Source organism: Juglans microcarpa x Juglans regia, chromosome 4D, assembly GCF_004785595.1.
Source record: "Juglans microcarpa x Juglans regia isolate MS1-56 chromosome 4D, Jm3101_v1.0, whole genome shotgun sequence".
In the NCBI taxonomy this organism is placed as follows: Eukaryota; Viridiplantae; Streptophyta; class Magnoliopsida; order Fagales; family Juglandaceae; genus Juglans; species Juglans microcarpa x Juglans regia.
Window position 1 is genome coordinate 3505102 of NC_054600.1, and position 60948 is coordinate 3566049.

The following is a 60948-nucleotide window of genomic DNA, read 5'->3' on the forward strand; positions in this document are numbered from 1 at the left end:
TGGTCAGAGAAAAAAGATCTTGCATGCTTCAAAAAATTTCCAATTAAGCTTGATGAACATTGCGACAGCAGCATCTTAGAAAATTTAATAAGTAGCCTATCAAGAAAATGTAAATAAGTAGAATATGAGACATGCTAGCACCCAAAGAAAAAGGAGTCTTGCATAAATGAGGTTTTCATTTATCTGAAGCCTGCCATACCTTAACAGAAATTGGCATGTAGAATCCTGGAAAGAGCGGTCTATGTGGCAATGGTAAGGCCAAAACCTGCAGGAAAAATTTTTTTATATTGTATAAGGAATAACAACCCAAGTGACATAATTGATAGATTGGAACCAAGAAATGAACTGGCCAGTTACATAAGTAAAGAAACAAATGGTCAATTATCTCAAAGTTTTTGAGTAATTATAAAGGAGGAATCTAATTAGATAGGATAGAACTAAGTTGCAAAGAAACCAAAGATTAATGGAAATAAAATCTCTTAACAACAATTTCTGTCAAAGTTGAAAGTGCTGCAGAAGAACAATCAAACTCAAAAACAATAAAAAAATCATTTTTTTTATAAGTAAAACAATATAACACTCATACAGACAGGACTGCACCAGAATGCAATCAGTGTCTAGATGGCTTCGTGGATATCTGATATAACCTTACTAGTGTGGTTAATTGCCCACATTTTACCTGTCTTGACACTTTGACCTAAGTTGGCCAAAAAATGTGCAACAAACCTCCTATATAGTATAGATGTGGTTCCAATTAACATTTGAAAGTTCTTTTCATAAAAAACAAAAGCATTATAAGGGGCTTCTATTCAGGCAGCCCATAATCCTCCAAACAGCCCATATTTCAGGGATTCTTACACCACGCTACTTAAAGAAACAGATCCATAACCAAATTCAACTCCCTGTCTACTTGGACACAACCTTATTCGCTGCAGCATGCTTGACCAAAACCATTCCTAAGAGCCAAAAATTTAATATCAAACTAAGAAATAACCAACTTGGACTGCAATTGGGCCACTTTGATTTAAACTGGAAAAAAGGTATGATTAATGAAATGAGCTTGAGTCACCAGCTTCAGAACCAACACCCCAAATTACGACTGTAATTAAAACTGGCGATATTAATGTGCAATGGATTCAGCATCTATTTCCTCACTTATACAAAATATTTTTTTTTTTTATAAGTAAAAAATATTATATATCAAAGGAGAAACCAAGTACACTAATTGTATACAAGAAAACACCTTACCCAAAATGACCCAAAAAACCCCTAATGACCCAAAAAGCCCATGAAAAGAACAACCCAAAATACACCAGACCAGTCCCCAACCCTTGTTTCTCGTAGAACTAAAACTCTACCCGAACACCCAACCCCAAACCCTTGATTCCCCCATCTTCAACTTATACAAAATATATAAACTTGTCGCCAAAACATTAAACGACTTTTTTTGCTTACCTATGATAGATTCCCCCACCCCCACTTTTGTTACAGATTGCTTATCAAGAAAATGAATTCGTTTGCCCAGAAAGAAGATGATATGATTAATTCCCTGACAAAACCTACCCACAAAAGAATAAATGAATAAAACCAATATAAAATTACATTCTAAGACTAGCCTATTCAACCATTTGGCATAGTTCAGTTACAACTTCCCCGTTTGCGGAACAGAAGAACAATAAAAAGAGAGATTTTTTCTATTACTTCACTTTCCCATAAACCAGACAAAAACTTAAAAAACAAAACTTTTCAAAGAAACCAACCGTGAGGTAATCCTCGGGCCTCGGATTCGTGGGCACGATAGCGGAGGAGGACTTGGACTCGACCTCATCGGCGTCGGAGTCCGTCACCTTGCCCTCAACGTGGACCACCTGGTCTGACCCATCACCCGAAGAATCCGAACAGAAAAAGGCTCTCGGACCCAAATTAGGGCTTCTCAGAGTCAATCCCCGGAGCGAACTCAGAGCCTTGAGTAGCGGACTCGTAAACTCTGTAGGCCCGGAACGGAGAGCAGGCAGGGTGTGGAGCTTGGTGTTGAGGCATGAAGAGGAGGACGAGCAGAGAAGCTTCAGCATTGGAGTTTATGCGCTTGGCTGAGATAAATAGAATAGGATATATGGGCAAAATTGGGAGTCTATGGGGTTTCGTGCCCTAGATTGAGTAGGGAAGAAACGCCATTGATGGAAAGTTAAAGAAAGATTTGAGGAAGAGACGAACAGGGGAGTGGATGTTAAAACCCTACGTAAACCCTTGTGGAGGTAGAAATTGACCAAAACGACCTTACTGTTTGTAAGTTTCTACCCTCTTCTGCAACAGTTTCCAAAGGTTAATTGTGGAATAACGAATTGTGGACCCTGCTTACCGCTTGGAACTACAATGTCAAACTTGCACATTTGGAATGAAAGAATTTGATCTGAAACCATTATTGTAGAACCTTCTGCTTTCTTGATTCACAAGCAAGCAAATATTTACTTTATTTTTTAAAATCAATTTATGTAGAAATCTTTGTTATTTTTAGTGTGTATTAAATAATTGAGAATTTATTTTTAGTAATTTTAATTTATTTATTATTTAATTTCAAATTAAAAAAATAATGAAATTATAATACTTGATAAGATAATAAATGATATATTTTAACAAAAAATAACAAAATTGGCTATTAAATGTTGAAAATTTCTATTCATCATCTTACGCATCACATTTTTTTTATTTTTTTCCTTATCAAAAATGTGATATAAGGATAATGAATAGAAGATTTTAATTAATTTTAAAAAATAAAAAATAATAATAAAAGTATGGAATATAGTATGTAAGGATAATAAATAGTAAAAATCTTAAATGTTTGTTCAAAACAGATTTGAGTATAAAACTATAAAAAAAAAAAAACTGATTTGATACAAATTTTAAAAAAATGTATTAGGAGTTTGTGTATTCCAAAATGATTGGTATACGGGATAATGTATGGAGTGGTACTATGGCCACTGAAATTTCTACAATTTTTTTTCTTTTTTATCGAACAATGTAATTTTTTTTTTCTAAACTTTTTTAAATCCACTTAAATATTTTAAAAAAAAATTACAAACTCATTAAAAAATATTTACTTAATCATTAAGTAAAAAAGAATTCGGTACAAAATATCCGTAGAAATCTTCGGTAGATCTACTATTTCTCATGTATGGAATTCCCACGACGAAGATCAAAATTATTTTTTAGTCATTACCATTCACATTTTCGTATCCAAACTCTTATGTATTTAAACTAGAAGTTTTGCAACTAACAAAATTAAAGAAGAATTATTTTTTTTACAAAAAAAAAAAAAGACTTATATTGTTTGGTATCAAAGTTTTGAATTATGTTTGTGTGATCATTCCGGTTTAAGTATTATAATGAAATATTTTGATATAGTATGTACCCCGTATATAGTTTTGAGATACATGTCTATATATTTTATCATCTATAAAAGATATTTGTATATATGTAATTTATACTAAATATAATAAAACCAATAATTAATGATCAAGTAAATATCAAAATAAATCATTTCTCTTTTACTGCCTTTCGTTTCGGTGCTTGCACACAATGTATTACATCATAGTGCTTTTTAATTAAAGGCAACATATAAATATAAAAATCAAATGTTATAATTAGTATTGAACTGTTGTAATTGTTAGACTAGACTTGCGTGACAAAGAGAAAATGGGTAATAGTTAAAAACAATATAGTAAATATAATATAAAACAAAATCCAGTTTTTATTTATTTTTATAAATGAAATGAAATGAAAATGATTGAAAAAATAAATTAAGAATGAATCAATGGAGAAATTAGAGAGATATTTTAACGAGTCTGTAATTATGGGTGCCTTAGTTAGTAGATAGAATAAATAAAATGAGTCTGAGTGATTAGATGGATGTGTGGGTAGATAGACTCAAACTATAATTAAATAAATTAAAAGAAGTTTGGGTAATTAGATGGATAACAGGTGAGAGATAACAAAAAAATAAAAGTAAGTTCAAGTTTGTTTTTCTAGATAAGATAAAATGGAATGAAATAAAATTTTAAAATTAAATAAAATATTGTTAGAATATATTTTTTTAATATTATTTTTATTTTAAAATTAAAAAAAATTTAAATTATTTATTTTATTTTATGTGAGAATTTAAAAAAATTGTAATGATTAGATGATATGATTTGAGAAGTTTTGTAAAAATGAACGAGGCCTAGATCTACTCTCACCGATTGTTGGGTTTCGATTGGGTCCCGACAATTTTTTTTAATCTTTTTTATTAAGTGATTAAGAAAGTATTTTTTAATGATGTTGTGAATTTTTAAAAAAAATATTTAATGATATAAAAAAATAAAATAAAAAAAATAAAAAACTTGTGCTCCAGTCCTAAACCTGTTCCTATATTATGAAAACCGGCTGAATCTGGTCAGGTTTCGGTTCCATAATTTTCGGAACCGAACCGGACCGGTTGGAAAATATATATATAAATTAATTTTATATACTATACAAAATTTTTATATATAATATATAATTATATATCATATATCAAATAATTTCATATTATAATTTATAAATTATTACATAAAATGTTAATCTTAAATATGAACATTTGTAATTTGTTTGATCATATGTTATTAATATAATTATATATAAGATAATGTTATTATAATTTATAAAATAAAAGTTTAATATTAAAGATGAAAATTTAATTGATCATATGCTTTAAACATAATATATATATTAAATTATTAATAACATTTTATCATAAGAAGTAACACTTTATTTTATATTTTTTACAATTTAAAAAAATTGAAAAACCGGACCGAAAATTGGTAAAATCGGAAATATCAGTTTAGGAGAGTAACCGGGATATGATCGGTTATGAAAAATTCAAAATCGGTACATACCATTTCGGTCCTAAATTTTATCCCAGACTGAACTGGACCGGTTACACCCCTCCTCTTGTCGAGACTCAACTCATGTAGCACTCCTCAAAAAAAAAAAAAAGAAAAAAAAAACAAAATGTGTTGGAAAGTAAGTGATAAAATGACCAAATTGTCTAAAACTTTTAGACGAATTTCAAAATTACCATCCTGTAAATTTTAATGCTCATTTCGGCCGAAATCTCAAAATCTGGCCGAAACACTCGAAAATGACTGAAACAAAATACACCGTATACAAGTATCGGTTATTGTTAGGCACGAAAAATTCCGACATGAACAAAATGAAATTAAAAGCATTGCTTGGTATATAAATATAACAATTTACAATATTTTTTTACCTCCACATCAATAGTGTTTTTGTTTTATTATAACTAATATGGCAAGTTTTTGTGTGTTTGGAAACTAAAAGTAATTAAAAAAATAAAATATTTTGTACAATCTTAGATGTTCAAGTCTCGTGCAATGTTTTTGAAAAAAGTAAACGAATTTGGGACCTGCATAAAAAATATATTTATAAAAATAGGTCACTCTTCTTTCAATAAGAGAGCACATAACTTGCATATTCTAAAACTATATCCAATATTATTCTTTTAAAAAAGTATTTACTTCCAACCCCAATATCTTTACATGAATAGTCTAAAACATCAAACATCTTAACTAGATTGTCATGACATATAAAAATCAAATAATTTTCACATAATAACAAAATAGTTCTCACAAAAGTTTTCTCATCATATTTTTTAAATGAATTCCACCACTTTTTCAAACCCAATAAAAATATTCGCAAAAATATTTTTTAAATCTAAATGTGATTTTAACAGTTAAAATGTGGGAAGCAACCAACACACAGTGAGCAATACCAACAAGCCTTGGATTCTCTAAAAAGCTGGAAGAACTAGAAGGCTTTAGAAAAAGATGAACTAGAAGAACTTTCTAGAGATCCAACCTGATAGAATTTCTTTCTGTTATAGAGTTGTTTTCTATTATACAAGTGTCTGTACAACTAGCTAGATTTGTCCCTTTTTTTTTATTTCTTTTGTACAAAATCTATTACAATATTCATTTCCTTGGATCCATCTTAGACAAATAGCCCACTTTCTATTAGAGCCAATGATAATTCTAGTGCGTTACTTGTTACTCAAATGTTAGACTCTAGCAACTATCATTCCTGGGCAAGGTTAATGAGAAGGATTCTTCGAATAAAAAATAAGCTAGGATTCGTTGATGGAAGCATTTGTAAACCAAATGATGCAAATAACCCATTAATGGATCATTGGCTTTCGTTGTAATGATATTGTCATCACTTGGCTACAAAATACTATGGTCGTTGACATTAATGCTAGTACTCTATATGCCGAAACAGCACATCAACTGTGATTGGAACTTGAACAACGCTTGGCACAACAAAATGCTCTCAAGATTTACGAAGCGAAGCAAGGAATTGCAGCCTTAATGCAGAATCAGAACACTATAAGTATGTATTTTTTAAAACTGAAAACTCTTCTTGATGAACTGATGAACTATGAATCCATTCCCACCTTTGGAGGATTGAAAGTAGTGATGAGTAATCAAGAGATAGATTGGGTAATGAAGTTCTTTATGGGTCTAAATAACTCATTCAAAGGTATCAAGGGACAAATACTTTTGATCAAACCTTTTCCAAGTTTGAATAAAGTGTACTCAATTATTCAGCAAGGGGATAAGAGGAGACAAATTTGTGTTGATGTTCCTGCTACTGAGACCATGGCTCTAATGGGGAGATTTACTCCAAAAGAAGTAGGAAGATAGAATGTGAGACCTCCAAAGAAGTATTTCTATGCCTTCTGCAAGATACCTGGCCACTCTCTTGAGAGATGTTTTAAGGCAAACCCTGAGAAACAAGTGTGCTTACACTGTCAAATACCGTCACACAACAAACAAATGCTTCAAAATACATGGATATCCGCCGAGTCATAAACTATATGGAAGACCACGAACTATTGCATATTTTGCAAACCAAGTTGCAACTCTTATGGCTATCGGACAAGAGCAAGCAAGTAACAACAGCCAAGTCTCTCTAACTCAGGAGTAATATAGTTAGCTCATGGCATTACTCAAGACACAGAACATTCAGCCCTACACTCCTTTAGTCAACCAATTGCAAACTCTCATATCATCCTCTTCAAGTGAGGCTAATATGCTAAATATTTTTGGTATCTCTTTTTACCTATTTACTTATAGCACAAAGCCTAAAAACGCTTTTGATATCTCGTAAATCATGGATACTAGAGCTTACAGATCACATGATCTGTTCTTCTTCACTTTTCACAACTATTAAGGCAGAAGTTTCGCATTTAGTTGCTCTTCCAAATGGCGATATAGTTCATGTCACCCATATAAGGAAAGTGACAGAGACATTGTCTAAAGTTTTATGTATTCCATATTTTTCTTTTAATATTATCTCTGCTAGAAAATTGGCTCAAGCATAAAAATGTTTTTTTTTTCCTGAATCTTGCTTTGTGTAGGACCTTTTAACTTGAGAAACGATTGGAATGGCTAAGGTGAGGCAAGGTTTGTACCACTTGCTCCAAGAAAAAGTTTCTCCTATGGCTTTGATTGAATCTTTACCTGTTTTTACCAATAAAGCTACCATATCAGCATCTGTCATCACCAAATCTGAGGATTTCGATCTATGACACTATAGACTAGGACATCCTTCAGATAGGATAAATTTACTAAGTCTTGATCATATATCCGTGCCCACAAGCACAAAGAAACCATGTTCTATCTGGCCTTTAGCCAAGTTGCATAAGCTGTCATTTAGTGTTAGTCAAAATAAATTGGAAAACTGTTTTGAACTTGTTCATTGTGACTTGTGGGGACCATGTAATGAAATTGCTTATGATGGATCAAGATATTTTCTCACCATTATAGATGATTTTAGCAGATGCACTTGGATTTACATGCTCAAACTTAAATTTGAAGCCTCTAGTGCTCTATAGAATTTCTGTAGTATGATAGAAACCCAATTTGAAGTAAAAAGTAAAGTGATTAACTTTAATTAGGAGTGCTAATGGCGAGGAGTTTGATATGAAAGAATTTTACTCAAAGAAGGGTATCATACATCAAAAGACATGTGTTGAGACACCCCAACAAAATGCCATAGTTGAGAGAAAGCATTAACATGTCCTAAATGTGGCTAAAGCCTTAAAATCTCAGAGTGGAATTCCAATGAGACATTGGAATGATTATATTTTGACTGCATTATTCCTCATAAACGGGACACTTACTCCCATTCTCAACCATAAAACACCCTTTGAACTTCTGTTTAAAGCCATACCTTCTTACTGCCATACTAGAGTTTTCGGATGTCTTACTTTTGCATCCACTCTCATACACAACAGACACAAGTTTGATCCAAGAGTGAGAAAGTGTGTTTTTCTAAGTTATCCTTTTGGAATTAAAGGTTACAAGTTGCTGGACCTTGAATTAAATAAAATTTTCATCTCTAGAAATATTGTTTTCTATGAAAATATTTTTCCTTACAAGGGTCAGAAAATAGAACCTGAACACATCCTTCCAAGTCCCAATGATCTAGCTTATTCTCATCCAACCGATGTTGATTTAAACTATCTTATCAATCAAGCTTCTCAGTCTTCAATAGAATCTGCAGAGAATATGGACCAAACCAATGTGCCATCAAATCCAAATAACTCAATCGAACCATCTGATTCCACCCAAATCACATCTATAACTCCTCATCTACCTCGCAGATCCACAGGAAGCAAGAGAGCTCCTTCATACTTGCATAATTTTGTCTATCAGCAAGTCTCCTCACCACCCCATTCAAAAGAGTTGAACAAGAAGAAAGGTTCTGCTACTTCAAGTGTTCATTTTCCTTCATGTGCTACTTTATCATATCACAAATTATATGATTCAAATAAAGCCTTTCTTACATCTATCTCCGCATACACTGAACCTAATTCATATAAAGAGGCCATTAAATGCCGTGAATGGAGAGATGCCATGCATGCTGAGATAAAAGCTCTAGAGTTGAATGATACTTGGGTTGTGATAGACTTGCCTCTTGGAAAAGTAGCTATAGGTTGTAAGTGAGTTTACAAAATTAAGTTTAATGCAGATGAGATAGTTGGGAGGTACAAAGCTAGACTAGTAGCGAAAGAATATACTCAGCAAGATGGTCTAGATTATCATGAAACTTTTTCACCTGTGGCTAAAATGGTGATTGTGAGAACTTTGCTTGCTATGGCAGCAATCAAAAGCTGGTATTTACATCAACTTGACGTGAACAATGTATTTTTACATGGAGATTTGGATGATGAAGTTTATATGGAGCTATCACCAGGCTATTCTACAAGTGATCGGCCAAAAATCTGCAAACTTAACTGTAATGCCCATCCTTGTGGTGAGATATTTTAGAAAATGATTTTAAAAAGGACGACGAAAATTACCGTTTGATTTAAAACTTTTTACTTTCATACTCAGGGTGCAAAATTATACGTTATAAAATAAAACATGCTTTGAGAATAAAAGAGGTTTACAGCGGAAAACATCAGACTTAAAATAAAAAGGTTTTTCATACATTTAAAACTCTCATGCCCAGACTTCCGTACTGTTTCCCTTGGGCCGTGTCTGTCCTAACGCATTTTCCTTATTTAGTTCCTGTGAGGAAAGCGGCATACATAAAAACTAAAATGAGTCGAATACTCAATAAGTGTTACTTCATACCGTAAAGATATAACAACATAGAATTTCAGTCATGCATTCATCACTCATACGTACATACATACAAGACAATAGGCATACATTCATTTTGAAAACGTCATTAGGCGGGGATTTTATTAAAATGGACAGTTTTTTTTCCGTAAAACATTTCTCTCTCCAATGCCTTCATTTCTTAAAGAGTCCGAAACCTCGAGCATTTTCTTATCACTTTCCATTGACCTTTACACACTATTACGCCCCATGTGCTGTGGTTAGCAGATCTACCTTTGGACCCTAATTCCGCCCGTGGCTGCAGGCTGGGAATCTATTGATCTGAGGGCAGCACTCGGTGTACTACTACCAGCACTACTTACTCAACATTGCAATCTGTCCATTCATTGGTACTCTCATGCATTCATTCATTCATCATGGCCAATATGTATTTTCATACATCATAACATTCATTTTCAGTCATTTCTTCAATTCTTTTATTAGTCAGTTCATTTACGGAAAAACGTCATTAAAAAACATAAGCATAAACTTAAATATCACATCATTGAGGCATCATTGGAACCATCAATCCATGGCATCCATAAAACATACAGTTTATAGGGACATTTTAAAACATTTTTTTCGCGTCACTTAAAGCATCAATACCTAAAAGCATGAGGCGTAAGCCTCGTGTTTTCATTTTAAAAAGGGTTCATCCAATATCTACTATGTATAGTCATCCATCACATGCATACAATTAGATACTTGGTTTGCATAAAAAGGGACTGCCAAGAATGACCATTACGTACATATATTTGAAGACTTATACTTAGCATGTTTTCATAAAATTAATTCATTTTGTAAAACGTCATAAAGAGAAATATTTTCTTTTCATTTCTTTCGTATCTTTAGAAATCTCTAGATGCATATAAACATAATACTTTCCTGGTCTCAATGATATTCTCATACCATGCAGTCCATTCACGCGTGTGTTAGACAGCAACCAACCTACATGTATACACATAACCTTAGCATCATTCTCTATCTAGTATGTAAGCAACTAAACTAGAAATAGAACTACACCTAACTTGGGACACTCTGCTTCTATCCCAAGGCTCTTACGTGTTCCTTATTATGCTAAAACTTTTGAGGATCCACTTACGGTCACTACTTCTTCCAAACTCAACGTCCTACTTTGAGTGCTTATCCACTAGAGTGAACCTTATAATTCACCTTAGGGTTAAGACACTAAGACATTCATCTTATTCTTCTTATTAACCTCATCTCGATGCATAATTCAGACCGACTAAGTCATGCATCCCAATCCTAGACAATACACATGTCACTTCCTATATTTGAGCCTACGCTTCCTCATCATCATTCTCATCCATTCATATCACACGACTTTTAGCCAACTCTGAGGCTCAAATATCATGTATCTATGCTTGGGATAGATTACCCACTACATATGGTAAATCTGTCCTGCACATGTGTCTAACCAGATTACACATGTGCCCTACTCCCTTTTATCACCTAAGAGTAACATATAATCCACTTACGCTTGCTTGTGTAAGCAAGCTCCATATTCCGATACCAACCTTCTCTTAAACTCAACTAGTATGACTCTTCAGGCTACTCGTCCAACTACATATCTCATCCCAACACTTAACACTAAAAGACTCCAATCACAACTACATCTTATGTCATGTCACGTAGTTCGAAACTACTCTCAGGTTACACTGTGAACTTGTCATGTCACCTAGTATCCCGAAACGTCACATCTATGCCAACTCCTCACTCATCACAAGTACGGTTCCTCACGTACTCTTGCGACATTGTGACATCCCGTCAAGTTCCTGCTATATCATTCTTACACCATTCCGTCATTTCACAAGTACAATAGCCATGACACTGCTACACGATAACTGTAACAACCTGATCCTAAAATTAAGCTATAAGATAAGTTTTATGTATTTTTCTTATAACTATAAATATTTTATTATTATTATTATTATTATTATTATTATTATTCTTATCATTAGCAGATTTTCCATTGTTCATTTTAATAAGATTATTATCATTTTTATTTTAGATATTTTATTATGATCTTATTTTGCAATAGCCACTAGAGTTTTGTTTGGATTTAAACCTTATTTTTCCCTATCTCCACCCGTAAGCTTCAATGTGTATCTCCTAGTTGAATAAATTTCCTAATAGGAAACCAACTCCCAACTCCAAACTCTATCCAATCTCCTGAAGGCTCACGTTATTCCCTCTCCCTCACCTATAAAACTACCCCGAGACCCTCAGAATTAAACACAAGAAAATCCAGTTCACACAGAGAAAGAAAACTCACTCTCGCAAGCACCACCACAACCTCCCTCCAAGCAACCAACAACCACCTCGTCGGACTCATCATGGTGAGATTCTGTTTTCCACTTCCGAAACAAGAGCAGTCACGTCTTTTCCATCCTGAGCCATTTGCTTCGTCAGAGTCCACCACAGAAGACGTCAGAGCGCCACCACCACTTTCAGATCACGTCGGTGCCAGCTCATGGACTACCACTACCCGAGAACCCAGCTCAACCACGTTGCAACCTCTTGCACCCGTAGACAAGCACCTTGATGCAGCCAGTCCAAGTTGTTTTTTCCAGCCACCTCAAGGACGTCGGAGCACCTCTAGGACAACATAGAAACAACCGACTTGTTGTTTCCCATTGAGCCTATTATTTTAGTTAATATTCCCCTTTGTCTATTTAGCCAGATTTTTAATAAAATTATTAAGTTATATTTTAAATAGAAATTGAGAAATATGTTAAGAATATTTAAATTATATTAATATTTATTAGATTTCTTATAAGATTGGATAATTATGTTAAGAAAGAAAACCTATTTCAAGAATTGAAGATTTTATGACTTATTTAAAATAGCCCAAATATTCTACTAAATTATAGTATATAAAAAATAGCCCAAATATTCTACTAAATTATAGTATATAAAAAATATCAAGATTTATTGATTATGATGTTAAACAAAAGATTTATTAGACTATCTTCTAGATTATGAATTTAATTAAGTAGGATATTATTAGTACATGTTGTTCATAGAAAGATTTAGTGATAGTTAATACTACGTATAGGTGACGAACTACGAAATGAGATTCAAGAAGAAGCATAGCAAGGTAAGTAATTTGATCACAAATTAGGATCATCACAGTTTAGCTTATATATAAGTATTATTAAAGCCAGTTCATTGACAACCATTATTTATGCACTATTCATGTCATATGCAAACATGTCATCTAACATAGCATACGATCATTTCATTCCGCATCATGTTCAAATTTAGAAATTAAAATTATGTATATATTATGTCATGCATCTCATATGTATAAGACACATAAGCTATCTTAAGTTCAAGTGCAAGATAATATCATATTAGTTAATCAGATGGTCATTCAGATGCATGGTACTAATGCAGTTCAGTTTTAGGGTAGATGTGCAAGCCACAAACTCAAGCGTAATCTACTATAGTATGCCAGAATACTATCAGTGGCTCACCTCGCGGCCTCGGGACGTGGGGCCGGTGCACAACCTCGCACACAAAGTTAAGTGTGTTGGCCAGTCAAATCAGTCAGTTAAGTCAGATCAATCAATTAATTCAAATATATCAGTCATGCATACCATAATCATCAGTATGAACAGTCATGAATTTTAAGCTCTCAGCATAAAAACCTTTTATGAAAACCTTATGTTTATTATGTTTACATTGTGATGGATTTCTTATTGAGTCTTTGACTCATTTTAATTTATTTTCATATTTTTAACCACCTAAGTAAGGATTAGGAGTGTAACCGGTCCGGTACGGTTCGGTCTGGTTTTGGACAAAATCTAGGACCGAACCGGTATGTACTGGTTTTTTATTTTTTAAAACCGATTATGCCCTGATTACCCTCCTAAACCGGTACATCCAGTTTTACCGGTTTCCATTCCGGTCCGGTCTGATTTTTCTGTTTTTTTAAAATGTAAAAAATATATAATAAAGTGTTACTTCTTATGATAAAATGTTATTAATAATTTAATATATATATATATTATGTTTAAAGCATATGATCAATTAAATTTTCATCTTTAAGATTAAATTTTTATTTTATAAATTATAATAACATTATCTTATATATAATTATATTAATAACATATGATCAAACAAATTACAAATGTTTATATTTAAGATTAACATTTTATGTTATAATTTATAAATTATAATATGAAATTATTTCATATATGATATATAATTATATATTATATATAAAAATTTAATATATAATTATATATTATATATAAAACTTATATATATAAATATTTTGTATAATATATAAAATTAATTTTTATATATATTTTTTTCAACCGGTCCGGTTCGGTTCGGTCCGGTTTCGGAAACTACAGAACCGAAACTGGACCAATTCCGACCGGTTTTCATAATATAGGAACCGGTTCTGGACCGGACCGGTTCAAAACCGGACCAACCGGTCCGGTCCGGTTTAGTCTGGTCCTGTTTTCCGGTTTAAATTTACACCCCTAATAAGGATGATGTTTATGAGCAGGTAGGCGAGGATTAGAAATAGCAATTGATTTAGGTTTAGACCTTTTAGAATAAAATTGCTCTTATGACATAAATTTTATTCAATTTATTCATTTAATATTTTTGGAAGACTTTTTATTAAATATTTTTCTACAAAATAAATCCTAATTTCATTTATTAAATGTGAGATATCTTATCGGGTTTATTTTATGAAAAACACTTTTAGCCTATGGGAAGGGGGTGTTACAGTAACATCTGTCAATAGGACTACTAGTCATATCATAGCTACTTCAAGACACTATTCCACAGTTCCTGACACTTCACACGTACACCCAAAGATAACATAGCTACACAGTAACACCAATCACTAGGACTACCGGTCATATCACAACTACTCTGGAACACTGTTCCACAGTTCCCGACACTACTCATCACGCTCTACACTTCTCAACTACATAACCATCCATATCTTCACGACACGCCACGTGGCGTATCGCTACACCACAATGAGTACACTCCATGTATATTTCCTTCACATTACATTACGCCACATCACGACTATGGAACACGCCACATGCCACATAATGCATCGCTTCGCCACATGGAGTACACTCCACATGTACTCCCGTCACAACATACTACGACACATCACCACTACGGCACACATGCCATACGGTGCATTACTTCACCACATGGAGTACATTCCACATGAACTCCCTTCACAACACACTACGCCACATCATCTCTACAGTACACACGACATACGGTGCATTACTTCATCACATGGAGTACACTCTACATGTACTCCCGTTACAACATACTATGCAAATCACCACTACGGCACACACCCCATACGTTGCATTACTTCACCACATGGAGTGCATTCCACATGTACTCCCTTCACAATAAACTTCGCCACATCACTACTACGGCACACACGCCACACGGTACATCACTCCACCACATGGAGTACACTCTACGTGTTCTCCCTTCACATTACACTACACCACACAGAGTACACTTCATATGTACTCTTCCCATTCCACACAACGCCACGAGAGTACACTCCACGTGTACTCTTCCCATTCTACACAATGCCACGAGAGTACATTCCACGTGTACTCTTTCCATTCCACAAGAGTACACTCAACGTGTACTCTTTCCATCCATCACTACGTCACGAGAGTATATTAAACGTGTACTCTTTCTATCTACACTACACCACGAGAGTACACTCCACGTGTACTCTTCCCAATCCACACTATGTCACATCACCACTACAACACATACTTCCAACCACATTTCACAGCATAGTCTACAACACGACTATACAACATACTTCCCAACTATTCCTAACACTTCACGTACACAACTACACTTCATATCACTACACTACTCAGAGAACTCCACAACACAGTGAACTCCACAAATACCAATAACATAGTCTACAATCCAACTAACTAACTAACATAATAACGAGGGTAAAGGGAAATTGAGTTTTACAATCTTCAGGATAACCCGTGCGTTGCTTGCTGTCTGGGACAGCTAGTGGCGTCGGAAGCCACTAGCTTGGGTGGTGAACGTTCCGTCGTGGTCACTGCCATGACCTTACAATGACACTATCTCAGGGATTGGATTTAGGGTTCTAGCGAGTGGATCTAGGCTGTGCGAGGGTAGCTGAGATCATGGATGGCAGTGGAAGGTTGTGCATAGTGGCGGCTAGCCACATACAATGGCTTTTCGATGGCTGTTTTGGGCATTTGGAGGTTGTTTGGGTGTTGGGCTAAGCTGTTAGGGATTGGGTTGAGGTCCTAGGGTAGTGGCCTTGTGGTGGTGCCGAGGTGGCATACAGTGGCTCATGGAGGAGCTTGGGTCGTGGGTCTCAACTATGGAAATGAAAAGGGGAAGCTAAGGGAGGCATGGCTGAGCATGGAGGGCTTGAAGGAGGTACGGTGGAGATGGTGGTGGCGATGAAGTGGTAACACGGTGGCCTACAGTGGCAAATATGGCTGCAAGGTGGAGGAGAAGTTGAGGGAGAGTGAGGGTGCGTGTGGAGGCTAGGGGGCTCAGCTGAGCATGAGGAGGCTAGTGGGAGGTCGCCGATGAGAGAAGAGGCTGTTGATGGTGGTGTGGTGGCTTGGGGGTGACTGACGGTGGCACTACGGGGAGAAACCCATGGGTTTCATGCGTGGGTCTAGGGAGGAGCTATAGGCTTCGGGTCAATAGGAGAGGGAAGGAGGTGGTCATGGCGACGTCGTGGAGGTGCTCGGTGGTGCTAGAGGCTGGCGACGACGACACATGGTGGTTGAATGGGTGAAGAACCCATGTGAAGAGAGGTGCTCGCATGAGCGAAAGTGAGCTGTCGTGAAAGGGCTGGGTTCGGTCAGAGGGTGCTTGCCGGCATGATGGGAAGCTACAGTGGTGGTCGGTGGCCAAGGGTGGCGCATGGCAGGGCTGGGCTGGGCTGAGAGAGCGAGACTGAATGGGGGAGGGGTTGTCTCACGGGCTAAGGAAGGGAGGGAGGAGAGAGAGGGAAAAGGGAAAGTGAGGAAAAAAGCTAGGGGCTAGGGTTTTAATCCCAGCCCCGATATAAATATTTTCAGGACATTTAGAATATTCGAGGGCTTTAAAACACTGTGCATACTTTAAAAATCAACTGCTAACATTAAAAACACGCCTTCGGAGTTAGGCACGGAAGACAAGACTCGCGATTAATTGAGAGAATGAACGAACTGTTACATCCTTCCCTCCTTATAATAAATTTCGTACTCGAAATTTGGCTTACCATTAAAGAGAAGAAAGAGCGGGGTGTTACATTAACAAAAGTTTGTATGGACTAAAGCAGGCCTTTCGACAATGGTACTCAAAGTTGTCTTCTTTTATCATTCAGCAAGGATTTCAGCAATCCAAGGTAAACTATAGTTTGTTCACAAGAAGCACAAACGATTCTTTTATAGCTATATTGGTGTATGTTGATGATGTTATAGTGGCTAGTGATAATATAGAAATTATTCATTCTCTCAAAAACTTACTCCAAAATCAAAGGCTTGGACACTTTGAAATATTTTCTTGGCATAGAGGTGGCAAGATTTGAAAGGGAAGTCCATATTTGTCAAAGAAAATATGCATTGGATATCTTGGTTGACTTAGGGACAATTGGGGCAGCACCAGTCAATGTACTATTAGATCAAAATATCAAGATTTTTAAAGATGAAGGAGAACTCTTAGCAGACCCTTTATCTATAGAAGACTCGTTGGGAGATTACTTTATTTGACTGTCATAAGACCTGATTTGGCCTACTCGGTGCAATTGCTTAGTAAGTACATGCAAAGCCCTAGAATACCACATTTAAACGCTGCTCATAAAGTGTTGAGATACATAAAAAGGGCACTAGGTCAAGGGTTGCTCTTTCCTTCAACATCTGATCTACAACTTAGAGCCTACAGTGACTCAGATTGTGGGGCATGTTTGGATACATGAAGGTTAGTAATAGAATACTGTGTTTTTATTGGTACCTCTTTGGTGTATTGGAAATCAAAGAAGCAAGATACTATTTCTAGATCCTCAGCAGAAGCTGAATATAAAGCTATGGCTAGTGTTTGTTTTGAATTGTCGTGGCTTAAATACTTGCTACATGATCTACAAGTATCTCACCCTCAAGCAACTTTGTTATCTTGTGACAATCAAGCATCTTTGCATATAACGGTCAACCCTATTTTCCATGAAAGAACCAAGCATATAGAGCTTGATTGTCACCTGTTTGTGATAAAATTCAAGAAGGCAGTATAGTTACAGATTATGTGAGCAGCAGTTCACAAGTTGCAGACATATTGACAAAGCCATTGTGTTCAACCAATTTCTGAGTAGAAGACATCTACTCTCTATCTCGTGGGGGGCTGTTAAAATGTGGGAAGCAACCAGCACACAGTCAGCAATGCCAACGAGCCTTAGATTCTCTACAAAGCTAGAAGGACCATAAGGCTCTAGAAAAAGATGAGCTGGAAGAACTTTCTAGAAATCCCAACTGATAGAATTTCTTTTTGTTATGGAGTTCTTTTCTGTTATACATGTGTCTATACATCTAGGTAGAATTTTCCTTTTTTTTTTTTTTTTTTTTTTTTTTTTTTTTTTTTTATTTCTTTTGTACATAATCTATTACAAGATTCCTTTCCTTTGGATTGTATAAATTTTGTCATGCTCTATTCTACAGGGGGACACATGAGAAATCAGCATTGCATATATTTTTTGTCTCACAATTTTACTGTTCAAAGTTCTTTGTTTTCCTATTGTGACTGTTCTTCTTTTGCATTAGTTTTTTTTTCTTATATTTCTTATATTAACAGATTCCATTACTTTCGTAAAATCTCATCAAATTCATTTTTAAAAAAAATTCTAAATTAAGAAAGAAAAAATCTTTAAAAGAGATGCGATGAATATAACATATTTACGCCACTCAATTGGTAAATGGTACATCTTTTTACTTTCCAAAATAAAGTTACCTCATGAGATAGTTACCCCAATGTAACATATTTGCAAATTGTAATCCAACATGTTGTGGTGTGATTGTTCCGTCATGATATTGGTAATCTCTCTACACCATCGACAGTTCCATTCTCTTTTAATCTCACAACTAAGAGACTCTCTTTAACAATATTTCAACTCCGAAGTAAAATGGAAGTATTAGAGTTTTTATTATGTTTAGCCATAATCTATAAAAGGCTTTGTCATGGTTTTGGAAGTGTGGAGTTTGTTTTTTGTGGTCGAATCATCTGGCTACTAATAGAAAAGGAGGTCACGGACATGGATGTTGAATAAGAACAGCCCCATTCTTACCCTAATCCATCCCCAATTGTGGTTCTTTTTTTCTCCTACCAACATATGATTTTCCTTTGATTTTTTTTTTCCCACGAGAAAAGTCAGGAAAAGAAAACAAAATTTGATTTAGACTTTGACAATGCTCGTGTTTCTCCTAACATTTTCTCTAGAAATGAAGGAGAATGTCTCATCTAGGTTTTCAGTAACTTTTTTGTTTTTTGTAGAGTTTTTTATTTGAAAAATTATTCTCATCAGTCATTATTCACTACTTCATACCTCACACTTCATGAAAAAAAAAAAATATAAGGTGTGGAATGTATGGGTAAATAGTAATTAATATATAGCAAAACCCTTTTTATTTTCTGCGTGGTTTCTGAATTGAAGTATGATTCAAAATTTTATCAATAATCTTACGAGGTAACTTTATTTTAAAAAAAAAAACAGCAATCGGAAGCTTATGTGTCAGCCTTGATAGTGTGAAATAAGGCTTTACACGGAGACCGGCTAGAAGAGCGAATCTTTAAGAAAATGGAACGAAAGTCCCGAAAGATAATTAAAGCAAGTTTACGTATGTAACACAAAAGCTACAAGCCTACAACTTTCAAGATCTAAATAAAAAATCAAAACGCAGCGTTTATCGTTGCCCACCGGAGCGAGCATTCATATCTGCAGAAAAAGTAAACCGAATGCACACGGCTTAAGACTATTCCCCCCCCCCCCCCCCCCCCCCCCCCCCACTTTTGTCAAAGCTTTCTGCAGACTGCAGCTCTCTAATCGCAATATGCTTGTATATATATTATATGTATGCACATTCCATACATATAGATAGCCGAAGAATAAACTTAATTTGTGTTGGGGTTTTCTTTTGAGTGCTTTCTAAAGCCATGGATTTTCAGAAGAAGCCGGTTCGGCTTCTTGTCTTAATCGCCGCTATCATCGCTCTCAGCTTAGCAGGTACTCATACATTAAGCTTATATTGTTTTGAGTAGGTGTATTGTACTTGATAGAACTCCAATTGAGAACATGACATCTTGCTTATTTATGATTCGATAGTGTTTGCCTCTATGTTTTGTTGAATTCAATTGTTTTGTGAGAAAATGCAAGAAAATGAGCGAAATAACTAAATAAGATTGATTCTTTTTCCAAGATACTTTGTAATCTAGTATTACATGGATATTTCCCAAGGTAGGAGGTCTTAAACTTCATTAGTTTATATAAATTGTAAGACTCACAGTCATATTATAAGTTATCCAAGATTTACTATTGTACACTATTTTGGTCCATCATTTTTTTCAAAGCCGTTTCTTTTTCCTACCTTAGCTTGAGACTGGAGTTCTTAATCTTGTTTGTGATTCATGTGTGACCATTTCTTCATGACTGGTGGCAACTATGATGAAATTTTTGACTATGAGTTTTGAAGGATGTTAAGCTCTACAATTTTGGTGGCACTTTATATGTATGATATGAGAAAGAAATGGTCAAATATGGATCACTAAGTGTGCTGATAATTCTAGCTATGCTCCGGGATTATGACCTGTTCTCGGTTTTAAAGGCTACTTCATTTTATGTAATTATGGGAGATGCTACATACGGGCATCTAAGGCTAGAATCTAGGTGGATGAAAATTATGGAAAGGAAGGTTATTGCTGCTATTGCTAGGTTGGCTCTAGCTGCTATTGCTGCGCATTTAGTGGGTATGATTGGAAAGATATCTATGTTCACAGATGGGAATATGTTGTAGAGAGCTCGAGTTTGTGGTATTGAGATTTTGGAGAATATTACTAACCTTTCATTTCTTCTTCCCATGTACGTAATCAGAGGTTCTATTAGAAATTGCCAATGTACTCGGGCTACAAGAGGAACACCTACCTAGAAATAGAAAAAGGAGACAAGAAAATCGTTAAAACTCGGTCCATTAAAATCTACAGAGGCTGCACAAGGGAATATAGTATTGAAAAAAATATTTAACTGTTTGGTGAAATTTTTGTCGAAATAACTCCTTTTTTTGGCAGGGTTGGGGGGGGGGGGGGGGGGGGGGGGGGGGTTTTAGATTTGAATTTTTTTTTATCTGTCCTGGCAGTTTTTTCCTGAAAGGAGAACCAAGCTGTCAACAGAAAGTGTTTAAATAATATTTTTAAATAAGATATATATCGAAATGATGTTTGATTTTATCTTAAAATAGTTATTGTTATTTTCAATTATTTATGTATCTTCATTTGGTTGTTCTGTTATATGCTTTTTGTTCTGATACAGAATTACTTTTATTTTATTTTTTATAGCTGAAAAATGTCGGCAACTGGTTGGGGAAGAGGCTTCATCTCAGAGTGGGAAGTTTACATTCTTGGACTGTTTTGACATGGGCTCTGGATCTGTAGCATGCGCTGTGAAGGAGGGTGTGAAGCTGTATGTCTACAACATCAGAACCGTTCATGTTGAAAAAGCGAGGCGTACTGCAATTGAGACTGCCTTAGTTGATGCAGTGTCACAGAGGATGTCTAATACAGATGCCGCCAAACTAGCAGAGAAAGAAGGCGCAAAGGCCGCAAAGTTGGCAACCCGGCAAGCCAAGCGCATTATAGGTCCCATTATCTCTTCCGGATGGGACTTTTTTGAAGCAATATACTATGGTGGTACCATGACAGAAGGATTCCTCAGAGGCACTGGAACCTTATTGGGTGCCTATGCCGGTGGTTTCCTTGGAGAGGAAAGGCTTGGGAAGATTGGCTATCTTGTGGGAAGTCATTTAGGCAGTTGGGTTGGAGGTAGAATTGGACTTATGATATATGATGTGGGTAATGGAGTGCAGTACTTGCTTCAATTTATTCAAACTGAAGAAAATGTAGTTCGTGAAACGCCAGCTTATGAAAACTCTGAAGCTTTCGAGGATTCATATACTTATGAGGCTCCCTTGTATGGTTCTGAAGCATCTGAGCATTCCAATACTTATGGAACTCCTGATTATGAGACCTCTGAAGCATAAGAAGAATCTGATCTGTAGGTTCACTTTCTGATTCTTTTCTTGAAAAATTTATTGACAATAGTTACATTATGATCAAATATTTTAGTGACTCGTATAAAATTTGTGTATAAGCCTATGTATAGTCTTGTCTTATGGTTAACTGTCTTGTAGCTATGCTTCAATTAGGTCACCCTATAATTCCATGGGAAGTCATTTAGTTGGACTAGCTTAGTTTGCATTTAGACATATTCGTGAATCTAACAAGGGAGAGTTGTCTGTCCAAAAGAAGATAAACCATTTGAGAGTCGAATATCAAGTTTCAAGGGTAAATAAGCTTGTTTATACAGTGAGATACTGATTCATTGATCCTTTTCTATGCTGTGCTGGTTTTAGGAAAGGAGTCTTCCCTCCCAAATCTCTCCACCCTTGGGTTAAACTTTTTTTTTTTGATAAGTACATAGGTTGATTGATAGTGCTGGAGAGGAGAGGAGAGGAGAGAGGAGAGGAGAGGAGAATGTAGGTGAGTGATGAGCCTCAGGGCCAAGAATCGGCATATGGTCTGTAGACGAGTGAATGCCCAGTGTTAGGCCAGTCTTCATGCTTCACTCACAGGTACAATTAAATATTGATTTAGGGACATCACAAGGACCATGCTCTGGACATAATTGTATTACCCAGTGGGCGTATGAGTCCGATTTCTTGGGTTTTAGGCCGAATTGGTATTAAATAAACGAATTTATTCTCCTTTTATCAATTATTTGTTCTAATCTAGAGAGAGTATGAGGATTTAATACTACTGGTCATCCAAGCTTATCACTGAAAATAAAATGACGTCTGAAAACATAAAACTAAGAAGACTGAAACCTTAGCTTTCCTCTATCTTTTTGTGTTTGTATTTTTAATTTAACTATAGTCAACAAGCATTATTCTTGTTTGAAAGACCCATATTTACCCTAATAAATGCTCTTTAAAGTTTATTGGGATAACACATTTCTTTCTTTCTCCAAAATCTAAAATTCGAGAATGAAATTATACAGCCCTCATTTCTCAATCCTCAAAGTTTCCCATATTTAAGTTGGATTATTTCATTTATTTTTAGGCATATAATAGCAAAAATATTATTACTCATAACTTTTTGCATATGTCCCGGGTAACAAAACGAGTTATGGAAAAATATGATTATACAAGGAGGAATTCTATGCATAAGCTATTATTTACTTTCACACCTCACATCTATAGTTTTTTTTTTCTCCATAGGGTGTGCGAGTGTTTTTTTATAGGATATGAGAGTATTTTTTAGAATAAATATAGATAGAAGCTACTATTGGGAGCATCTATTTTGTACACATGATATGGTATCATCTAGACCACACATCTTCCCAAGTGAGTGTTGGGAATAATCAACTTGAAGCAGTCATGCAGTGAGTGCAAAGTATATATTGTTACAATAACTTCTCTTTAACATTACTCTTGGAATGAGATATGTAGGATACGTAGGACAGTAAATGGTAAAAGAATTTTTCTTATACAAAACGGATTTTATATCTGATTTTGATGGCAATTTTGCATGGGCATGATGTTGCATTGGTGTTGGGCCTCGATGACTTCGGCCCAATGGTGTTAGATCTTTTGCCAATATGTACCGAATTTGTTGGGAAAATGAGGTTCTAATTTTTGGTCAACTAGAAGAAGTAGACGTTATACTATTGTCAAAATGGATAGGGCTAGTGAGCCGCACAACGTTTACTGTTGGGTATATGTGTAAAAAAAATTTATTTTTTTAATTTTTTTAACATCCTTAATTATTAAAATATATATACTAATTCATTAATTGTCAATTTCTTAATTATTAATAAAAATAAAAAAATAAGAAAATAAAATAAATATTCGAACAGTAACTTTGAGGGAGCCAAATTTTGTTTTCCTATCAAAATTCGTTTGTCTAGGAGTCTACAAAAACAAGAGTGTCTCACTTTTGCTTTGAACTCTCCTTTTCTCTCTAAAAGTCTCCCTCTCTCGAGATCCATTCCTTTCAATCCATAAAAAGGAACCGATTTGAGTCAATGCAAAGCTTTGGCTCCTCCCTCCATCTCCCTCTCCCTTTCCTCTCTCATGAAAGGTATAGATGTAAAGTTTATCTTTTTTCTTCTTTGAGACAGAAGGCCACCTCCAAGCAATACGCACTATAACATTGGATTACTAGGCAATCGATCTACAAAGAGCAATAAGTGGTATCTCAAATTAGTGGGCAAGTGTACCTCACGCCATCCAAAGTGGCACATGAGTCTCATGTGCCACCTACTACTGGAGCTCTAACTGCTATAGGACCTGCTCTGTCCAATTTTTGTGCCTAAGGTTTTCCAAGATCTAACCATTCATGCTTTTCCACAATTGGCACGTGAGACTCCATGCACCAATATAGTTCTTCGTGCCTTTCAAACCCCTGAAAGTTATGATCGAGTTGACTCTCAATTCTTACCTAACTTATTGCTTTCACTAAAACCTCGAGTCTACTCGCTTGTTAAAGTCTGCGGAGTAGAGATAAATATATTTTTCAACCACAACAACTGATCCAAAATTGGTGCAACTCCATCTACGACAACCCCTTACAACTACAATAGAAACCTTGGGTAGACTTTTTCGAGTACTGCCAACAAAAACCATGCACCTTTATAGTTGGTATTCTCTTGGACCATATTGCAGTCTATTAGCTAATAGAATGTGGGACATGAGCTACTCTATTAGTCCAAATTTTCCCTCCATATATGTTTTTCACACTTCTTTTACTGCTCAACACCTGGCTTAAAATTTTTGGAGCGATTGTAAGGGTCCCCAAGTACTCCACCTACTATACTTTGGATTCGGTTCTAGATTCTCTTGGCTAATTAAGTATCAAGAAAGGGGTTGTCATTAAAAAATTGATTTAATTGCTCAGAATCTTTTGAAAGCCGCTATATTGTCTGTTACAGGGAAGATCGTAGCAGAAAGGGGCGCATTGTTGTAGATTGTAACCAGGAAAGCATTGGAGGGTTACGTTGCCTCATTCTTAGAGCATCTATGAGAACGTTGTGTGGTTTAGTGCGATGATGGTCAGAATTGATGAATTGTAGCCGGAAAACATGGATGAGGCATCATGTGCAAGTGATGGAGCAGCATAAGTGTGATGACTTGTGGATGCTGCACACTCATTTTTAAAAAAATGAGTAAATATGATACTCACATAAAAAAAATTAATTAATTTTTTAATGATAGACTTACTCTTTTTCAAAATGAATGCACAGCGCTTGCATACTTCATGATAGTATCTAACATTACTATAAATAAATAAATGAATAAAAAGGAGAAAATCTAGAAAAAAAAAACTAACATAAAAGTCTTACTGTTAAAAGAGGGAGAAGTTGGAATTTGAGAGAGTGTTTTACTTTTAAAAGAGGGAGAGAAAGAGAACTAAAAATAGCTAACCCAATTTTTCCGATATGCTTGATTAAACAGATTTGCAAAAATGACGTTTTCAATAATGAAATAAAATATATTCAAGGCAATATAAATTGTGCACCAAATTAAGCAGAAATTAGAGCACCAAAGTAATGAATTTTGGGTTTTTCATGGACTTGTGTACAAAAGGGTAAGGAATCCAGTAGAGATTGGCCATCATGACTTTCAGTGGCAGACCGCAGACGTACGTGTAGCGCATGGTATCGTGTGTCGTCGCGTGGTTGACACACTTTTCACCTTTCCAAAAATGGCTACAGTAAATTTGACTTCATTCATAGCCAACAAACGTGCTACCTTTTTATTTTTTTCTTTTAAAATAGAATATTCATATAAAAAGTGATATAACCATAAAAATATTTTAAAAAAATAAATTTACAAATTTACATAATTTTATACGATACGTTAAATCTATATTATCATAAAAATAATTTTATAATTTGACGTATAATATCAAATTAAAACACATCAACTTGTGAATATATTTTTATAAAATTTCTTTATAACTAAAAACATTATTTCTCAAATCAAGGACTTTCTTTTTATTAAAGTTGGACATTCAAAACATCATGTCATTTTCCTTTGTACACACAAACCCCACCTTCTGAATTTTGATAAGGCATCGACCAAAAGGTAGCCGGCCAACGTCTTAATTCAATGTCGAGTAGTCGCGTTAATTAGTATTGTTGCTGGTAGCTAGTGAAAGTGGCCAAATTGGCCAAAAAGAGAATTTTATCAGTGATATCTAAATGTATAATGCTTTCATTACTATCATGACATGATAAAATGTACTGTAATGTCAACATCTATGTTATAGATCATATCATCATCTAATTGAGCAGTGCTGTGTTCTCTATTGCTTGGGAAAAGATTAATTTATATATATACATGATCATATGTGTATATATTATTTACAAGTTGGTAGAGTACGTGAAAGGCGTTGCTGGAAATCGCATCAACATATATAATATAATATAATATAATATAAATGCTATTAACATGATGACGAATGCATGGAAAATTCATGTTTTTTTATTTACATAGTGAAAAGCACAAGCAATTAGCTGATATGGAAAGATCATGACAACTAGTATATATCAACTATTAGCTGATATGTTTTTTTTATTTGATCGATCATGACATTAATTTGGCTCTTAGTTTTTACCAAAAGACATTTAATTTTAATCATTCAAACAACTATATTATAAATATATATATATATATATATATATATATATATATGCTACGCCCTCAATTTACTTTTATATATTTCTTTCCCTCTATAGATTAAGTTCTCTGAAGATAGGGTATCTGATTAATATAGTCTCGGATGCACTACCTATACTAGAGGATGAATCTGATGATGATGATCATGATATTTCATTTAAACCGTCGAAGTTGAAGGAAAAAGAAATAAAACAAAGCACTATCGATCGTAAAGATCGTAAATAAAGCACTTCGAAGTTGACGTACTATATAATATGTATTATTATGATCAGGAAAAATAAAAAAGTTTCAAGATGTGGGAGTGTCAACACTTTGGAGGCCATGGACCATGCATCCAGCTTTTGAAAAGACATGCACCTCCTCTATATAATATGCATGATCATTCAAATTAGAATTTAAAAAATAAAAAGTCTATTGAAAAAGAAAAAAGAAAAAGAAATATTCCTACTGACAAAAATAATATATATATAAAGAAGGTGGTCGATACCATAGTGCTCTAGCTATCAAGATGATCTATAACTTTCAAGAATAATCATTGGTTTAGACCACTTTTGATCTCCAATATTATAATTATATAGTTTCTTCAAATCATTATAAAGGTCTAAATTAACTTCTTTTTATATAGATACATGTACAACCATTTATATCACTATATATATTTTAAATTGAAGATATTAATTTCTTAAAATGTTGTTACTTTTATAAGTTATTTTATAAAAATACTCATCATTTAAAATATGATTGTGTGAATAATTATAAAAATAGTTGTATGTGTATCATTATCGATCATTTTAAATAATGAATAATGCTACTTTGCCCTCTCATTTAATTTGACCATGTATTTAATTTTTTTTAGTTACTGATTAAGAAAGTGACTATCAGTGTATTGATATTTTTTTTAAAAAGATGTTTAAAAATGTTTAAAAATAAAATATATGAGTTTTGCCTAGGTGGCACGCCATGCGGTCACTGCTAGGCGGCAGCCTAGCATTAGTCTTAAATAATAGAGAATCACATGCATTCACCACTTTTTATACTAAACCTGAAAAAACAATAAATATTAATATTAATGCAACGGTTGCTATGAGTAGGATCTAGAGATCTTATTAAGTTATTCGATTTAGAGATCTTATATATTAAGTTATTCGATTTAGAGAAAGTCATGTGGAAGGAATCAAGTGATCAAGATCAGTGCATGAGTACGTACGTAATTTGGTTATAATATTTATGTACTAGTAATTTGAATCATGTACAAGCTGTACGTACGTACTTCTGATGATCACCATCGTCGCGCGATCTCATCTTCTTATACAAGAAGAAAGTTTTTGGGACTTGACTCCTATATATATATATATATATATATATATTTAAAAATAAGAAGTTGATTGGTATAGAAATAAGAAAAGCCCCCCTTGGAGGTGATATGTAGTTCTTTGGGAAGATATATGTACTTAACTTTTAACAAATTTTTGAGTTTTAATATTCTGCATTTATATATATATATATATATAGAGAGAGAGAGAGAGAGAGAGAGAGGTAATAGATCAATGACAGATAGTTTAGTTAATCTTGGAGCAATAAGTATTACTTCGTCTTTTTCTCTTACTTCACAAATATCATCGACAATTATATAAAATATTTGTTATTGATAGACCTAATTTGCCAAACTTTAATTGGGAATAGAAGCTTTAGATTTTGGTAATATATAGTCTTGTTTTTTGTAAATAGTAATATATAATCTTGTTTTTTGTAAATAGTTATTGCTTTCGTTGCTCGCATATTGTAAAGCTTAGAATAGAAAATTTTTGAAACCTTGGTTAGTGTTTAAACCAGTGAAACAATAAGTGTAGTATAGATGTTTGTAAGAATGCATCAAAGAAAAATATGTTTGAATAAAAGTATTCCTCGTCTCTTACACTTCCTCAGTACAGTAGCTCTAATATTTATAGCATAAATGTATATTTGCAAGAGAATTATTCTAGAAGGATCTATAATATTCCATAAGGATCAAAGTTGGTTATGCAATGTTATTGAGAATGAGCAACATATGAAATGGAGGTGGCATTCTGTTGAGGGCGCGCTGTGGATGCATTGGACTTGGCTTGTGAGGAGTTATCCTCTAAGGCAGGTACACATGCTCTAACATCCCCCCGTGATTCAAGCGGCACCAATAAGATGGTGAGGCTTGAACGTGGGAGTGCAAATCGTGCTGAGGAGAGCGGCTTAGTGAAAATACCTGCAATTTGTTCTTTAGTTGGGACAAAAGTGACAGTGAGAGTTTTGTTAGCAACATGATCACGTACAAAGTGATAATCAAGATCCACATGTTTAGTTCGTGAGTGTAAAACTGGATTCGCCGAAAGATAAGTTGTACCAATATTATCACATAACAAGTGGGGTGCTTCAGAAATAAAAATTCCCAATTCTTTTAATAATGCTTGTATCCACAGAAGTTCACAAGCAATATTTGCAACTGATTTATATTCTGTTTCAGTCGAGAATCTAGCTATTGTCAGTTGTTTCTTGGAACCTCAAAAGACTAGGTGAGACCCAAAATAGACACAAATACCACCTGTCGATTTCCAATCATCCAGGCAACTAGCTCAATCAGCATCTGAAAATGCTGTTAGTTTAAGGGGAGAGACAGAAGAAAAAAATAGGCCAAGAGAGATGGTGACTTGAGATAACGCAGTATGCGTTTGACAGCTTGCTAGTGAGAGTGGCGAGGACAGTGCATATTGACACACTTTATTGACTGCAAACAAGATATCTAGACGAGTGAATGAAAGATACTAGTGACTACCAACGACACTTCGATAAAGCTAAGGATCCTCAAAAGAGGATCCATCAAGAGCTGAAAGTTTAGCAGATGTTGACATTGGCATTGACACAGTTTTAGACTCATGCATATTAGTCTTCTTCAATTGATTAGAGATGTAACGAGACTGAGATAAAAACAGTCCTTTAGCTGTGCGATAGACATGGATTCCTAAAGAGAAATGAAGTGAACCTAGGTCTTTGACAGGGAAAGATGCGGACAGAGATGAGATAAAATCAGTAATGATAGAAGAATCAGAGGCTGTAACAACTATGTCATCAACGTAAATTAGAACATATACAGAGGCAGTAGCAGATGTGAATATAAAGAGGGATGAGTTAGAAATGGAAGCATGAAATTCGAGTGAAATTAATTTCGAACAAACTTTGTAAACCAAGCCCTAGGGTCTTGTTTCAAGCCATAGATAGATTTTTTTAATTTACAAACAAAATGAGGAAGATCAGAATGAACAAACCCAATATGTTGCTGCATAAAGACACCTTCTTCTAAGTCCTTGTGCAAGAATGCGTTCTGTATATCCAACTGATGAAGGGACCAGTTCTGAGACACTACAATAAGGATCAAAAGTCGTATATTAACAAGCTTAACTACCGGACCAAAGGTCTCCGAATAGTCAAATCCGGCTTGTTGATGGAACCCTTTGGCGGCAAGTCTGCCTTATCGCCAAAGGGTTCCATCAACAAGCTGAGCCTTGCACTGCTCAATGGTTCCATTGGCAAGTCATTTGGTTTTAAGAACCCATTTTGAACCAAGAAGATTTTGAGAAGGATGGGGAGGGACGAGAGACCACGTTTCGTTTCGGATGAGAGCTTTAAATTCACTGGCCATGGCAGCACGCTAGGCAGGAAATTTTGAAGATTTCGTGTAGGAGGTGGGTTCGTCAGGGACAGATGGATATGTGGTGAGGGAAGCACTGTGCTTCGGTGGTGGCCATAAAATGGTGCCATCTTGTCGATGAAGGGACGGGTTATGAGAGCTTTGGACCGAGTAGTCATGGGATGAATATTGATGGAGGCCGAAGGAGTGTCATCTGGAAGAGAGGAGGTCTGGGTTAAGGAAGATGGCACAGGGGAAGGAGTTGAAGGAAACGGCGCAGAAGAGATGTTTTCGGTAGGAGTGGAGAAAACAAAAGTAGGGTTGTGTTAGTGGGCTCATGGGCTGAATTATTAGTATTGGGAGGAGATGGAGAAATGGGTTGGGCTAGGTTGGGCTGGGCGAAAAGCTGAGTATATGAAGGAGGGGCCCGATTTGATAATGAGGGAGGAAAAGAATTTGATAGAGCGGTTTGAGCTGAAGAGGGGGCCTGGGTAGATAATTGTTGAGCAGATGCGAATGAGAAATGGGTTTCATCAAAGCGTACATCACATGAAATGTAGATTCTACCAGATGGAATATGCAAACAATTGTACCCTTTGTGATCAGGTGTGTATCCTAAAAAGACACAGAGCTTAGATCTCATGTCTAATTTGTGATGATTAAAAGGGCGAAGATTGGGCCAACAGGCTGAGCCAAAAACACGTAAAAAATTATAATCAGGTGAAGAATTAAAAAGAGACTGAAAGGGAGAAAAATGATGAAGAATGGGTGTGTCCATTCTATTTATGAGAAAAATGCTGTTTGAAAAGCATCAACCCAATATTTGGTAAGAGCCGAAGACTGGGCTAAAAGAGAGAGCCTAGTTTCAACAATATGGCGATGACGCCGTTCAATGCTACCATTTTGTACATAAGAGTATGGACAATAAATTCTATGGGAAATGCCAAGATTTTGCAAGATAGCATGAAAGGGACGGAACTCACCACCCCAGTCTGATTGAACAACTATAATATTTTTGGAAAAAGTATTGCAAACAGATGTAACGAAGTTTAGAAAAATTTGAGAAACATCAGATTTTGCATATAAAGGAAAGAGCCAAACATATTTCATAAAATCGTCAACAATAGAAAAATAAAATCTAAAACCACTGGAGGATAACACAGGCGCAGGTCCCCAGACAGCTAAAAATAACAACTGAAAAGGAAATTGCGATTGAGAGGGTGAGAGTGGGTGAGGAAGAGCATGAGACTTGGCTTGAAGACATACCGAGCAAGGTGACGAAGTGGATGTGAAAGTGACTGGAAGATTGTGATGTTGTATGGTAAAGGAGGTGATCCGAGGAGATGGGTGACCAAGACGAGCATGCCATATTTTTGGTGAGGTCCGTTCGCCAATGAAAGCATGCCGTAAGGGAAGAGTGACATCCGCATCATCAGTTGGAAGGAAGTACAAGCCATTCTTAACGGGGCCCTGAAGAAGTACTTCCTGGGAATGTAAATCCTTCACAAAAAAATCAGAAGAATTAAATTCAAAGAAAATAGAATTATCCAAACAAAATTGTCGAACAGATAATAAATTTTGAGAAATTAAAGGAATGTGAAGTAATTAATGGAGAAGAAAATTGACAGAAGGTGTTGGAAGTAAGTCAGACCCAGAGTTTTGAATAGTAAGAGATGATCCATCTCCAATTGTTACTTGATCTGGCCCGTGATAAGCTGTGGACTCGAGATTAAGATTGAAAAAATCAGAGGTGAAGTGAGTCGAAGCAGCAGTATCTGGAAACCAATTTGCAGATGGTGCGGACGTATTTGAAACATTGGTGAATTAGCTAAGAGAGAAGGAGGAGGTGGAGACTGATATGCGTGATCAAATCGATGATAATAGGAAATAATTGTGTGACCAATGTCGATTGGTCTAAGAAGAAGAAAAGAAATTAGAGGGAGATGGAGAGAAATTTCAACCACCTTGTCCACGCCGAAAGCCATGGCCATGGCTTTGGTTAGGAGGAGTAAAAGAGCCACGCGCAATGGTGGAGTTGGCAGTGAAGGAATTATGGGAAAGAAGAGACAATGTTTGATGTGCAAGACATGATTCATGATTTACAAGAAAACTATAGACCTAAGAAATGGAGAGAGGATCGGGACGCGTAGTGATGGAAGACACTACGGACTTGAAATCGAATCCTAAACTAGTCAAAAAATAGATGATGAACTCAAACTCAAGAAGAGGATGACCTGCAACATTGAGAGAGGTATAGAGTGCCTTGGCTTTGTGAAAATAAGTAGAGATTGAATCGGATCCTTTTTTTAGAGTTACAAGCTGAAATTTCGTGTTCATGAGGTGGGCGGTGGATTGAGCAGAGTATAGATCGTGAAGAGTTTTCCATATTTGCTGAGAAGTGGAGCAATTAAGAATTTGAAAGAGGATTGTCTCGGTGAGGGAGGAATAAATTGCCGACATGATGAGTTGATCTTGAGTACGCTAGGAGGTATAGTTTGGATTGGGAACATTATCAATGATGGAGGGAGGCATGGGAGTGGATCCGTCGACATAGCCAAATAGTTGGTTGCCGTGGAGGAAAGTGGTGATTTGGGCGTGCCAGAATCAGTAGTTTTCTGTAGAAAGTTTAATGGTGATGAGTTGTGCGGCTGAGTTGGTGATAAAAGGATTTGAAGAAGGGGATTTGGGTGGTGCCATGATGATCAGAGAAAGAAAAGTGGGCATTGGCCCTATTCAGGCTCTTGATACCATGTTTAAACTAGTGAAACAATAAGTGTAGCACAAGTGTTTGTAAGAATGCATCAAAGAAAAATATATTTGAATAAAGGTGTTCCTCTTCTCTTACACTTCTTCAGTACAATAGCTCTAATATTTATAGCAGAAATGTATATTTACAAGAGAACTATTCTAGAAGGATCTATAATATTCCATAAGGATCTGAGTCGGTTATGGCATGCTGTTGAGAATGAGTAGTAGATGAAATGGAGGTGGCATTCTATTGAGGGCACGCTGCGGATGCATTGGACTTGGCTTGTGAGGAGTTATCCTCTAAGGCAGGTACACATGCTCTAACAGTTAGGGACTTTTATAACCCCAGATTTGTTTGTAATATATATAGTATTAATCCATCATAAGTGAGGTTATTAATAAAATTAGAGTATCGTTCTATTTTCTAAAATAAAGTTTATCTATCAAAAGTTCATGTTCTAATATTGAGAAAAGAAAATTCCAAAACATATAAAGATTTTCCATACATTGATCAAATTTTACTTTAAGGGGGAAGATATGCATGCAATAGCATGTACACTAATGTTGATAAACGAGTTGATCAATGTATTAACGTTGTGTTTCATACACATTTGGGCCGAGTTTCAGCAACTTGGATCTCGATCCTCGTACCTACAGCTTAAGAAAATAGAGAGAGAGAGAGAGAGAGAGAGGTGCCCTTGGTGGAGGTTGGGGAGTTTCCGATACTTAAGTCAATATAGCTCCTTAGTACTTTGTGCGAGAGCTTAATGAAAGCAGAGACTTCTTCGCACCTGAGGGTCGGCTTTTATACTAGGTTTTTGGGTGGGGACAACCCATACTTTGCCTTAGGGAGCTCATGTCACTTCAACTGTTTGCCTATTCAGAATCATTTAATGTGGCGTGGCTCCTGAGATGATGCCATTAATGTAGCGTAGAGTCCAGAGAACAGTGCCATTAATGCAGCATGGCTCCCTAACTACACTTTAGCCTGCAGATGATCATTGTTAAGCCTCTCCATGCCTGCTGTCAGGAGATTGAGAGTCCTCCACATCTTTCACCCACCTGCCTGTATAGGTTCCCGAGGGCAGTGTCATTGGAGAGTGTCAGGGAGGTGAGTCCCATCTGTCCATCTTTCCCACGTGAGGGTTGCTTCATGGGTTGGTTTTGCTTATGGGCCGAGTACTCTATAGAGGTCTAGTAACTCCTTTAGAGGAGGGTTGTTGGGCCTGGTTGAGCTCTCTCCCCCTCCCCCGATTGAGGTCCCTTATAGGCCTGCTATACGGACTAACGGGGGGGAAATCTCCTTACACAATGCATTATTGTACCCTTCAGTTTGATCAAGAAGCATTCATTTCGATTCTTGAGTTTTTCATTTTGGATAAAAATGACCATTCATTAATAATCTGCCCTTATCAAGATTCTAACTTTTGTACCACGTCAATATCCATAGAATCATGATCACACGTATCCTCAATTATGCCAACTCAATATTCCAAGTATACAACATTGTCATGGTAGATAGTAAAACCCAAAAATATAAATGAAACAATCCTCCCCACAGAATAAAATTGATTTATGGGACCTCCACCGTTTTCAATTTGGTTTTCTAGGTTTGTTTGTTTGTTTTTTTTTTCTCAATTGTCTATTTTTTATTGCATGATGTTGTAATTGTATATATGGAATTAAGCCACCATAGTTGAGAAGCCATAGTTGAGAACACGTGTAAAATGAAGTTATTATTTAGAATAGTGCTACTCATCGTCCCTTTTACGGCCATAATCATCATCCAACAATCTCCTGGCATGATATCAAATGATTGGAAAAGCTTTGTTATTGTTACAAATAGAAGAAGGATACAAGAGATGAAACTGAAAGGAATAGATAATTCTTTATTGTAAAACTATGTCTTGCATATTACAAGCAACTCTGCTTTTATACAAGTAAGTAACTAAGGCTATAAAGGTAAAATCACAATAACAAACTTAACTAACAGAATTACAGTTAATTGAAAATTACTTCAATTTAACTCTCAATAGTCCCCCTCCAGATGATGTGTATATATTATGCATATTCATCTTGGATAAAAAAGAAAATAATGAACTATAACCTAATGGTTTAGTTAAAATGTCTGCAACATGATGAGCTGAAAAGATATTCAAAGTTTTGATTAGTCTAGCCTACACTTTCTCTCTTACAAGATAACAATCCAACTCTATATGCTTTGTCCTTTCATGAAATACTGGATTAGAAACTATATGCAAGGCAGCTTGATTATCACAAAAAAGTAATGATGTTTTGGAATATGTTTGATGAAAATCTGCAAGTAAAGAATGAATCCATGTAATTTCATAGACTGCACATGCCATACATTTGTACTTAGCTTCAGCAGATGGCCTTGAGATTGTCTTATGTTTCTTTGATTTTCAAGATACAAGTGAATCTCCAATAAACACACAAAAACCAGAAACTGATCTTCTTGTGTCAGGGTAGCTAGCCCAATCTGAATCAGCAGATGCTTTTATGTGAACTGAAGAGGATGCTGAGAAGAAAAGTCCCTGTCCTGGAGCCTTTTTGATATATCTTAAAACTCTCAAAGTAGTTTGCATGTTTGTAAGGTATATCAGTCTGCCAATAAGTCTTCTATAGGTTGTAGGCTAACAAAGCCACAAAAACATTTCCTTCTTTCCTTGTGAATAAGGAATAGTCTGACTTGAACTACTGAAAACCAAGTTGAACTGAAGCTGCTGTGAATTTTGAATTCCACTATCTAGATGCCTGTCTTAGGCCATAGAGTGACTTCTGCAATTTACACACTCTAGTGTCCCCCTTTCGAAGATATCTAGGTGGTAACTTCATGTAAACATCCTCATCTAAATCTCCATATAAAAATGTATTGTTGACATTAAGATGAATAAGATGCCAACCATGTATTGTAGTTAGGGACAAAATACATCTTACTTTCACCATCTTAGCAACAGGAGATAAAGTTTCAAAAAAGTCAAGACCCTCCTTTTGAGTATACCATTTTGCTACTAATATTACCTTATATCTCTCAATGGAACCATCAACATTATATTTAATTTTATAAATCCACTTACAACCTATAGGAACTTTATTTGGTGGAAGGTCAGTGAGTTTCCAAGTATTGTTAGATTCTAGAGCAACAAGTTCAAGAGATATAGCTTCTCTCCAATGACTATGATGTACATCCTGATGATAGAATTCAGGCTCTACTTGAGATGAAATAGAAACACTAAATGCACGATGAGAAGTTGATAGTTTGGAATATGAAACAAAATCAGAAATGGTGTAAGGAGTTTTAGAATGCTTACATGACATACCTTCAGAAGAGTTGTTAGAGGTAGAAGCTGCTATATTACAATGATAATTTTGCAAATACTCCGGGGCTTTATGCTGTCAAGTAGATTTTCTCAAACAATGGAATTGAATCACATCTTGGATGTCAATTTGAGGGGAGGAAGTGTTTGAGAAACTGTTAGGATCAGTATTGAAAGGAATATTTGGTGAAGAAGTATCTGAAAGATTATTAGATGTAGTAAGATTTTCAGGTTGAGAAGTATATGGAGGCTGAGTAGTTGTAGTAGAAATTGTTTCAAGCATGTACTAAGGTATGACAACTTGAGATGAGGTAGAATTGGATTGAATGTCAGAACAGAAAGGAAATATACCCTCATAAAAAAAAAAATCTCTGGAAAAGAAGAAGGATTTATTCTCAAGATCAAATAATTTGTATCCTTTTGTACCAAAAGGATATCCAATGAATATACATTTTCTAGCCCTAGGTGCAAACTTAGACCTATTTTGAGTAAGAGTTGAAGCATAACACAGTGAGCCAAAAACCTTTAAGGTTTTCTATGATGGAGGGATTCCATTTAAAACTTCATGAGGTGACTGATTATTTAAAATAGGAGAAAGAATTATGTTGATTATATATGTAGCTGTAAGTATACGCTCACCCTAGAAATTTAGAGGTACATTTGATTGAAACCTTAAAGCTCTAGCAACATTGAGAAGATGTTGGTGTTTGCGTTTAACTATTGAATTTTGTTGTGGTGTTTCTACACAAGATTTTTGATGAACTATTCCTATTGAAGAGAAAAATTCTATCATGTTAAATTCTAGACCAATATCAGTTCTTACATTTTTAATTTTTGTTTTGAATTGTGTATGAACTAGATTATAGAATGATATGAATATAGACCTTACATCTGATTTGGATTTCATAAGATATACCCATGTTGATCTAGAATGATCATCAACTATTGTAAGGAAGTATTGAAAATTATCATGAGAAGAAACTGAGAAGGGCCCCATATATCACAATGTAAGAGATGAAAAGGAAAGGTAGTAGTGTAGGTATGATTAGGAAATGACAACCTTTTTTGTTATGCTAAAGGACATATAGAACAATGATTCATATGTACATCTTTATTTGGACAAACAACTTCTGGAATTGATTTAGAAAGTACTAGCAACCTAGCTAGAGATAGATGACTAAGTCTACAATGCCAAAGAAAAAGTTTTGAGTCTATCACCGAGTTAATATTTAGCAAATTTGAAAAGCTATCAACAGCATTAGCCTGTGGTTGTTGCAGCAGATATAGACCAGTAATTGTTCTACCCTTCTCAATCATCCTCCATGGGATAAGGCCCTGAATATAGCACTCATTAGCCATAAAAGTGAAGCGACATTTCTAATGATTTGTTAATTTGCTAATAGAGATCAGATTATAGGAAAAAGATGGCACACAAAGTACATCCTTTAGAATTAATTTGTCAGGTATTTGAACACTACCAATATTTGTAACTGGAGCATTGTCACCATTTGGAAGTTTCATAGATGAATTGACTTTTTGAGTAATGTGTGTAAAGGAATCGACAGAATGGATTATGTGGTCTGTGGCACCTGTATCTATGATCTAGGTGGTTTGATTGAATTTGTTTGGAATACTGAAAATGGAAGGCATGTATGTAATGAGTTTATACCTGCTGAAGAGGATAACAGGTTTGGATTTGAAGAAACAGTCGCTGCTTGATAATTCTCGTAGGATTTTTTATTGTTGTGGATTAAAGCAAGTAGTTGCTAACATTCTTCTTGAGAGAAAGGCAGTGAATTTGTTGAATCAAGGGAGTACTCGCAGGTTGAGCCATGACTTGATTTGTTGTAGAAAACTTTCCTCTCTGTTGCTTATAACTTGGAAGATAGCCATGAATCTTGTAGCACTTGTCCACTGTATGATTGGTCATTCCACAGTGAGTGCATAACAATTTCTCTTTTCTGCCTTGCTGCTTTACAAAATTATGTCTTGGATTCTTTGGTTTCTTGCTCAAGAAAGCTGCCGTTTGCATGGTAACGATTCTTTAAGATCCAACTTCTTGCTATTTTTCTTCTTGAATGATTGAAGAAAACACTTTTGTGATTATTGGCATTGGATCTAGAATCAGAATCCGACCTTTAATTGTGAAAAATTGTCAGTCAATCCCATAAGAAATTGAATAACATGCTGCCTATATTGATATTCTATAAAGAATTTGACTGCCCCACAACTACAAGATTTCAAAGCCCCACACGTACAATTTGGAATCTAATTGTAGTTAAGAAGTTCATCCCATAGACATTTAAACTTTCTATAGTAAACACTTACATACATCTAATCTTGTGATAATGAAGCCAATTCTTTTTGTAATTGAAAAATCCTTGGGCCATTTCCTTGAGAAAATTGATTCTCCAACTCTTCCCACATCTCTTTGGCAGTAGTAGCATAGATGATTGTTCCAACAATGTCCTTCGATACAACATTTAGAATCCAAGATAAGATCATACTGTTGCACCTCTCCCATGTCTCATATAAAGAAGTGGAACTAACAGGTTGACTTATTGCTCCATTGATAAATCCCATCTTATTCTTTGCTTTCAATGCAATTTGCATTTATCTACTCCATGTATTGTAATTATCCCCTATGAGGACTTGAGAAACCAAAACAGATCCAATTGAATCACATCATTCTGCAAATGGTAAGGATTCCCTGATTGATCAAAGTTTAGGACTTGAAAAGAATTTGAGTTTGGCACCTCGTCTTCCATCGTAGCAGTAACAGATGGATGAAATCCTAAATTTTCACTGATACCATGTTACAAATAAAAGAAGAATACAAGAAATGAAACTGAAAGGAATAGAGAATTCTTTATTGTAAAACCGTGTCTTGCATATTACAAGCAACTCTGCTTTTATACAAGTAAGTAACTAAGGCTATAAAGGTAAAATCACAATAACAAACTTAACTAATAGAATTACAGTTAATTGAAAATTACTTCAATTAACTCTCTAATAGTTATATTACACTCTTAGGTCAATAATTTGATGCCATATCAATTAAGGGATATTGGTAAAAATGATGATTTAGTGAAAACAACGAAATTTGATTTTCATATTTTTGGTAAATTGTATATATATCATTCTTGATGTATTCGAGAATCATTGCAAGAAAAATGATTATTCTAATTAATCAGATTTTTGCCGCATATATCTCATCCCCAATAAACATTATTTTTCAGTGAATTGGTATCTTAATTCCCTTGGTAAGGTTTGGTTTATCCGAAAGAATCCGAGCGTAACATATATATTAGTCAAGTTGATATTTCAATGAGAACTATATATATATATATATATATATATATATATATATATATATAGATCATTTGGAGTGGACCCAACATTAATATTAATGTACTAATTCATGTCTATGATATAATAATAAATTAGAACTACATCATCAAAAGTGAGTTATTGGTATATATCGAATTGACCAGCATGCAGCTAGCTAGCTTCCTAGCTAGATAGTGTGAACTGAATGATGCTCATGATAATATATAAATAAAGAACGCTCAAGGATATGGTTGATTTCTTTGTTATTGGTGAATTAATTAATTATTAATTATTGTGATTGCTTGGATGTTACGATCGATGTAAGTTAATTGGTGTTTAATGAATTACGATCGATCATAAATTTTAATAAAGCTTACTGTGAAAGAACATAAGCTGGAGCTAGGGAATATATTTTAATTCTCAATCACCGTTAGATCATTTAGACTGTGTTCAGATGTTGAACTGAGTTGAGTTAGTTGAGTTGAGATGATAAAATATTGTTAGAATATTATTTTTTAATATTATTATTATTTTAAAATTTAAAAAATTATAATGATGAGTTAAGATGAATAAAAATTGAACCAAACGAAACCTTAGATTTAGATTTAATTATATGTGTACAAAGTAATTAATATTGTCCACCCAAATTTATCTGTTTTCTCCTTCTTTCTCATCATCATCTCTTCTTTGTTTTTTTTTTTTTTTTTTTTCAGTTTCTTTTTTAATTGGTTCTATCTCTATATATCTTTTAAATTCCTGATAGTTTTCACTTTTCATCATGATTTTTCATGCTTATATCATGATTGGAAAAACAAATATGAGCAAAAGAATAAAATTAAGTATTAAATGACGTTATAAATACAGTAAGCTATATATAGTGAAAATGGTTAATTTGATCTATTCAAAGTTCCCATGATTGCACTCCACGAGTATTTGCAACTTCTTCTCGAAACTGGCAATTACGAGAAAAACCTTGGGACCTATATAGCTATAGAGAAATATATATTCTAATTACAAAGTGATTATATAAAAATAATCTCATGTGGCTTGATGTGATTTATCAAATTGTAAAGTTATTTAATTGTATTGTAAAACAGATCTGATGAATCATATGAAGTCAAGTCAGTTTGTGAGTTATACTACTTTTGTATAATTCCTTTTATGACTGTAGCACTCCTCATAACTATACAGGTTTCAGTTCAACTAGGTCATGCGAGCGTGCAATAATTTTTATCAGAGAAGTGCTACAACTAAAATTTTTTTTATAAAATAAATTCATATGGTTTCATGTCGTTAGATCTATTTTATAATCTAACATAATAGTACTTCAAGACACATTAATTAGTAATTTGTGGATTTACCACATACGTTTATGCAGGAATCTTTTGTCGTCAAAGCATTTCTCTTTTCATTAACGTGTGATATTTTCTTTGGCTATAAATCCAACTATTTTTGGCTAATTAGTGTATGTTTTTTACATCTTAATATTTTTTTTTCAATCTCATTAGTATAAAATTAAGAAGTTAAAATCTAGGGTTTATTAATTCGGATATGTACGTACGTGTTGAGAACAGCACTAGTACTACTGTTTTTAAGAACCAATAATATTAGAGTAATTTTACATACAACCGTAAAGTGTGTAAATGTTGTATAATTACTTTGAAAAAGAGTGGAATCTACTATTAAAAAATTTATTTATTTTTATGTGGGTTCCATGTTTTATTTATTTTTTTAAAGTGATTACGTGACGGTTGCATAATTCACAAGTACAAATATATTTTCTCATAATATTAATATCAGAGAATTAAAAGGAAAAAACTTATAAATTGTTATGTTTTCAATATATATATATATATATATATATATATAGTTTATTAATATTTTCAGAGAAAAATAATAAAGCGCATCAAAACAGTTGTATACATTTTAGTGGTCTATGCGCATAACCTTGTAAATCATATTAATGTTATTGTATTAATATAATTTATTTTATGTAAATAACAAGGTGGCCAACCCTCTCATATTGTGCTATGTGGGGCCAGGAAGCGCCCATAAATAATGACTCCTTCAAGGGACCGGAAGTTGTAACTTGCTCTGCTGTTTCTTACCATATTCTTATTCAATTCTGATCTAATTCCTTGATCAGTCTTCCCCTCCTTATTAACTTCCTCATAGTGTCGACATGGGTTGCCAAGAAGAGCCTTTGGTTCAACAAGTCCGCGAGTTGTTTGAGCAAATCTCAAGCCTAAAGAGTCTCAAACCCTCCAAAGATGTCAACATGCTCTTCACCCAACTCGTGCTCACATGCATGCCACCAAGTCCAATTGATGTAACCAAGCTGTGCAAAAGGGTGCAAGAAATGAGGTCAAAACTCATTAGGCTTTGTGGGGAGGCTGAGGGACTTTTGGAGAGCCATTTCTCTACCATCTTAGGTTCATATGAGAACCCTCTTGACCATCTCCATATTTTTCCTTACTATTCTAATTACCTCAAGCTTAGCCTCCTTGAATTCACCATCCTTACCCAACAATATTGCACCCAATATCATGTCCCTAACAAAGTTGCCTTTGTGGGCTCTGGCCCCCTTCCCCTTACATCAATTGTCTTGGCCTCCAATCACCTCACCACCACCACCTTTCACAATTATGATATTGACCCTTTAGCCAATTCAATGGCTGTTCGTTTAGTTTCATATGATCCTGACCTTTCAAAAAGAATGTTCTTCCATACCAACGATATCATGAATGTAACAACTGCTTTAAAAGATTACGAAGTGGTTTTCCTGGCAGCTCTTGTGGGCATGGACAAGGAGGAAAAGGTCCGAGTCATCGATCATTTGGCCAAGTACATGGCTCCAGGAGCTCTTTTGATGCTGAGGAGTGCGCATGGTGCTCGTGCTTTTCTCTATCCGGTGGTTGATCCTTGTGATCTTCGCGGATTCGAGGTTCTTTCGGTGTTTCATCCCACTGATGAGGTTATTAATTCAGTTGTCATTGCACGTAAATACCCAATGCCTACACACTCACTTGAGCAGCAGAGTCTTGGCCCCATGATACTGCCTAATTGCAAGTGTTCTGAAATCCAAGCCTTCAACCCTTTCAACCACGGCAACATGATTGAGGACTTCTCCATTGAGGAGCGCCAACTTTCCTAAACTCCATAAATTTCACCAAGAAATACTCTTGTCTATGATTCTATAATATAAGCTGGGTATTGAGTCATTCAATTGCTTCTATCATATGTTCGTTGCAATATGTCTAACTTGTTTACATACCCACTCGAAGTATGTTTCTATTTTGTGTACTTCTAGCATCTTGAAATAAAAAGGTTTAAATGTGTGTTTCAGAATTTTTCTCTACTTAAACTTTGTAATCTATTTATTTTCAGTAAAAGCTTGACAAGCCATACATGGCAGCTATATATCATTGGATATATATGATCGATGGGAGATAATTAATGTTCGATCTTTTGAATTTTTGTATATATCTTCTTACTAATTAAGTTCTCCATTTTCATAGTTTCTTTTCTTGACCTAAAAGGAAAGGGCGCCCTTAGAAAAGACTTGATTAAGAATGATCACAGTACCGGATTGATCACAACATGAAAATTTGGCATCATTTTTTAATTCAATTGATCATCTCTAACTCCAATCAGTTAACAAGAAACTTTCAGTTATCTATACATGCTGACAATTGGGCATGCTACAAGAAAAATAGATATTTGTGACTATTTTGTGATGAAAATAGATTTATTTTAACTGAAAATAATCATTTCGCTATAAATGCGCGCGCAGAAAGATTTAATTTAGCTGATATCATGTCTGTTGTCTTAAACATCTTGATGTCAGTACTCCACTTTAATCTCTTCTTTGTGGATAACGTATCTTATACATGGTGATATCAGTGAGTGGAGGACAGGCCAGGAGAGAAAGCAGAGAAAAGACCAATTCGAGAGAGACCCATTTTTTTGTTGGGTTCTGCAATATTCATGTTTTTGCAGTTACTACGGGTACTACTGCATTAACGATACATGCAATATATATCATGTATCATATTGGTGGCTATCTTGCTTTAAGTACTGTTAAATATTGGACAGCAAGTTGTTTGGGAAAACAACAATTGTGTCTTGTCATTTTGTCTTAATTTGTTGGGGGAAAACAACAAATATTTCTGTCTACTCCTTTTGTCTACATATCTTCGATATATAATTGGCTCCAATAGGTGGTTAGCTGTATAGGCATGTATAGGGTCTCTTTGAAATAGCATTTAGTATAATGTTTTTTTTAACCACAGTTTGCTTCCGCCATTCGTGAGGATATTAATAAATTCCAGAGGTTATGTCCTCCTTAACAAATAAAAAGATAGTTGTTGCCATTTGTTTGCTTCCAAATTGTAAATGTAAAAGTTTGGCTAGAACTAGGTGACTAAAATAATAAATTTATATAGGATTAGGTGACTAAAATGATAGAATTTATCCTATCATTAAGTTGGTAATTTTGGCTGAATGTAAATTATTTATTAACTTTATCTATAACAATATTAAATTTATCTAAGATGTATTAGATGTTATTTAGATAAGTCATAAGTGGGAAAATCGAGTCTCAAGGAATCTGTACTTATCCAGAGAAGAGATTAATCTGAAATCTGTTACTACAGTGAAGAGTTATCGCGAAATGTCAGCATTCCATTAGGAGATGACTTCGCAACCGTTAGTAGAGTTCTACTGCAGATCAAATTCCTACCAGACTCATTCCGTCAGTAGAGTCCTACTACAAATCAAACTCTCAGATTTGTTCCGTCAGCAGAATCCTACTACAATGAGAATTGATTTTCAAATTGTTTATTTAAGGGATCATATTGGTTAGGATCAGTAGAGATTCAGATCTGAATATTTTCTAGAGCATTTTCCAGTGCATATTTTGTTGAGAAAAATTTTTAGAGAATTTTCATACTGTTTCTCTCAGAGAGTGGTACTTGAGTGTGAGAAAATTATTTTGAGAATTTTCTAGTGTTTTATCTCTCTTTTTTAATATATGCATACTCCATGTTGGAGAATTGATTGGTCGAGTTTCAGCTACTGGAGTTCCACGAGAAAAACCAATATTTGAAGATCATCAGAGGTTCTGGCTGCTACTGCAGTAGAAGATAAATTGATCATTTGTCTGGTCAAGTAAGAGTGTCAATTGACAAAGGTTTTGTAATTGAGCTTTACTTGTAATTGATTTTCAAATACTAAATTTGACTTTTCTGAGTTTGGCTGTCCCGTAAAGTTTTACCTTTAAAAAGTTCTTTAAAAGGTTTCCATTCGATACCAATCTTGGTGTTACGCACTTCGTTTATTTTATGTATTTGATTGTTTATCAAATTAATTACATGCTTGACAACTAACAAATTTGTTGAGTAAATTGATAGATATTCTTGCTGTATTACAAGGGTACTTGGGTAATTTTACAAATCAACTGATCTAAACCCTTGTAACCATAACATCCTATTAATTAAGAAGACATATTTCATTTCATTAAAGCGCGCCCATTTTAGGTTTTTCCGGATAATTAACTCCAAGGTTAAATTACAACATTTTATTTGGTAGGCATGCAGGATCAATTAATGTTATTAATTATAAGCTAAGCTCCCTTTGACATATTAATGAATTAGCAATTGCCCGAAAACATTACATATAATAAACACACGAATGACAAAGCATATATATATATATATATATATATATATATATATATCAAATGATTGTTTTTCCTCCCGGCCAGCTTTGCTAATTAACTTGGTTTGTAAAGGACATTTTCCTATATATGATCAATTTAAGACGTTTTTAATACGAGAACTAATTTAATGGATGATGACTAGTGGAACAATAAACAAACAAGTAGAAGGGTGGAGGAAGAGGAAATTAGGACAGTGTTTTCAGGACAAGACAAGGGGAGAGAGAGTACTCTCGTACTAGCTAGTGGAAGTACTGTTTTAGCAAAAGTAAAGCGTCACAACTCGAGATTAAGGGTGTAATCCTAGCTTGCTACTCATAAGTACTATTTGATCAAAATATGAGACAAAAAAAAAAAAAAAAAAAATCATGTGCCAATTAATTAAGTGATCAACGTCTTAGCAATTAAGTATTGATTAAAAAAAATTATTCTCATCAGCCACTATTCACTATCCCACATCCTACATCATATGAAAAATACTCTAACACCCTACGAAAGAGCTATAGGCTGTGTGAAGTGTGAAAATGAATAGTAACTGATACAGATCATTTCTCATTAATTAATATTGTAGTTATATATAATTGAAGCAATTATATATATATATATATATATATATATATTAATGTATCATGTTCTTTGTTTTTCTTTTTTTTCTAATTTCATATAAAAAGCTTATTGGCATTCTTCTTCAAGTGGCTGCCTACCAACCACATCATTCGAGGGCAAAAGATTGTGTCTGGCCTTAAAATTAATTACCGAAAAGATAAAGGGGATCAATTAGATGCATCATGATGTGCTCATAAACCTTGGCCAAAAAAATAATATATAGTTACTCGGTTAATAGATCTCTCCCTAGTCATGTAAGTGATTATTGTACAATATAATTCCTTGGCAGGTTTTAGTTATTTTACACTCTCCCATAACTCCATAATGTCGACATAGGCTGCAAAGATGTCAACATGCTCCATCTTCCCCCAAACAATGCAGACACTTTATATATATTTCGAAAGCGGCCAGCAATATTGCAGTAGCAAAAGTGCCTTTCGATCTTCTTCCTGTGCTGATGATCCTAATTTCCCTGATGATCTCCACTTTTATCAATCGTCTAGGCAGCTAGCACACATATATATATTCTCACCTCACCACGTTCGACTTCTTATATCATTAACCTGATCTGATTTATCAGCCAGTTCTTCAAAGTAATCATGCTAGCTAGCTAGCAATATGGTCTCAACTCATGAACCTGACCTCTTCATATTCAGTGTTCTTCAGCTCCCTGCTAATGATATGAAGTATGTTATCATTTCGCTAATAATCTGTAACAGTGAAAACAGGCCGATTGAGGAAGTCATGTCCGCTGATCAGAAGACCAAACAATCATCTCTGATCTCTCTCTCTCTCTCTCTCTCTCTCTCCATTATGAATTTTTGTCAGCTTGTTCATCTATGTCTGACATGTTTTGCTACTCCAAACATGCATGTTTTGTTTGGTTTCATGCAACTTCAATTTCAAGACAAAATTAGAAGCCCGGCTCAATCTGTTTTTAGAAATTTTCCTCTTTAATTGATCATTTGGTAATTAATCTAGCTACTAGCGAATAGATCAATTCACATGGCGCCATGACATAATGCGCGCACATTTACGCGTGCAAGTAAGCAACTTCTTTATATATAAGATTGTTTCATCAGCTTGATCTTGCTAAGGTGGTGTTGTCTACTATTTTCGTAGTTATAGACTTGGCAACAAAATTTTTAGCTATATTCAAACGGTATTTCTGCCTTGCAGTACGTTACTTATAATTTGACTTTCATTTTTCTAATTCCAGTAGGATATATATATATATATATATATATATATATATATATATATATGCTGAAGACGCTAATTGGTTTGTTGGTCCAATTCATGATGATTTTGTTGGTACGTTGCTATTGGCGGATGACGTCTTGTGCTTATAACATCTTATTTATCAAGGCGTACCTGTAATTTCTTGTTAATTATATCTATGATCAAGGGGTGTTTTCTTTAATTATCTGTTCATCGACATGAGATATAATGACTTTTTTTTTTTTTTTTTTGGGGGGGGGGGGGGGGGGGGGGGGGGGGGGGTAGGGGGAATTAGCAGCATGCATGGTCCTTGTCGGTCATGATCTTGTCAATGATCTGTGATTAGTTCCAAAATTATAAGTTGGATGATGCTTGCAGGCTAGCTGTTTCCATTTTGTTTAATTTGCATGCATGTTTCAGATCAGTACTCTACCGCCCCTCAATATTGCATGCTTTCCTATCACATCCAATCTCATCATGTAGATCAATTGCTTAATTTGTAACATAATTATTTAATTTGACTTAATTAGCCAGGCCTACATAACGCAAAGAGCTAGATGATCTGTCTTCTTCTAATCTTCTTCTTCTCTTTTTTTTTTTTTTTTTTTTTTTAAAAAAAAGAAGGGAGTCCAATATTAATTAATACACAGGTTAATTAAAATGGGATAATTAGTAGTGGTGGGGAAATAATAAAGTGAGTTTAATTAGAAGTGATCTGCAAACTAGGGATAGCAGGCTCATGATGATTAAATACTTATTTTTTTCAGCACTCTCTTTCATGACAAATATCTCACAAATGAATAAGAGCAAGATCAGGCGTTCTATCTATTTCTACATCAAGCATATGATAGATTTTGAGTGAGTTACATCAGATCTGATCGATAGAGTTAGCCATATCATGTGTGTGTGTGTGTGTATATATATATATATATATATATATTAAATTATGATGTCTGCATGATGAGATCAACTAAAACTCATCAGTGAAGTAGTACTACTTAAGCCTAATTAATTTCTTCATAAACTTGTAAGAGGATTCTAATTACCAACATTAATTTTTTCCATGTATAATGCCTTATATATATTATATATATATATGTTTCTGTTACAATGCTTCCTTCCCCAATTATTTGTTGGGAAAGTTGACAGAAATTTGAAGCAATCATGCACAGAGTAATTAATTAATTAGTAGGATTAATTTCGAGGGATAATGCAATTCGTTAACTATCTAATAAGCTGTATTTTCTTAATTATTACATATATAAATACATGATAGCAACATGCAGTAGATGATCCTCGAGATCGATCTGTACTTGATTTAAGCATAACTTGACGATCATATATACTAGTTGGAAATGGCGTATAATTGCTTGTGGCCCCATCCATCAAGCTGTAAACAGCTTAATTTGTAAAATTAGCATAATGAAAAAGTTCAAAACTTTGTCAAATTTTATTGCTTTTCTTGTTGGAAATAGTTTGCCAATGATCAACCTAGCTAACCTTGGCCAATTACCTGAAAACTCAACCAACTTGTATTATCATGTCGATCGATTAGTTAGTAGCTTCTTAGTATGATTAGTTTAAAAATATAGATTTTTTCCTTTTGATTGATAAACAATAAGAATTATTGCATTATGTTACATGATTAATAATGTTGGTGAACAATCCAAATGAATCCAAAGTATGTTCACTTCAAAGGCATTTTACCATTAAGTTAAATGTACAATTGTGATCAATTAAAAAAAATTGTCATCCAAAGTATAATGATTCGAACAAAGTGATCGGATTCACAAATCTGGAATTATCTTATAATTGCATAAGGCATATAGAGTTGACACTACATGTTAATTTTACATCTAGTTGCGTGACAGATTTGAATAAAAGAAGTCAAATTATTTAAATTTTTATGAATCAGACAAAAGTAAATTCACAAATCCTGAATTATCTTATAGTTGCGTAAGGCATATGGACACGACACTGCATATTAATTTTATATCTAGTTGCGTGACGGATTTGAATAAAAGAAGTCAAATTATTTAAATCTTTATGAATCAGACAAAAGTAAATTCACAAATCTTGAATTATCTTATAGTTGCGTAAGGCATATGGACACGACACTGCATATTAATTTTATATCTAGTTGCGTGACGGATTTGAATAAAAGAAGTCAAATTATTTAAATCTTTATGAATAAGATAAATGTAGATCCAGAAACCCTAAAAATTTAAATAATAACTCAAGTATTTAGCTAATATCCATATGATGCGGGCCCCACAATACCCCTAGCTGATAACCCCTTTAGAGGACAAGAGAGTGTATTTAATTTAACCTTGAATAGTGTCTTTATAATACCACTTCTTGTTTGGAAGTCTCTCCGATAACCCCATAGTGTCGACATTAGCTGCCAAGAGCTTTTAGTAGAAGAAGAGTTTGAGATGGTGAGCAAATCTCAAGCCTCGAGAATCTCAAACCCTCCAAAGATGTGAACATACTTAACTTGTGCACACATGCATATATGCCACCAAGTCCAATTGATCATGTAACCAAGCTGCTTGTGCAAAAGGGTGCAAGAAATGAGGTCAAAGCTCATTAGGCTTTGTGGGGAGTCTGAGGGACTTTTGGAGAGCCGTTTCTCTACCTTCTTGGGCTCTCATGAAAACCCACTTGACCATCTCCATATTTTAGTTCACCAAGCTGCTTAGCTTCATTTGAGTTCACCATCCTTGCCCAACACACTGCACCCATAACCCTTTCAAAATTGCCTTTGTGGGCTCGGGTCCTCTTCCCTTACCTCAATTGTATTGGTTTCTATATTTCTAATCACCTTGCCACCACGACCTTTCACAATTATGAATCATGATATCGATCGACCCTTTAGCCAATTTGAAGGCTATTCGTTTAGTTTCATCTGATCCTGACCAGAATGTTCTTCCATACCAATGATAATCATATCATGAATGTAACAACTGCTTTAAAAGATTATGAAGTTGTTTTCTAGGCAGCTCTAGTGGGCATAGACAAGAATGAAAAGGAGCTTTGCTCTATCCGGTGGTTGATCCGTGTGATCTTCGTGGATTCGAGGTTCTTTCGGTGTTTCATCCTATTGATGAGGTTATTAATTCAGTCGTCATTGCGCGAAAATATCAAATGCCTATACAGTAGTGCTTGTCCCAAACATATCATGTACTGACATCTAAACCTTGTATCCGAACCTATTTTGGGAAAGGGAAATACTCTAACCATAAAGGAATTATACAAAAGTAATCTCATAAACTGATATAGCGTAATGCAGTTTATCAGATTGTAAATTTACTTCCATTGTAAAGCAATTCAACAAATCAGATAGAGTCACGTCAACTTGTGAAATTTTTTTTTGTGATTCCGTTGTGAATGCAGCAGTACTTTTTGAGAAATGGGCAGTATTTGATCAGATTCAACTCTCAAGACATCCATTTATGACTGCTGGACAAAGCAACAAGGAACTGGCTCCTTCTGTCATGCACAACTAGTTTACTTATAGAATAATGTTAGTCTTACCACTCTTCTACTATCTTTTTACTATTCTTTTTAATTTTTTAAATTTTCTTTTTAAATTTTCTTTTACTTAATAATTAAGAAAGTGATTATTAGTAAAATTGTATATTTTTTAAATTTTTTCGTAATGATTAAAGATATTAAAAAAAATACTTAAATTTTTTTTTTTAAAAAAAAAAATATACTGAAAGTAGTAAAGTAGTGGTAAACGAGTTGTAAGTCTATCATTACCCTTACTTATATACTATATATTTCCAACATGGATGTTTGATATTTTCATTCTTTCTGTTGGCATTTTAATCCATTTCACTGCAAAAACAAGAAATTGGATCCTTCTATTGCTTTTTTTTATTATTATTTTTTAAAAAAATGTACTAAATGCATATAATATATATATATATATATATATATATATATACATATTTAACTTCTTTCATTTACTTGAGAGATCTCTCTGCTTTCATCTTTCACTTGGAGCAATCCATTTCTGAATCTTGTTCCGAGTGACTTTTATTTCATCTCCCTAGGGTAGTTGCATATGTCAATTGAAGGGCAAAATACAGCTTTTAATTTCTGTTGATCCAAAAGTCCCTTTAAGGTTCAATCTGTCTCAATTGATCATGCACTCATAAAATCAATTGCTTTATTTGTGATGGACATATCAATTTATAAGCCAAAATCTATATCCCATGTTCAAAATTAATCTCAAATTTGTGACACAACACCTATTTTTTCATTCTTAATCAAACATCATTTATTCGATCGTTGTTCACTTACTAGGCTCAAATAATTTAGAATACACGATCAACGAATATTGCAAGAGTGCACATTGCAACTTTGTGCTAGCCTAAAATGCAATGTGACAAAGTCAATAATTTAAACGCATCTTTGGACACTATGAGAATTTTTAGAATTCTTAAAATTTTTCATAATTTCATTCTCAAATCTCACTCAAATACAAAATACTTTTCAATTTTAAATTTTTAAATTTTTTATCTAATCATTACATAATCATTATTTAAATACAAAAATCAATACAATTTTTTCAAACTTTAAAACAAAAATAATATTCAAATAATTTTTTAACTTTATAATATTTTTAATTAAATTTCCCTCTCTCATTTTTTAGAACCCATTAAAATATTTTCACTCAAACCATTTCATTATTATTCACAAAATTCTAAAATACTCCAAATGTCCAAACAAGGCTGAGTGCGCATTAGAAACTGTTGGTATTCAAGAATGCAAAATGTAACTTGGATTAAGATAAATATACAAATCATAGAAGTCCAAACTAATTGATTTTTTTTTTTTTTAAAGATCTTCCTTCATTTATAAGTAAAAGATCAGGCTCTGTTATTTGGTCATGCACAAGACTCGAATCTCCCTTCAACCTCAAAATCACGCAGCTGTCAACTTCCAAGCATCTTTGAGAGGCCCAGTTTGCAGGGAGACTTCTCTTCTTGAAATTCCAATCAGCATCTATCTATTGCCTTTTTCTGGAGCCAACTGCAGAGCGGAGTTTTTCACAAGCTTCTGTCGTAGTTTGCTCATGTGCATCTTAGCAAACTGAAAGATGAATAGCATCTCTCTTTAAAAAGCACAAATGAGATGACAGTGTCCAATATATTAAAAAAATAATAATTAGTCTTAAATATAGTTTTAGGATGCACAAATACATCCTTTAAAAAAATACCGTTAAAAATATATATATATATATATATTTTTTTTTTATGTGGATACTGTATTTGTCAAATTTCTTTTTTTTTTTTAAAAAAAAAGGGGAAGGCAAAGACATACACACCCCTAACACTGTACAAATCATTTAACTAAAGTATGCATTTTTAGTTAAAATACTTGAAACGTTAAGAAAAACTTCAAAAAGAAGGTACATGCAGGGGGAGGACATTTCACTGAATAACTTCTATTTAGATAAAATCAAATCAAATGCTCATAACATTATATTTTTGAATTAAATAAGATCTGAATTATTCGCCTATTTTCCATGCATCAAGATAGATTCATTACTTCTTTCTTCTTAATTATATAGATAGCAAATTTATCACAGGTCCAATCCAACCCAGAACTCATCTCATCTCATCTTGCTTTCTTACCTTCTTGATCATTTTCAGTATAATGGGTTGGGTGCTATAATCAAAGTTATCTACAGATTCTTATAAGAGGAAGCAAATGACAAAAAAAACTGCCTTTAGTGTACTTAGTTCACTACAGCAGATCAACATGACAAAACATATATATATATATATATATATAGGATTACAGGCAATAATCTAACCAGAATATGATGCTTGCACTAAAACCAAATTATAAAATAGAAAAAAAATAATAATAATAATAAAGAAATCATCTTCCTGTTCTATCTCCAGGATCGAAATAAATAGGTCCTCCAGCACTACTGCTAACATCGTCCATGAGACCAAATCTCATGTCCTCAGATGGCTTCCAATGCCTCTTCCTCTGATTTATGAACCAATTGCTTATCTGTTTTTGGTCTAATCCTGTCACCTCCGACAACCTTGATTTTTCCTCCTCCTGTACCAATAATATCATTCATTCTTTCAAAATATAAACAAGATTTAAATGCATCCCAAAATACTCTTTCTAATTTCTTACTATATATATAATATGACATACATGATGATATCACCCAGTACTTCAAAAACCAACCACAATCGTGTGAAAATTCTCAGGCAAGAACTTATATCTTTAGAGTTTCACATTGGGAAAAATGATTTTGATGGGATTGCATCCTCTTAATTACAAGTTAAATAAATAGATAATATCCGATTAGTGTAAAACATGAAATATTTTGATCATTTTACTTGTCATGAACATGATATAGAATGACCAAAATACACCACTATCCATATAGTGAAACGGAGAAGACCCGTGTCACTGCAGAGGGCTTGCCGGCAGTGACAATTTGTAAGGGATGTCTCAGATTCTTCTTGAACAGATCAAGTAGACTACAAATTTATTTTTCTTCTTCTTTTTTTTTTTTTTTAATTTCGGGGACCCTCTCCAAGACAGGACCTTTCGGACCCACCTCTACAGAGTAAACATCGGTCATGTGCACCGCACCCTCAAAAGTTTCCTTACACAGAACTGGTTAAATCGCTGACTTTTCACTAGGGTGTGTGGCCCCAAATGATTGTTTGCACCCATGAGGTGTTGAACCTTGGACCTTGAAGGGAGTGATACTCCAAAACCAAAGCCTTCACCACTTGGGATTCATACTACAAATTTCTCAAACAACCAGCTTGTTATATTCTCATTATAAGTGATGCTATGTACTTTGCTTCTGCTGTCATTAGTACTTCACATGTATATGGTTCCATACTTCTACTTCCCCCAAGCATAGACACCCTAAGATCCTTGTGTGTGAACATAGCCCAATGTAAGTAGGTAATTGCAACAAAATAGGGTGGTTCTTTTTTGTTTTGTTTTTTTTCCTAATTTTTGCGTACACATACTCCTTGTGTATTTGAGTCAAACAAATCCTTCCTACTTCATAAAATTATAAATGGAAGACTATAGATAAAATTAAAACCAAATTTTCAATTATTCAAAGGAAGAAAAACCATGAGATAATATTCAGTTTACCGTCGGATATGGCCATCTATAATGAGTATTCCACCAATCCATCAATGCTAGTGTTGCATCCTTTGGTAGCTTTCCCTTCTTCCTTTTCTTTAAAAACTCTTTCATCAAATTGCTAAGATAGCCACTGTACTTTCGAAGGAGCTTTTCTTTTAGTTCATTGTCTCCTGAAGGGCCAGCAGAAGAGAGCTCTTGATTTTCAAGTGCTGCTGCATCTACCTCCCCATAACTTAATTCCTCCCCTGAATTAGTCCCAGTTGCTTCATCTAAAGAGACACAGAAAGAAAGAAAAGTTCCATGGGAAGCACTAAAGGGTTTAGAAATCCTTACCTAAACAATGCATGCATGCCAGCACAGACTACTTAATCACATGAAATAAATATTATTAGAATGTGTTAGAGATGGTCCTCACTAATTTATAACAAGGGACTCCAACTATTTTGTAGAAAAATAGTAAACCACATGGCATTTGATTTTTTGTCTTTATTGGCCATAATGGCATATGATCAAACATGTTGTGAACTTCAACATCAAGCACTAAGAACATGTATGGTAACCAAAAGTTTTCTTTTACATACCAAAGCATGAATTTTAGTTTCTCATATATAATTTTCATCTAATCATCATTTGCATCAAGTTTTGTGATTTAAAAAAAAAAAAAACTCACAAAATTTTTCTTCCAAGATAATTTTAATGGACTCCACAACGTTTTCTATAGAAATGTTTTCTTAATTCAAACACAATTTAATATATATAGGTCCAATCACTTTTACAAAATCCAACAAAAACTCATCTATAGAAATTTCCTCAAAAATTAAAAAATGATCAAGAAAATCTTCAATCCAAACACGCCCTAACAAAGGTTGGGAAAGGGAAAAGTGAGTCGATGTTGAAACTATAAAAAACAAAAGCAGCATGCTGAATGTGTGGATATTTATTCATCATCCTGTATCTAGTTTCCTCCCTATAGAGTACTGATACATTGGCCGAACCCCAGCCAAAGTTTTTCAGACAAGCACTAAGCTGATCTGAAGTTAAGTTGCCATTTTGTTTAGTTCTAAGTTCTAAATTAAACACTAAGGCCCCATTTGTTTTCAAATATGAGATGAGATGAGATTAAGGAGTGGTTTGGATTTAGAGATGGGTTGAGATGGTTTGTGATTAGTAGAATAAAAGTTAAATTATTTATTATATTTTGTGTGGGAATTTGGGAAAGTTATTTTTGGATTTGAAAAAGTTGAATTGTTTATTATATTTTGTGTGGAGATTTGGGAAAATTGTAATAATGATATGAGATGAATTGAGGTGGATTTTGAATGCAAATGAGGCCTAAAATTAAAAAGTTGAATAAAATATTGTTATAATATATTTTTTAATATTATTTTTATTTTGAAATTTAAAAAAGTTGAATTGTTTATTTTATTTTGTGTAGAAATTTGGAAAAATTGTAATGATTAGGTGTGAGGTTTTCAAAGTTTTGGATTTTAGTCTTGAAAGCAAACCAGACCTATTGCTAATGAAAAATTCTCAAATCTCAGGAGGAAACCAAAACCAGCCTACTCAACAGTAACTCTTTCATTGTTCAACAATGGCCGGTATATATATCTCTATAGAGACTCATTTCTCCTCATAAAGAGCCTAATAGGAGGAGTGAGGTAACTCCATATAAAGACCAGAATGAGTTTGTTCCTAAGCCGTGTGGGATTTCTCAACAATCTCTAGGCTAATTTTCTCAATTCCCTTCAATAGTTGTACCGATTAAGCTTCACTCACATGTGAAAGATATGATTAATATGCATGTGGTGATCATGCTTCGTGTTGTACCCATTTGAGAGCCTACCCTATTTGAAAGAAAAAATTTAAAGCAAATGGGGGAAGGGCAAATTATGTTGATAACAACAAAGGACTCAGGACAATGTTGGTGTTGCACTTTAACTAAAAGCTGACATAGCACTGTAAATATACATAAAAAGCCATAGCCATTTATATTCCCCGAGGACAAATTCAGAGAGGGGGAAGGGACTTCCCCATATATACCTCTTTCCCATATCTCGAAGTTTGTTAATGTCTCAGTACTTTGGATGCTACTAGAGGTAACAGGCAAACATGTTAATCAGTAAGATGGAAGGTCTGGTAATAGCCTGTGACTGAATTATTCACATAAAATTAAACAGGTTCTTAATTCTAATATTGTTGTACTTTTGTAAAGAAACCACTTGAAGATTATCAGGTCAGTTTGAAGAAATCATAGAGTTTCATTCTCAAGGAAGAGCATCGATAAACCTTGTCGGAATGTAGTTCGAATAATTAGATTTACTTCTTCTCATCAGTTTAAATTTTTTAGTCGACAAGTGGTGCGTTCCTCCAGAAAATTTAATTGGCATCAATAGCTGATCCTGGGAGCCTTTCCTCCTTATACTTCAATTAGAATCAATCCCCCGTCAACTTTGAAAGCCAGCAATAAAAACAAACTTAGAGATTTAGGCCTTGTTTGGATTCAAAAACCATCTAAACTCATCTCATCTAATCATTACAACTTTTCAAAACTTTCAAACAAAATATAATAAACAATTCAAAATTTTCAAATCACAAAACAAAAATTATATTAAAAAATTATATTTCAACAATATTTTATTCAACTTTCAACTCTCATCTCAACTCACTATCCAAACCTCTCCCGTGATGTAGGAAACCCAAGGAGCGCAACAAAATCACTCCATGTCCGTTACAAATTAATGAAGCAAAACAAGCACCTTTAATTATATTTGGGAAAATATGGCATTGATAAATAAATTATAAAAAAAAAAAAAAGAAAAATAAAGTAAAAAGTTAGCTAGGATTTTTGTTTAGAGAGGCCGGATTCATTTTCTCAATCGATCTTCTGGTTTTGGACAAAAGCATGCTTTTTTAATGCACTATACATGACCAAAATTATAACAGAACTTGAAACACTTACAAACATATAGATCTTTTGTGAATGGCCTTGTAATGTGATTCAATTCCCCGGCCCCTACCCGCGAACCCCCATATAAAAAAACATATCTTATGAATTTTTAATTTCAAATGTATTAGAAAATAAAATATCCACGAAAAGCTTAATTTTTCAATGAATATTATTGAAAACAGAAGCATCAACACTGAGGGAATCACTATCAAACAACTTACAATTTTATAACATTAATTTACATTATTTATAAAATATGGAGCAGTGGATTTATCCGTTAATGAGTAATGATCGATGTTCCAATGTTAGTTATATATTTTTGTTGACGAAGAGATCGACCATGACAAGATATATAGAAAAATTTTCGTCATTTTTTCAATTTCATTATCAATTTTTTTTCTTTTTTTTTCAAAGAAAATAACGTCAAGAATGGTGGCAAGATCAATTTTACAAATACGCATAGAGATCTGGTATATAGATTAAAAAACACCCAACTTGGGTGGGATATTTTGGGGGCCGCTTACTGCCAAATGACCTAAACTACGAGTAATACTCCTTTTAATAGCATAGATGTTTGGTTAGGGTGGAGGGGCCATGCATTCGTCCTTGACTACAAGTATCTGGATGGCATTGAGCTAGGGATATTTCAACACAAGACTTGGTGCGTTGTAGAATATGAAGAATCGATTTTGATCTTGCTAATCATTTTCAGAGCAACATAAGTGATACACAAGCAGTAGAAGATGAAGACATATAGAAGTTCGATGATCCAGAAGAAGTAAAACCCACTAAACGATAATAAAACAGGCATCCCAATAGATGAAAATGGCAAAATCAACCAAACATTTGTATTTTTGTAGGGCTTTCTAAATCCAATAGCATGCACTGCAGTTTTCACATGAGTACCATGCATGGATCCATGAAACATAAGCAAAATAGTGATATAATTAATAATAATAGAGCCATTTGCATTAAAAATTTGGGAAGTTCTGTGGTTAAATCATGTCCAAAAACGTGTGGTTACAGGCTATCGGAATATTCAACAAACATATGGTAATAGTAATAAGATAACGTGGTGTGCGGTGGGGGATAGCTTAAACAGATCGTATATTGCTAAGAATGTGTACGGAAAATAGTGCCCATTTTTTTAGAGGTTTCCAGTTATTTTAACTCGAAAAAACATGACGTAGAGATGAGGAACAAGCTTTTAAGCTCATTAGACTGATCTCCACCATTCATGTCATTTTTTAGGTACAAAACACATGACCCATGTATATTTATTCTTAGCAGTTAGCAATACTTGAAGGTGAAACAGTGCAAGTCAAGCGCGCTGAAACAGTGCAAGTCAAGCGCTCAAGGACATAATAATTTAGTAAATATCACTGTTACAAACAATTGAAAACAGACGTATACATACCAGAACGATAATCCAAGGTTCTTGTCAAGGTTCCTTTACAGAGATTATTGAGCTGTGATTCAATGCCGCTCAAGAATGAGGTAGCTTCATCGAACGGCTTGGATAGCTCCTCCTTGTATCTGTATAGAGTCTTACAGTATACCTCCTGGGAAAACAACAGTAAACAGTAACTGATACCTTTATTATTTAGCCAAAAGAAAAGAAAAACTAATACCTTTACTACCAAGACAGAGAATATATCTTTAAAAAAGGAAAGAAGGCGAAGCATGCCGCACGTATACCATTTGATTGCTGATCAAACTGTGAAGAGATTCCCAAGTTTTCTTTCGTTACCATTTTTCTTAATTAGTAGCCATAGAACAATATTGCATACTAAAAATGAAAAAGATTCAAAACAAGTGAAGAAAAGTGAATGATTTGCTTTAATGTTTTAAGTACCATGAATTCATCCAGTTCTGGGTTAGCTCCTATCTCACTGTAAGTACTGCCTAATGCGTAGTGGTTTCCTCGGCTGATTTCTTCAAGAAGAGACGCAATTTCTGGGGGAGCTCCAACCTTTAAGCCCAAAAAATCAATAAAAAGAGAAAACTAGTTTGGAATTTTAACTGTTGAGAAGTTGGGAAAAGTGGGGGATTGGGAGAAATTAAAGCCAACACAACCTTTATGCCCACAATATCAATAATAATAAAAAGCGGCTCATGCCCTTTGATTTTCAATTATTTTTTCCCTGATCAGTATAAACAGTTCAGAAGAATCATCAAATTATCCAATAATAGAATGGTAACCTTTTGGCATTCTATGTAAGCAGAAACCAAATTTGGATAAAGAGGATGGTTGGAAATCTGGGTCTTGATCAGATCCATCACCTCCGACCCTCCGACTTCTGGCTCAGCCTCTTCGAATCGGAGCATGTTATCCATAGAGCCGTGAAATCTAGCTGAAGTATTAGAAGAAGATACTATAGGCCGATTAAGCCTATAAAACTCTTCCATCGCAGGAATTTCAACTCTCTCACGGTCAAGCTAGTCAAAGGAATATTAATTAGTCCCAGTATCTATCCCTCTAGGCTGATCTAAAGAAACTCCAACTCATGAAAGAATTTCAAAGGGAGAGACAGGCCAGAAGAGAATTAGACACAAATGCATTGTGGTTTAAGCAGAGGTGACATTAATCTACAGCCAGGTAAGCAAACAGCCACGGTAATATCTTTCTAGAGTATCATTACGAACACTTTAAGCTCAAGAATCAGAGAGAGGGAGGGGAGGGGATTAGGTTTGAACAGTGAACAAAAACTTGTTTACGCTAAAAAATCAGTAACGCAGCTACAAGCAATACCGAATGTGCTAAAAGCGTAAAACAAGATGACCTATGTATATGCTTTCTGAAATCGATACAAGCCGCCACTACATGAAGTTCATGAATCCTAATGATAAAGTTCCAGAGAGAGAGAGAGAGAGAGAGCGAGAGAGAAAGAGAGAGGAATCAAGAAGGGCTCGGAAAAAGACTTGACCTTACTTTCTTTTCCAAGAAAACATGAGAAAGAGCGAAACAGATGGAGAGCGGGGAGAGAGAGAGAGAGAGAGAGAGAGAGAGAGAGGGGGACACCTGCAAAAGAGACTAGACGAGAAAAAGAAAGAAATGAAAGATGGACTATGGAGAAGAACCGTGACTTGAGAAGGAGAGAGAGGGATAGAATAGGGACAGTGGACACTGGACACAGTTAAAGACTGAAACAGTAGGAGTTTAAAGACAAGGTCGAGCTGGGAGTAGCCCGTATTTATAGAGGTCATTTATCTATCTGATATAGGCTTAGGTTTAACTCTGACAACACATGGTGCCAGATTTCGTGCTCTCATTGGTTAAGGTCTGGAACTCTGGGTCCCAACGAAAACAATGTGGGTGGACTCCCCTCAACTTCATACTGTACCTTATCCTGTCCTTTTCACCCTTCACATGAAGATACCTATCCCGACCTCTCTCTCTCTCTCTCTCTCTCTCACTCTCAGAAATCAGAATGCAAGCTTGTGGGAAGTAAAGCACATGAGGAAAGGGAGAGAGAGTACCGCTTTTGAAGAGATCTAAAATACCTGTGTTTTTCTTGC

At 34.6% G+C, this 60948-nt stretch overlaps 4 protein-coding genes and 1 pseudogene across 4 annotated transcripts in view; 3 read left to right on the forward strand and 2 right to left on the reverse strand.

The window, feature by feature from the left end:
- Positions 1 to 2209, reverse strand: part of LOC121259895 (lon protease homolog 1, mitochondrial) — an 18165-nt gene extending 15956 nt beyond the window's left edge. Inside the window, exons 1-2 of the mRNA XM_041161700.1 lie at positions 1761 to 2209; positions 200 to 265 (exon numbers count right to left, since the gene is read on the reverse strand). Of these exons, the coding sequence (XP_041017634.1) occupies positions 200 to 265; positions 1761 to 2072 (378 nt within the window). The 5' untranslated portion in view covers positions 2073 to 2209. The remainder of the gene's footprint in view (positions 1 to 199; positions 266 to 1760) is intronic.
- A 17544-nt stretch (positions 2210 to 19753) lies between these two features.
- On the forward strand, positions 19754 to 22157 carry LOC121261658. The gene is made up of 2 exons (XM_041164124.1): positions 19754 to 19992; positions 21318 to 22157. The coding sequence occupies exons 1-2, from the start codon at positions 19923 to 19925 to the stop codon at positions 22016 to 22018; spliced, it is 771 nt and encodes a 256-aa protein (XP_041020058.1). The 5' UTR covers positions 19754 to 19922; the 3' UTR covers positions 22019 to 22157.
- A 19705-nt stretch (positions 22158 to 41862) lies between these two features.
- LOC121259610 (nicotianamine synthase-like) lies at positions 41863 to 43135 on the forward strand. The gene has a single exon (XM_041161245.1). It carries the CDS (start codon positions 41970 to 41972, stop codon positions 42939 to 42941), a length of 972 nt encoding a protein of 323 aa, XP_041017179.1. The 5' UTR covers positions 41863 to 41969; the 3' UTR covers positions 42942 to 43135.
- A 5550-nt stretch (positions 43136 to 48685) lies between these two features.
- On the forward strand, positions 48686 to 50820 carry LOC121259602 (annotated as a pseudogene).
- Positions 50821 to 53013: 2193 nt separating this feature from the next.
- Positions 53014 to 60603, reverse strand: LOC121259611 (homeobox protein knotted-1-like 1). The gene is made up of 5 exons (XM_041161246.1): positions 59632 to 60603; positions 59285 to 59401; positions 58847 to 58991; positions 54489 to 54751; positions 53014 to 53417 (listed from the first exon to the last, which is right to left on the reverse strand). The coding sequence occupies exons 1-5, from the start codon at positions 59836 to 59838 to the stop codon at positions 53229 to 53231; spliced, it is 921 nt and encodes a 306-aa protein (XP_041017180.1). The 5' UTR covers positions 59839 to 60603; the 3' UTR covers positions 53014 to 53228.
- Positions 60604 to 60948: the final 345 nt, after the last annotated feature.

What these genes read in the sequence shown, in the direction of transcription:
- LOC121259611 (XM_041161246.1), bottom strand. Translation starts at nt 59,838, where the DNA reads ATGGAAGAGTTTTATAGGCTTAATCGGCCTATAGTATCTTCTTCTAAT. An exon ending in CAGAACTGGATGAATTCATG is followed by an intron (nt 58,992 to 59,284) that starts GTACTTAAAACA and finishes TTGTTTTCCCAG; the next exon opens with GAGGTATACTGTAAGACTCT. An exon ending in AACCTTGGATTATCGTTCTG is followed by an intron (nt 54,752 to 58,846) that starts GTATGTATACGT and finishes GTGTCTCTTTAG; the next exon opens with ATGAAGCAACTGGGACTAAT.
- LOC121261658 (XM_041164124.1), top strand. Translation starts at nt 19,923, where the DNA reads ATGGATTTTCAGAAGAAGCCGGTTCGGCTTCTTGTCTTAATCGCCGCT. An exon ending in CATCGCTCTCAGCTTAGCAG is followed by an intron (nt 19,993 to 21,317) that starts GTACTCATACAT and finishes TATTTTTTATAG; the next exon opens with CTGAAAAATGTCGGCAACTG.
- LOC121259610 (XM_041161245.1), top strand. Translation starts at nt 41,970, where the DNA reads ATGGGTTGCCAAGAAGAGCCTTTGGTTCAACAAGTCCGCGAGTTGTTT.